The 63,314-nt window shown below is 36.6% G+C and overlaps 3 protein-coding genes and 1 long non-coding RNA gene across 4 annotated transcripts in view; 3 read left to right on the forward strand and 1 right to left on the reverse strand.

Moving 5' to 3' along the window:
* Nucleotides 1-722: 722 nt before the first annotated feature.
* Nucleotides 723-16,069, reverse strand: LOC114360525 (MICOS complex subunit Mic60-like). The gene is made up of 15 exons (XM_028315251.1): nucleotides 16,001-16,069; nucleotides 15,823-15,853; nucleotides 14,952-15,121; nucleotides 13,276-13,402; nucleotides 11,986-12,149; nucleotides 10,916-11,041; nucleotides 8,968-9,040; nucleotides 8,759-8,847; nucleotides 8,543-8,653; nucleotides 7,892-8,009; nucleotides 6,829-6,963; nucleotides 4,997-5,100; nucleotides 4,449-4,550; nucleotides 3,266-3,351; nucleotides 723-2,628 (listed from the first exon to the last, which is right to left on the reverse strand). Exons 1-15 carry the CDS (start codon nucleotides 16,067-16,069, stop codon nucleotides 2,451-2,453), a joined length of 1,683 nt encoding a protein of 560 aa, XP_028171052.1. The 3' UTR covers nucleotides 723-2,450.
* Nucleotides 16,070-17,675: 1,606 nt separating this feature from the next.
* On the forward strand, nucleotides 17,676-34,129 carry NGR-A14 (neuropeptide receptor A14). Its single transcript, XM_028315243.1, has 7 exons — nucleotides 17,676-17,683; nucleotides 18,357-18,576; nucleotides 22,422-22,588; nucleotides 25,051-25,244; nucleotides 29,656-29,776; nucleotides 33,230-33,412; nucleotides 33,911-34,129. Exons 1-7 carry the CDS (start codon nucleotides 17,676-17,678, stop codon nucleotides 34,074-34,076), a joined length of 1,059 nt encoding a protein of 352 aa, XP_028171044.1. The 3' UTR covers nucleotides 34,077-34,129.
* A 16,476-nt stretch (nucleotides 34,130-50,605) lies between these two features.
* LOC114360519 (uncharacterized) lies at nucleotides 50,606-51,479 on the forward strand. Its single transcript, XM_028315246.1, has 2 exons — nucleotides 50,606-50,711; nucleotides 51,137-51,479. Exon 2 carries the CDS (start codon nucleotides 51,140-51,142, stop codon nucleotides 51,452-51,454), a length of 315 nt encoding a protein of 104 aa, XP_028171047.1. The 5' UTR covers nucleotides 50,606-50,711; nucleotides 51,137-51,139; the 3' UTR covers nucleotides 51,455-51,479.
* Nucleotides 51,480-63,221: 11,742 nt separating this feature from the next.
* Nucleotides 63,222-63,314, forward strand: part of LOC114360520 (uncharacterized) — a 1,008-nt gene continuing 915 nt past the window's right edge. The window contains exon 1 of the long non-coding RNA XR_003656518.1: nucleotides 63,222-63,314. This exon is cut by the window's right edge and continues 121 nt beyond it. This is a non-coding gene — a long non-coding RNA (uncharacterized LOC114360520).

Consider the following 63,314-nt stretch of genomic DNA (forward strand, 5'->3'; position numbering starts at 1 on the left):
TGTACCTAAGTTTGTGTCTGCTGTCATAAAAAGTCCAATTTCACTTACCAACATAGACCTACTACTTAAAATATGTGATGTTACTCTGTACATCTTGCTTGTAAATAATTACTGTGTAATATTTGTGTGCATTCTTGTTGTTTCTTTGCGCGATTTTTTATTCACATCAATTTTCTGACACCTGCTAAAAAGAAAAATAATGATGTGTCAAAAACAAAATCGTGCCAGAGTTTAAAATAGAAAAGGAGCTTTTATGTTAAGCCATAGACACTCTCCCAAAAATATCGATGGAAAAAGCACTATCTAATCTGTGGGAGAGGATAGAGGATCGGGCGGCAAAATGTAATACATTACTTTGTAAAAACTATTTCTAGCACTGATAAAATATACTTTGTTGAAAATAACAATTAACCTATAAAGAAATTAGCTGTTTACCTTTAGTTCCTATTCCTATACATATTGGATGATGCACTTTTAATAGACCTTCGAATAGTATCCATTTTGAAAATGAAATAAAAGAACAAAATCGAAATAAAAATCATCTTTTAATTTAAATTACATTACAATATATTTACATAAGTTACTAAATTATACCTTCGCATTTAGTACAGCTGGCACCGTTATTTATACTATTCTGACTGGAGGAATAAATGCGGTCACTTTTGTGCAAAGGAACAAAACAGGGATATTAACAATTTAACAGTTCGACTACAGTTTCTGTGGATTTTTCTAGATTTTTTTCATTATCTAAGCCTATTTTTTACATTCCAGACACCCTTTTACCTTATCAAGATCTCACTATGCTACTATGCGACTTGTCACGTGACTTAGTCGGTTTTTGTAGGTAATTATTTTGTTTTGCCATTCAAGCTTTATAACTCAATCTATCTGAAAAACCAACTAAATTATGTGATATGTCTTTACAACTCGAACCGCACTAAATAGACTTCTAAACAACATTGCATAAGGCTTAATTTAGAATGGACAACTTGAGTTGTACTAGTAGCATAGCGCACTCCTTTCTCTGAAGCCTTTTTGGGTAAAAATAACATCGATACAAAAATAAACACAAAATCAATGATCCCAAAAAAGGGATCACGATAAACGTCATTAACGAAAATAAATATAAGTACATAACAATTGTATTGAATTACGCTAACAGTGTTTCAAGGGTTCAGAGAGAGGAGATTTCATTTCAAAATTATTCTCTCAACGAAGAATTGATGGTAACAAAACAACATATTAATTCTTTCGTCATTTAGGCATAGGCCACACACACTTAGATTGCGATTAGTGGAAATTAGGCTTTACAAAGCTTAAAAACAAAGTAACATCGTTTAAGCGAGACGATTTCTACAATCGTTATCACTTTAGACAGGAATCAATTAATTATCAAATAGATGTCGCGACTCATAGAAGAGCTCTTTCAGAATAGCGTTTTTTGATTGATTTAGCGCTTCACATTCCCTTCGAAGCGTTATTACAACTTTATTAGAGCGTTTACGCTTGGACTGCGGCTAGCACAAGACACAAGCTTAAAAGTGCCAGAAAATGCCAATTTAAAAGAGCCCTTACTAAAATTAAATTGGATGGTCATATGCTACTTTGCTTGAACATAAGAAATGGTGCCCAATATGGAAGCCTATAGGTGTTAAAATACTTTCGACTTAAAAGGCCTTGCTTCACAGCAGATTTTCGCGTGAATTCGCTAATTTTCAGTGAAACAGGCCTCGTATAGTCAACTAATAAATTAGCTATAACATTTTCCAAGTTTTAAGTGAAGGAATTTCTTTAGCGCCACTGGTTTTCATTCTGGCAGTATTCATTTGATTTTAGTATGTCTTTTAGATTGATAGTCTTATGCTATATTTATATGATGTTTGTATCACTCTTAATGCCATAATCACAAAGTTGATATTAACAAGTAAATATTTACTATCAAAATAACAGGCCTACAATAATTTTACACACAAATCATCATCATTATATTCACAAACTCATTATGTTGATTATATCGCTAACCTAGACGCCATAGAGTAACGTCACTAATACAGCTAGCAAGGCGTTTACAAAATATTGCTAAAATTTTTTGATCCTATAGATTTCTTGATAGTTAACTTTATTTTATAATTTATAAAAGACAACAGTTATTTGGAGTCGTAAAACAAAATTGGGGTTTTATAGATTTGGAGTGTTTTTACAATACAATACATTTCATTCACAATTTTAAATTAATTTATTGCAAAAAACCCTTATGTTACGGGCACGGTTGACTATTTGCTTGTGCTAATGGCGCCTCTAACTTTCAAAATCAAAACAGCACATCAGACTGCACAATTTTGTTGCAAAATCGCTTTTATTACAACCAAATACAATCCACTTGATGTGCAATCTGTACCAAAAAGCCTGTCAGACACCAACGGCTAAAGAAATCCACTCACGTCGTTCCCTTACAGGTATAACAGGCCGCAAGCTGACGCGTGGGCCATTACAGCCTCTGCGGCCTGACGGATCTCGAGGTGCGTCCGGGCAGCGTCCACCCAAGGCCTGGCTGCGGCCCGTGGGGCTCCCTGGAGGAGGTTCACGTAGCGTAGCGCCGCGCCTAGGTTGCCGTGGTTCATGTGGAACCTGTGGTGTTGGAAATAAGGATCGATTTATGAACAACTTAGTGAAGAAATGTCTCAGTTAAGCGTAGCATTCGATTCTGTTGAAGACCAATCTATAGGAGTTTTCAATGCCCGGGAAGGGTGGCATTGAAAAATTGTGACTTGACAAAGCATACAATGAGGGTTTTCGCGATTGAAAAATCCGCCAGATGGCAATACGTAGACACGAGGTCCAAATGCTGCACGATTGGTGGATTTTGACATATCTGTCAATGTCATGTCAAAAATAACCAATCTTGCAGCATTTAGACCTCGCGTCTACGTATTGCCATCTGGCGGATTTTTCAATCGCGAAAACCCTCATTCTGAAAGAGATGTGAACTCTAGCTGACGTTTGTCGTTACAAAAACAGTGTTTTTAAAACACCCTCACTTGCCGCTGCCATACCTTAGGCACTGAGTTAAGCGCTAGAAACTTATAAATTCAAACAATTTCAACCTTGAAAAGAAGTCAAATTGAAGTACATATCACTGTACGAAGCTCAAAAAGAAATGCTTTTGAAGAAAGGCTTTTGACTTAATTACATTTTAACAGAGCAAAGGGTTTATTTCGCTTTAGAAGCTGTCTTGTTAAATTGATGTCATTTCAATTTAAATTACCTTGCCCTCTGGATGATGTCAAACGTGTCCAATTTCGTGAAGTCTGTGGGCTTGTTGTCCAACTCATCTTCGGGAATTTCCGTTATCTGTAATCAATAGAAATAGGCCCTTATTTACTTAGTTGCATGGAGAAATGTACAAATAATAAAATAATGTATTTACTAAAGCTACGGAAATATCAAACGCGGTTATATCCCCTGTATCGTTTGTTTCAACAAAAGGACGATAACAACTGGAGAAAAGCGTCCCCTAAGGAATTCCTGGTGCTTCCCGCGATCTTTACTAGATCGTTAGTCCATCGAATGGAAGACCTGCCTACGTCTTTTGGCCTGTGGTTGCTACCCGAGAACATTTCTGCCCCAGCAGCCATCAGTTTTACCAGAACTACTTATTTACCTCTCAGTGTCTTGAGGCAACTTAAAAAAGTACACCATTTTCTTTATTTTCTTCCATCATACACAAGAATACGCGTGCGTGAGTCAATGTTCGCTCGTATGTGAGGCCTTGTCGAATAGTATCCTGTAGGTGGGCCATCGTGCGTGTTTTGTTTTCGATGTAAACTAGGGTTCCCAACCCTCCCGGATTGCCCGGGAGACTCCGGAAATAATGGTTATTCTCCCGACCTCCCGGAGAGCAATATTTTCTCCGGTATTTCTAAAAATTAAATGCTCGTACTTGTGTATACATTTTATCTTTAAAAGAACCAATCACATTGACCAGCATTACTAAACTTCAGGAATTATTAAATATTGACATAGGTAGTGACAAATTGTACGATGAGGTTGGACTTTTGCGTGAGGTGCAACCACATCTTATTGAAGAAAATCGAGTGGATTTACGCTGGGTTGACTTCTTTACGAAATCGAAAGACAGAAATCCTTGTCCTGAATAAAAAAAAATGGCCACGTTTGTTCTTTCCATTCCTGTCTCTATTAATGCTTCATTCGTGCCTTTGCCTGCATTCGTATTCAGCGTGATGGAGCAACTATGGAGCAAGCCCCCCCCCCCCACAATTCTCCCGGGTTGGTCCTTTCAAGAGTTGGCAACCCTCATTGTAAACTCGCGGAGATGAACAGGCCTGGTATGGGGCACATACCGCCCACTGGTTACTTCGCTTCTCCTAAATTTTTGGACATCATAATCTTTTTTTTTATCTGATTTTTTTATACAAAACGTCTCTCACCTTTTGGAATAGCAGTTTAGACTGCAGCCACGACAGGAAGTAAACCGGTAGGGTAGCACCTTCACGCCCTACTAAGGCCACTTTCACCGCTGTCTTCTCCATCTGAAAAAACATAATTTCAATTAAAATTATATTTATAGGATTTCAATAATGTAATTTGGTAATCTTACAAAACAACTTGACATCGAACTGTCTACATTCGGGGTAATTTGAGTTAGTCTGCCTTTGAATCGAAATTCACTGGGATAACTAGTCTTTCATCTTATCGATTTTCATATTTTAAGCACAAAATGGGAACAATGCGAAATTATTCAGTGCATCGTCGCATAATATTTTTTTTGCTTGCACAGTTTGCGCTACTGGTGCCGCGAACGAAACGGAAACAGACCGTAAAAATAACCATAAAATAATCGAAGAACAACCCAGGCATCATGGCATCTACGAAAAGCTTTACGTGTTGGACCACATTGCTAAAGTTTATTTTTTTAGATTTTAGAAGCAAATTGCTTCATAATATAGTAACAATGTGGTGTTTAATATGTCGTTACCGTATCAAACCTCTCTCGCAAGGATTTCTCAGTCGCGATGCCCTTTTCGCGCACTTCAGTCGGTATGCCCTTTAGCACTGTCTGCACCAGTCTGTCGTCCTTGCCTGGAAACAAAGATATACGTCACAAGGGAACGGGAAAATAATTCCTCTCTCATCTTTATTTCTTAGAGAATTGTTGATTTAAATTTCATTATATTTATTAATAACTTATTCTCATTATTAATTAACATTAAATAATTATTTTTCTATTTATAATTTATGTATTATGTATATTGTTAACTCGATTTGTATGTTGTGTGCACTTGTTATTGGAGCTGCAACAAGTTATACTGTATAAACTACTGCAAAACGCTTTGTATGTTATGGTTGTATCCCTGTTTTGTGCACCAAATAAAATAAATAAAATGAATATAGTACAGCACATCAGAGTTTAATGAATGATTGCAAAATTAAATGATAGTGCTTATGTACTGGTACAACATTATTATCAAAACAAATATTATGTCGCTTTCTCTCACTGACTAGGCCAGTTCACGTGACATTGGCGAAATCGTGGTTCTCAAAACAGTCTTTGCCAAAAATAAAATAAGAAGACTAAGCCCGTAGTGCGACCGAAACACGTGGACAGTCCCTTCGCTAGTGCACTACATACTCTAATCCTAATGATGATGATGTACAGACAGACAGACACTAACCTCTATACACACTGGATTGGCTGCTGTCATAATATTTTAGTGCCTGTTTGTCGTCATTTTGGCGCTGTAGGCCATACTGTAGGCGAGTATCCATGGAACTAAAATAAGTGTTTTTCTTTCTTGCTTACTCCTATGGTTACTCCATATAATGTACGTCAAAATTAGTTCTCGGGACACTCGTAGTGGCGCTTCAAATTGGCACACAGAATTAGCTGACATTTGTATGAGACAGCCTGTACAGTGATTATAGAGCTCAATGTGTACAGAGCATACGTACCAGCCTTCTCTAGGGCCTTCAACTCGTCGATGCTAGTTTCAGGGACACCGCGGTGCGTGGCCGCTAAAGCGACTGTGCGACGGGCGCCCGTAGTGAGTGTGCGAGCGCGACAGCAACATAATTACGCGCGAGCGATAAGGATGGGTAGCTTGGCGTCATTGGACAAAATTCTACGTGCTCACGGACCAGGCTTTAGTAAGGCTTCACCGGCCGCCCACAGAGACTGCGAGCGACAAGCCTCCGCCTCGGCTTTGGCTCGCTCTGAGATTGTCACTTTGTTGGGTCACTTTATACGTACCAGCCTTTTCAAGCAAGACCGAACTGTTTTGTTATCCTTACGCATTACGTCGCTCACTGACTAGCCTCGTTTGCTCTCGTGACATTGGCGAAATCGTGGTTCTCAAAACAGTCTTTGCCAAAAATATAATAAGAAGAGTAAGCCCATGGAGCGGCCAAAACGCGCGGACAAGAAAGTTTTAAAACTACGCGCGCTGTCTCGCTCAGTCCCGTCACTAGGCTACTGCCTTCTAGACTCAATATACTGAACTGTCCCACCCGTGACTTTGACAGGGGGCGCCACCGTCAATACCGGATCGCTAGTTTCGATTTTTGTCATGTTGTATAGTTGAACGATGGTGGCGCCCCCCTGTCAATGAGTTTGGTGGGACAGTTCAGTGTAGGTCATCTATACACGTTATCCTAGAAAATATCGTTGTCGTTACATATAATAGTGTCATGACATGTGTCATAACGTTACGTGAAGTCATTACGTCGCATCGCTTCATGTCGCGTTTCGTCTTAGTCACTACACTACGGACAAATACACGATATTATGATGTATAAATAAAGCATACGTACCAGCCTTCTCTAGGGCCTTCAATTCGTTATCGATGCTAGTTTCAGGGACGCCGCGGCGCGTGGCCGCTAGTAAGGCTTCACCGGCCGCCCACAGAGACTGCGAGCGACGAGCCTCGGCCTCGGCTTTGGCTCGCTCTGAAATATGACAAAAATAATCAAAAATTATCGTATAAATGTTACCGCACCCACTTAAAAAAGAAATACCTAGCTCAAGAACCTGTAAAACAAGTACGGTCATCTTGGGTAAGTTTTAATTTTTAAGGGTAACTTTGAAGAAGAAAAAAGTATTAGGGCATCATTTTTTACTGTATAAAAGTTACCTTAATATCCAGGTAACAGTTTTTTTTGTAAAATCAGAAAAATGCACTGCAGCCTTATGTAGTACATTAATCTAGACAACGTGTCAAGCCAAGTTCGAGCAAAGGAACTGGCTAGCTAGCGCCGATTTCTATTTATGCAATAAATTATTGAGTGTTGAGAGCAATGAGGGTTTTCGCGAATTAAAGATCCACTAGATGGCGGGACGTGGATGTGGGGTCTGACTGCTGCGTGATTGGTGGATTTTGACATATCTGTCAATGTCATGTCAAAAATAACCAATCATGCAGCATTTGGACCTCGCGTCTACGTATTGCCATCTGGCGGATTTTTCATTCGCGAAAACCCTCGTTGTTTAGAACTAGCCGAGCATTATGTCACAAGTCGCATTCAAGAACAAACTTTGCATTTAAAATAAAAGTTTATACAGGATGTTAGGTAAATGGGTATATGAGCCGACACTAGCCCATGTTAACATAGGCATATAAATGGTATGGTGAAGTCAGAAATTTGATATCATGATTTAATTTTTTTTAATTTTCATACAAAATAAATTTTAAAAAATCCGATTTGTATGAAAATTAAAATAATTAAAATGAAGATATCAATTTTCTGACTTCACCATACCATTTATATGACTATGTTAACATGGGCTAGTGTCGGCTCATATACCCATTTACCTAACATCCTGTATAACTTGGCCGTGTATTGAAACTAGGCAAGGATCAAATATATTATCACTTACGTTTCAATGTCTGCTCAATGGCCTTCAGCTTGCCGGCCATGGCAGCCAATTCCCGCTTGAATACGACGCGCTCTTTCTCCACTTGCTCCGACACTGAGCGGCTGAATTTGCCCATTATCTACAACAAAAGTAATTGAATAAGTATTCTTTGTTATACGCAACGAGATCTATACTTGAAGCACTTTCAAGTAAAGCTAGGAACCAAAGATAAAATAAACCTAATACTTTTTTGTAAATAAATTATGCATCGCCTCTGAATCGTCAATATTTATACACCGCCTAATTTTCTGTTTGGCCCAAACGTTGACTGGTGGCATTAAGTCCGCCTTTTGAACAATCAATTTAGTTTGTGTACAATAAAGTTTATTTTAATAAAATAATATAAAATACTTATTACAACAAAAACAAATTTTAACGCAACACTATCTGGTGTCTCATAAAAATGTCAAACATACAACACAATGCTCTACGTAGTGAAATACCTTCACGTTTCTACTTCAATCAGTATAGAGATAATATTTGTCATTCAATTTGAACCTCACATCATCACAATAAAGTTCAAAATAGGCAGATAATAATCTACCAGCAGACAAAGAATTAAGAATATCGAGTAGCTGAAAGTGCAAACAAAAAGCAACTCTAATAACCAACCTCTTTCTCTTTCCTGTTGAGTCTGTCCTGCAGAACCTCTTGTTGGATCTCAAATTGCTTCTTCAATTGTTCTTTTAGTTTCCTATTCGCCTCTGCTTGGACTTCCAAACTCTGTAAATAACATATTCATTAGAATTTCAAAGGAAAATACGTTGTAAGTTTATTAATTTAGAATACATATTTCAACGAACAAATTATTTTAAAGAAATTCAAAACCTTTTTCTGGAATTCCTTTTCTTTTTCCATTTTTTCCTTCTTTATCATATCTTCTACTTTTGCTTCAATTATCGCTTTTTCATCGTGGCCTGAAAAAAATGCATACTTTTCTTCATACTTCTAACTAATAACAGTATATGAACACAAATCAAACACTAGTAAAATAAGTTTTACTGTCATATACATAAGATACAAGATAGAATACTCACATTCGATAGCTCTGTTGATTTTCAAATCTCTGATGGTTTGTAGTTCAGCCAATTCATTTTGCAGATATTGGATCTGGAAAAAAGATTGATTTGCGTCAAATTCAATTTTTCACAGAAACATCTACTTTGTAATTTATCAAATTCAGAATAATAATTCTGATGTATAAACCATCCAATTGTGAAGTTTCATCAAAATCCATTCAGTAGTTTTTGCGTGAGAGTACAGGAACTCAAAAACTTAGTAGGATAAGAAAGGATATATGGGAAAGATAGGATTTATAATAATAAAATTAGAATGAATATTTGTCGGTCCACCACATAGTCTACCACGATCTGAAGGTCGTGGAAAGAGCCTGGATGCGGGCATCGCAGAACCGGTCGTTATGGAAATCCCTATAAATAAATAATAAAAAATAAATAATAATAAATAAATTTTAATATCCTTGGAAATTTTACACTATGCTTCTAGTTCCAAACTAAGCAGAGCTTGTACTATGGGTACTAGACAACGGATATAAACATACTTAAATACTTTTTTTTTAAATACATACATACAGGGTGACTTTTGTATCAGTATCCAAATTTTTTTCAGACNAAGCAGCATAACACAAGCATTAAGTTGCTTACTTTGGGGCTAGCTGGCGCTGTGTGAAATTTTCCAAAGATTTATTTTATTATTTATTATCCATCTATCCGTCCTCAAAAACTTAGTAGGATATATGGGAAAGATAGGATTTATAATAATAAAATTAGAATGAATATTTGTCGGTCCACCACGATCTACCACGATCTGAAGGTCGCAGAAAGTCTGGATGCGGGCATTGCGATGCCCGCATCCAGACTTTCTGCGAACCGGTCGTTATGGAAATCCCTATAAATAAATAATAATATAAATAAATTTTAATATCCTTGGAATTTTTACACTATGCTTCTAGTTCCAAACTAAGCAGAGCTTGTACTATGGGTACTAGACAACGGATATAAACATACTTAAATACTTTTTTTTAAAATACATACATATTATACATAGTAACACCCAGACCCATCACAGAAATTAAAATACATAATTTCAATTTCTGCCCGGCCGGGAATCGAACCCGGGACCTCTCGGCATAGTAGTCCATTCCGAACCACTACACCAAACGGCTGTTGTCCAGCAGTGGACGTCATTTGGCTGAACGAACGAATATTTGTCAAAACTGTGCGTTTTCGTTCATACCTGTTTCAGCGTATACAGCAGTAGCAAGTCGGTGTCTCCCTTGACGTCTAATTTGCGCGCGCTCAAATCGATGCCCGGGAACAACGCTTGCAGTTCGTTCTTGTATGCACTGCGCGCCATCTCCACCTGACGATAGAATATGAACTTTATTGCATAGCAAATAAGACACAAAATAGCACGGATTGTGACGGAACAACATCACAAAAACGTGTGTACCTTGTTCCAGTAGCGTTCTCTTAGCCTGCATTGATCAAGTTCACGTTTGTAGCTCATCTAGGGACTATTTAATGATGGAACAAAATCACAAACGCGTCCTGACTTGTTCCAGGCCCGGAATAACGGCCCAAACATGTCCATCCCTTATTCAGTTAACTGTTTCATAACACATGCTCAAATACACGTTCGTAGGTCATCTAGGGATAATTTAATGTCGGAACAACATCACAAACCTTGTTCCAGTATTTGTCGCTCAGCACACACTGGTCCAAGTTAACATTTTAGCTTATCTAGGGACTACTTAATGTCGGNTATTATACATAGTAACACCCAGACCCATCACAGAAATTAAAATACATAATTTCAATTTCTGCCCGGCCGGGAATCGAACCCGGGACCTCTCGGCATAGTAGTCCATTCCGAACCACTACACCAAACGGCTGTTGTCCAGCAGTGGACGTCATTTGGCTGAACGAACGAATATTTGTCAAAACTGTGCGTTTTCGTTCATACCTGTTTCAGCGTATACAGCAGTAGCAAGTCAGTGTCTCCCTTGACGTCTAATTTGCGCGCGCTCAAATCGATGCCCGGGAACAACGCTTGCAGTTCGTTCTTGTATGCACTGCGCGCCATCTCCACCTGACGATAGAATATGAACTTTAATGCATAGTAAATAAGACACAAAATAGTGCATAAAGCTTTTGGCGGAACAACATCACAAATGCGTCAGTACCTTCTTCCAGTTTTGTCGCACAGCATACATTGATTGAATTAAAGTATGTAGCTCGGCTAGGGACTATTTAATGGCGGAACAAAATCACAAATACGTTCTTATTTTGTTCCAGAAGCTGTCTTCGAAAGTTCGAACACACACTATCGAGCTTGTAGCTCGTCTAGGCACAATTGAATGTCGGAACAACATCCAATTGTTCCAATAACAGTCGCTTAAGAGTCGAACTTGTATCTACAGTACGTTTAAGGACTAATAAATGACGGAACAACATCACAAACACGTCCTAACTTGTTCCAGGAACGGTTACTGAGCACACACTGCCGGAAATTACATCTGTAGCTCATGTAGAGACTAAAATGTCGGAACAACATCACAAACATGTCCATACCCTATTCAGGTGGCTGTCTCTCAACACGCATTGCTCAAGTACACGTTAGCAGCTCGTCTAGGTACTATTTAATGTCGGAACAACATCACAAAGTTTGTTCCAGTAGCGGTCTCTCGTCCCACTTTGATCATACTTACTCTATAGCTCATTATAATGACTATTTAATGTCGGAACAACATCACAAACCTTGCTCCAGTATTTGTCACTCAGCACACACTGCCCAAGTTAACATTTTAGCTTATCTAGGGACTATTTAATATCGGAACAACATCACAAACCTTGTTCCAGTATTTGTCACTCAGCACACATTGATCAAGTTAACATTTTAAATCATCTATGTGCTATTTAATGTTGGAACAAAATCACAAATCTTGTTCCAGTATCAGCCGCTAAGCACACATTGACCAAGTTAAAATTTTAGCTTATCTAGGGACTATTTAATGTCGGAACAACATCACAAACCTTGTTCCAGTATTTGTCGCTCAACACACACTGGTCCAATTCCTTCTTGTAGGTGGACTCGGCCGCGGTGAGGTCACCACGGAATTGTTTGATGTAACGCAGCGTGGCTGCAACGCTTTCTGGTGGCGCTTGGACGCCTGCTTTGATCATGCGGTCTAGGGTGTCTGGAAGATAAAATAAGAGTTATGCAGATAAACTCTACAGCACACTATCATGTTTTATTTCTTTTACACATTAAAATACCTGGCAGTTAGATATAGAGTAAAAGGTGTGGGTCGTTAATACCAACTCAAGAAGATTTAAGGCAGTGGCTGGATGAAAATAGCAGGAAATACATCGTATTTGTTAGTGCTCTTCGGGGCTTACGTCCATCAGTGGGCATAAGCTGAAATGATGATCAGATGCGGGCATTTATAATAAACTAAGCTAAATAATATATGCTTCATTAGCTTATCTTATCTATCTTCTTATCTTATAAGATTCATTAGCTTATTTCAGACGTGATTAATTCACCACATCATTTCTAGAGTGTGGGCTATATTTAGCAGTGGACGTCTAGTGGCCTAATAATCACGTATTTTGACACAGTCAAAATCTCGCTGACGATCAGAAGTCGTCCCATTGAAAAACAGTTCTAAATCCGTATTCACAAAGGTAATTTCGAAAGAACAATTACTCGATAGGATCGCAACTCAGCGATTTGTTGTCGTTGAAGTTTTGTAACGTGAATAAGGCTACTGTGGATTGAATGATGATGATAATTAACGATAATTAACGATAAAAATTAATGATAATTAACGAATGATGATGATAACTTAAGTCGAAAGTATTTGACCAATGCGTGTTGCCAGTGATGGTATACGGATCTGAGACGGTCGCTTACTATGGGCCTCATAAGAAGGCTCAAGGTCACCCAAAGGGCGATGGAGCGGGCTATGCTCGGAGTTTCCCTGCGTGATCGAATCAGAAATGAGGAGATCCGCAGGAGAACCAAAGTAACCGACATAGCTCGCAGAATTGCTGAAACCAAGTGGCAGTGGGCGGGGCACATAGCTCGTAGAGACGATGGCCGTTGGGGCAGGAAAGTTCTCGAGTGGCGACCACGGGCTGGAAGACGTAGCGTGGGCAGGCCTCCTACTAGGTGGACCGACGATCTGGTAAAGGTCGCGGGAAGAGCCTGGATGCGGGCAGCGCAGGACCGTTCATTGTGGAAAACCTTGGGGGAGGCCTTTGTCCAGCAGTGGACGTCATTTGGCTGAAAAGAAAGAAAAAGAAGAAGAAGATAATTACCGATAGCGCACTTGGCCTTAGCGGCGGCCTCCTTGGCTTTGGAGGCGGCCTTGTCGCGCGCCTCCTTCGAGCCGTGGACAGACATGTAGTGTTTCTTGTCGAGGTCGTCCAGCGAAGACTCTACGATCTGTAACGATTTAGTTTTAGGTTAGTCTTTCACTGTACCTTTTAAAGCTACCCTAAAATGCTTGTCTGGCAAGGGGTTGGAACGGTCAGCATTAAATGTATGACGGATTGTACAGCGCCCCTAGCGGGAAACGTTCAAAAGCTAAAATTCCCGTTGGATGTAAACTCACACTCAGCCCACAAACTTTCAGCTTTTATAAAATAACGAAGGTCTGGAATTCACTGGTTCTTATTCGAATCCGTGAAGAAAATACGATACGGAACTGTCGTAGTTTACGCACTAGATTCAATTTCTATAGAGCTTTTCTTTCGTATGTTGACGGATTCGGACCGGATGCACGACGGATCGCACATAACAGTATCGTAATAACATCGAAAATTTACTAACCTTAAAGACCACTTTGTCGTCTTAAAGATAGCTTGATTAATTTTTTCTTCTTAATCAAAAAAAGGTCTAAAATCTACCAACCTTATACAGCTCCTACAGAAATTAGTACCGGCCTTAAAGTCGTCAATTGTGTTCTCCTCCTCTTCTCCTGCATATTCAAATATCACCCTAAAGATTTGTAATTAAAGTTTAAAATCCACCAACCTTAAACAGCGCCTTGTTATACTCCGTACAGAAGTTGGTAGCTGCCTTGAAGCTATCGACAGCTATCTCGGTGTTCTCATGCATATCATGTTCCAACTCCACCATTCAAAAACCACTTTTAAAACTATTAAAATAGGGTCTAAAATCCACCAACCTTAAACAGCGCCTTATTGTACTCCGTACAGAAGTTGGTAGCTGCCTTGAAGCTATCGACAGCTATCTTGGTGTTTTCATGCATATCGTGTTCCAACTCCACCATTCAATAACCCTCCTTAGCAGTGACATAATAAGGTCTAAAATCTACCAACCTTAAACAGCTCCTACAGAAATTAGTACCGGCCTTAAAGTCGTCAATTGTGTTCTCCTGCATATTCAAATATCACCCTAAAGATTTGTAATTAAAGTCTAAAATCCACCAACCTTAAACAGCGCCTTGTTGTACTCCGTACAGAAGTTGGTAGCTGCCTTGAAGCTATCGACAGCTATCTTGGTGTTTTCATGCATAATATCATGTTCCAACTTCACCATTCAATAACCTTTCTTAACAGTGACAAAATAAGGCCTAAATTCCACCAACCTTATACAGCTCCTACAGAAATTAGTACCGGCCTTAAAGTCGTCAATTGTGTTCTCCTGCATATTCAAATATCACCCTAAAGATTTGTAATCAAAGTTTAAGATCCACCGACCTTAAACAGCGCCTTGTTATACTTCGTACAGAAGTTGGTAGCTGCCTTGAAGCTATCGACAGCTATCTTGGTGTTTTCATGCATAATATCATGTTCCAACTTCACCATTCAATAACCTTTCTTAACAGTGACAAAATAAGGCCTAAATTCCACCAACCTTATACAGCTCCTACAGAAGTTAGTAGTTGCCTTGAAGTCGTCAATTGTGTTCTCCTGCATATTCAAATATCACCCTAAGGATTTGTAATTAAAGTCTAAAATCAACCAACCTTAAACAGCGCCTTATTGTACTCCGTACAGAAGTTGGTGGCTGCCTTGAAGCTATCGACAGCTATCTTGGTGTTTTCATGCATATCATGTTCCAATTCCACCATGTCTTTTGTGATCTTCACTGGGGGAGGCGTTTGGGGGTCACACTTTTCAGTTTGGATGAGGGTAGCTGGAAAATACAGTAAAATTATTATGATTTTGAATGCCGATTATGTATAATGTTGAAAAGTAGAATGTAATCAAAACCTTGTAAAAATTATTACATAATAAGGTAGATCTTCACATAAGAAATAATTGATTTAGTGTTGATAATAATTANGCGCAGCCGTAGGGTTGTCAAAATCTCCGTGCTCGGTGCTAGGGCTGTCGATGCGTCGCGGGGCGCGTCACAGGTTTAAGAGTTAAAAACGAGTTGTAAGTTATACTCATTTATTAAAAAAACACCAAAATCTTATTCAGAGGTATGGTATATGGTAAGACATAAATATAGCCTAGGATGCTTTAGTACGTTGCGCATTTTTTACACCAAATTGATTTTTTATTTGCAAATTTTACATGTCAGTTGCGTGTAGTACTCGTAAGTAAAGTAGTACATAGGGAGGGATGTACGCTCCGTGGACCCTAGTTGTGGTGCAATTCTTCATAAATATTGTTTCGGAGTACGACTGCTTTGCAATGTATATTTTAGACATTTTGGCACATAACTTTCACAGTAGGTACTTGCGCTATATTGCAATTGTGATTGCGGTAGGTACTTTTATGGCAAAAGAACTAACTGCATTAGAGGCATCATTGGATTCGTTTCGTCTTACTTTTAAAAAATCTGAGAGCGGGATGTTAACATCTTTATCTGAAGAAGACTTGTCGTACAGTACTTCTGCCTAGGCTCTAAGTTGCGAACCTGGAAGTTCACGAAAAATAGTAATAGAAAACTTACACGCTCTACTTAAGTAGTAATGCAGAAGCAACGGATGAATGTTCTGGTGAAGAACCATGTTACCTTACAAAATCTTCCAGGTTATAGTTAGATAAACGGAACCAGGCTAACCTGGAAGATTTTGTAAGGCAACGTGGTCTTCTTCACCAGAATATTCATCCGTTGCTTCTGCATTAGCATTTTCTGGTGGTAAAATTGCTATGTGATTCGGTATCTGAGCATCGTCGTCAATGTTTTCTAATACGTCCACAATTTTGTGAAGTGTCAGTGGTCTTTTATATCGTGGCCTAAACTTTTAATGAATGTACAGGTTAGACGTCGATTATGCGACCAGGTGTTAAAACACCGATCGTAATTTTGTCATTAAAAAGTCTCAAAAATGTAAAGATTTTCAAGAACATATGTTTATAGTTTTGTAGCTAACAGTAGTACTTATAATAATAACTAGTATAATCTGAGGTATTACTAGCAAGTTTATGAAATATCTTACCATTTATTAGACGTTTTTGCACAAAAATAAATAACAAAATTCAAAATAATAAAAAACTAACAAAATAAAGCAAATATGCGATATCGAACATACTCAATTACAGCTTGATTCGTAATGAAGAGAAAATACAAGGAACAGTAAACAAATTCTCAATATTTTAATAATTTATCTGAGGATATTCCGAACTACTTTTTAGCGGTGTTATAACGCCTGGTAGGAGTAAGTGGGTTAATACCGCCGATACCAAACCGCCGGTTTTGGTGTGTAGAGTCCTTAAAACAAATATAATGTTTGGAGCTATTGTGCTGCCAGGTATCTCTATCCGAATTTGTGAAACGAAAAGTTTATCATTAAGTTTATGATAGGCTATCTGGGACTTAATCTTGAACCGATTAAACTAACTCTACCGTTCATATTATTTTTAATTATGTCTTATTATTTATCGCAAGTATACGAGTAAATTGGTATTCTATTCTAAACAACAAGTTATTTTCTTCTTTTAATTATAATTTTTATACGACGAATTATTGTTAGAGAAAAGCACTTTTATATTTTTCACATTGATTTCGAAAAAAAATAATTATAATAGCTGTAAAATTGAAGTTATAAATTGACTACCTAATGTTCATACCAGACGCGTAAAAAGCAATTCATTTCCTCACCATTGTTACTGATCTTAAAGAATGTGACGTCGGTAAAATATGCTGAATTGCAAAAATGGTGTACGATTGAAAAATTCGTGGAAAATTTTCAAAGGAATCCGTATTATTAAAATTAATCACCTCATTTTTTAAAGTCACGTTAATTTGATATTATACAGACAACGGTATACCTCATAAACTAAACAACGTGGTATCTTAAAACTAACTGCTAATTTACAAGAACTAAAATATAAATCCGAATCTGATGTGCCAGCAACAGTAATTTAAACCATCACAGAAATAAAATCATCCAGTTTCTGAAAACCAGATAAGTTTTCGAGCAACAAAATTAGAGATTAAAATTAGTTTAGCCTAAGGGAATTGCTCTAAAATACTAACTTACAGATTAATATAAAAGAACTTACAGTGTAATAAGCCAGACCGTTCATAAATTTAAATTACAATACATTCTCTCTATCTCGGTCGAGCTCAGATTGCAATCCAACAATGCATTTCAAACCTCAATGGGATTCTTCGCTCTTAAAATTTTCATTTACAGTGTACCCTCGAAAATGTACCTAGCGTTTGACAATGTTTTGTTCAGGGTACAGATTTCCCCTGATGATCGTCCGTCAACAAAAGAGCTTTTACTGAAATGAGCATGTACGTTCGGACGGTATACGTTGATGAACTGCCATTGCAAAATCTGTCACAGCGGAAATAAAAAGTGCAAAGATTTTGTAAATATGTATAACTCAATTTATCCTAGGTACTTTGTAAAAGATAGAAAAAGGAATGGACCTCAAATATTGTAAGAACTATTTGATTCATTCTGATACCTATGATGATAGAAAACCGATAACTGGAACATAATAATATCTGTAAGTTAGGTAAAATTTAAAAAATGTTTTACGTAACTCGTTTTAAAATAACTTTTTTCGAAGAAATGCTATCTCACGTTTTACCACTAATGTATTAACTCTAATCGCCCTTTAAAACTTGTGAATTCGAGGAAATTCTAGCGTTCAGTTCTTAGGCTTGTCAATAATAAAATAATTTATCATCTTATCTTTCTATAATCACCATTATCATTAATCTTTGGGACTGTCATTAAGACGATAAAAAGTTCTGCAACTTTTGGCGGAACACTCTAATTTTGATATAAGATTTTATGGAAATTGACAATATTGACTGAATTTCTTGCGCTGCTTCCACTTCACACTGGCCCATTTATAGCCCCGAAGCAGAGGTTTGGTTAATATTGGGACCTGTAAAAGTGCTTTATAAAAGCCAACTTGCAAAAATAAAATGAGTTTTTTACTTTTTTCTTCAACAGGTACATCTTCTCTTTAGCTCTCGCTGATCTCCTGGTCATCCTGATCTGTGTGCCCTTCGTGTCCATCATCTACACACTGGAATCATGGCCGTGGGGCGAGCTGATCTGCAAAATATCTGAAGCAGCCAAGGATGTGAGCATCGGCGTGTCTGTGTTCACATTGACAGCGTTGTCGGCGGAGAGATACTGCGCAATTGTCAACCCTTTTAGGAAGTTACAGGTGAGTTTGAAAGCGTTAGTTAACATAGTAAAAAGTTACGTCTACCAGATCCTTTGCCACAACAATCCAGTTTTGCGGGATCCTGCAAAAACAATACATCCAAAAAGCAGAATGTCTCCGTGGGTTTGAGCCCTAACATATCTTTTGTCACTAAATAATAATGATATGTACCTACTTACTTTTTTTGCATTCGCTTTAAATTCAAATTTTAAACACTAGATTTAATATCAATATCATTTTATTTGTATCCTTGTTGTCCAATCTACTCGACGACCGCGACCTCATAAAGGTAGCACGCAGGAAGGCGCTGGATGCAGGCCGCTATCAATCGGTCATTATGGAAATCATTTGGGGAGGCCTATGTTCAGCAGTGGACGTCTTATGGCTGAAATGATGATGATGATTGTCCAATCTACTGTTGTCACTAGTAATTTGTAACGAGTAAAAAGGGTTGTTTTGCAAAAGGCAATCTTTGGCATCCAAAAGTCAAAATCAGTGCAGTGGCGCTTCTGTTATAATCTAGTACGCCATTGCAATGGCAATTGGCCAATAAAGCTTGGCTGAAACCCTGACTTTATTTATTGTTTGCGAACTCGCAGAACGGAAGTGTGGTAATCAGCACTAATATTTAGAAGAGAGTTAATAATGTGACATTATTTCATTTTAAGTTCAAAAACAACAACGGTTTTATTGTGACGAAGTTTGAATATTCTTCCTGAACATCATCTTCAGAAAAGCATCTGTTTCTGCTTTCTAATTCCACAAAGATAATTATTTCTTTATCAAAATTAATATCTGATAAAAAATACTTTGCAATTCATATACACTGTCTCCTTTAAGTATATTAAGAATGTAAATGTAAATTTATCATGCCTTAAAAGTTTAACGTAATTAATTAATAATGAATAATTTTCAATTTCTACCATTACGCTTGCAGAGTGTAGAGTAGTCATAACCCTTCTCTTACCTTTACTTGATTTTGAGTTCCGTTGTAATTTTGCAAGTAAGCAAAGGGAACATTAAAACGTTCTAAAATTAGATTAATGATCTTGTTAGAACACAATCTCATCCATTGAATTGTTTTCTTGAACCGTCTAATTAACTTATTAGGTTAACTAAAAACAAAATGCTCCCCAAATTAATTTTAAATCAAAAGCTCATTAACGTAAGTACATCAAATTATGTGTTAGTTTGTATTAATTGAAATTAAGGCCTGAATTACATGATGAAACGTTATCTAAGCAAAATGCATTACTATTCATCATCATCATCATCATTTCAGCCACAGGACGTCCACTACTGAACATAGGCATCCCCATTGGATGGTAGCCGCCTGCATCCAGCGCCTTCCTGCCATCTTTATGAGATCGTCTGTCCACCTTGTGGCGTTATCTGTGTGTAATTCAGCTAATGCTATATTTTACTGAAAATTAAAAATTAAATAAATAATACCATGTAAACTTTCATAACGTTAATGGGACACATGAGTTTGAGAGCGTTAGTTAATATAGCAGGAAGCACAAAAAGAAAGTTTATAAAGTAGGTAAATGGGTATATGAGCTGACACTAGCCCATGTTAACATATGCATATAAATGGTATGGTGAAGTCAGAAACTTGATATCATCATTTTAATTTATTAAATGTTCATACAAAATAAAATTTATAATTCAGATTTGTACCTGTTTACTGAAAATTAAAAATTTAATATCATGTAAACTTTCATAACGTTAATCATGGGACACATGAGTTGCAGCGGTGGGAGCAAGAGGTGGGAATATTCCCGTTATAATGGGAAAGTTTTTTGCCTTGAAAATCATATTTCATTCTTTAAAAGCATCTTTGTCTGGATTAATGTACATCATTCTAGACCATTTCATTCCATTAGAACTTTTTATAAAGCCGTTTATTCAAACTAAGAATAATAATATATTTATTTATTATGTGTTAATGTTAGCTTGTCTGGTGCTCTTTAAAAGGTTTTTAAATTAAAATATCGTTTTTACAAAAGGAACGAAAAGTGTACGTTAAAATATTAGAATTCTTTGTGTCTAGTTAAAAGTAGTGAAAGATTGTTGAAAGATATTTTTAAAATGTTAATTAAATTAGTACCCCTTTACAAAGAACGAAACACAGATTTTTTTAAACTTTTAAATATCCAAAGAGATTCTCGTGTCTTTTGCTATTAAAAAACAAAACTAACCCAATTTAGGATTACCGAAGTAATTAATTCGACTTTGTTTGGTGATATGGTGGAAATTAGCAATTCTCTGGCCATTTACTTCTCTTTTGTAAAGTAAATGAGTCGTTTACTTTATTTTAAACACTATCTTCTACGCGCGGCTTAGTTCTTTTTCATGAGAAAAGACTAGTTCGTTATACACAATTTGATCCTCTTTTTCACTACTTTTAAAGTAGGAAAATATTTTTTGAGTACTTAGCCTAATACCTATTTCTCCTATTTATCAATATTAATAACATTAAACAAGGTGGAATTTTGTAATGCCACCTGGAGGGAAAGTACCCATAATACTGTAGATACAAAATTGTAGTCAAAGAAAACATTCCTTTATTTTTGAAAAGAAATAGAACTGCATGCAAAGATTTCCAAAAGCTTGCCACACCCGGGAATCAAACCGACTAAAATCTGTTAAAAATTATACCCTGTATTTTATTGCATCAATCGTTAGGGTTAAGTATAAGGATGAAATATTTCTAACAAACTTGATAAATCAAATGAAAGGAAAACCATGAAATCTTAAATTATTGTAATTATTTACGGAAAATTATTGTGTGCCGCTATACGGTGAATTTTCGAAAAACCTTTGGAAATCTTTGAATGTAGTTCTCTTTCTTTACAAAAACAAAGAAAATATTTTTCCTTTGAGTAAAATTTTCTATCTACAGTATTAAGAGTACCACTTTCCCTCCAGGTGGCATTACAAAATTCCACCCTGTATAATATCAATATTTCAGCAGTTCGTCACGTGACAATGACATCCACTGCTAGACCTCTCCCAAAGATTTCCACAACGACCGGTCCTGCACTGCCCGTATCCAGTTGCTTTCCGCAACCTTCACTAGATCGATGGCTTATCTAATGAGACGCCTGCCCACACTATCGAGAATCGTCGGGCGCCTGCCCACACTATCGAGAAGTGTCGGGCGGACAAATATTTGTATAGAATGGGGATGTTGCCTGGGTCAAAAAGCAAGAGTTTTAATTAGTCCGTCAGTTAACTTATCAAAAAATACTCTACACGTATTTTTCACTTTTTCAAACTAATGAAAATTTAAAGAGATAAAGCGCCCCAAAGTTCATAAGAAGAGGCCCGTGACGTCAACGCTTGCTTAAAAATGCCGCACGTTGTGACGTCGTGCGCAACTTCAACGCACCATAACTATGTAATTATTTGTTAGATTGACAAATAAAAATATACGTGTCCAATATTTTTTGATATTAAACATTACGGACTAAAAAAATTTTTTTAGGCAACTAGCCTATTTGACAGCGGCGGTGGCGCTACGTAGAGCGAAGCCGTGCGGAGCGGAGAAGAGATATGGAAATAATTAAATCTGATTGATTATTCAAAACACTTCTCTACTTGCTCTTCACTTCACCTTGATAGAAACCGGGCCTAATGCCCGTTTTCACCATCAATCCCTAATTTTTATGTGACTCTTATGAATGCAAAATGCCTGTATTGTGACACCATAGGGGTCACTTAAAAATTAGGAATTGATGGTGAAAACAGGCATGTCTCTCGAGAACTTTTTCCCCAACTGTCATCAGTTCTACGAGCTTTATTATTTTTTGTATGATACACTAATTCAATTTTTGTTTCAGCTACGCAAGTTGCCTCTAGTCTGCGCAACCTTTATATGGGGAGCGGCGCTCATCTTCGCAGCACCGGCGGCCATATTCTCTAAAACGGTCACCGCCATCATAGACGATACCAACATCACGATTGTCTACTGCACACCGTACCCTATCGGCTGGGAGAATTATCCGAAGTAGGTACATTTTACATAACAATTACTGTATTGAATAGACCGACGGATTAACAAGCTGAAGTGGCAATGGGCAGGGCACATAGTACGCAGAACTGACGGCCGATGGGGCAGCAAGGTTCTGGAGTGGAGGCCGCGTACCGGAAAACGCAGCGTGTGACGTCCACCCACAAGGTGGACCAACGACATCATAAAGGTAGCAGGAAGGCGCTGGACGCAGGCCGCTACCAATCGATCAACATGGAAATCATTGGGGGAGGCCTATGTTCAGCAGTGTACGTCATATGGCTGAAATTATGATGATGATTGTACATAAATTTTCAAGATTTTATAACTTTTGGCTATGAACATGTTAACGTACCAAGTAAAAAAGCTTATAAGTTACTCACAATACTACAACTAACCTCTGATTGTGATTAGACTCATGATTTAAGGTACGAGTATCTATACTTAATTTAATGTATCTTATAACATGCACGAATCATGCATTTGGCTGAAACGAAATTACAAATTACGTGCAAGCTGAATACTGAAAATAGCTAGGACATAGGTAGATACGTTTGTAAACAAAGTGCTTAATCGATTCAATGACAATAAAGGTTCAATGTCCTGATTCAATTGTTGAGGCAAATACACGTAGCCGAGCAAAAACAATATTTGCTGACTTTTTAAAGTAGAGGATAATAAAATACCTAACTAATCGCTCGCACGAGTCTACTTAAATAGATTTTTAATCTTTAAAAAACAACAATTTTCCCCTCGAGAATCGAAAATTAGATATCTCGCCATAAACACGGCAAAATCATTATTAATTTTGGCAAAATTCATTAGCAAAATTATAAAGATCAATTTACTTCATTATAATGTCGATTATTATGTAAAGATCAAACCATTATCGGTGTAGCTATGAAATTAACAACATTGATCGTAAAGGTATGGTTTTCAATAAATAACTGGGAGATATTTTGACGCAGGTATATTTGTACATTCATGAAATAATCAGACGTGTGAAAATAAGGACTTTCTTTTCCATAAAATGAAAGATGTTTGTTTAATTCAACAATGTATCGATTATACACACGTCATGTTATTAGCACAAAGACAAGAGAGGACAGAATGTTGTTTTGATGTTGCCAACATTTAAAAACGATCTCAATTAAAGATCACAAAGCTTTTTTTTAAAGCCAAATCTTGGTCAAAAACCTAAAAACATTTTTCATCCATTTCATTCTTAAGATTGGCATCTTAAATTACTCTGCATTAGATAAATCATAACCTAAAGTGACCATAATATGACCCCAACCCGTTGGTATCCCGTGCGAGCTCCCATCCGAATGTTTGCCACAGCTGACCTCGATGGTGATTGATGATATAGGCCCATTTGCTCGTTTTGATTGACACATTCCTCTACATGTGAGAGTCGAGATTGCTTTGTGAAATTGTCGTTTTACTTGAAGGCATTGGGAGACCATTAACATGAAGAAAAATGAAAGGATTTAAAATGATGGATGAATGTGCGCACATAGTAAACAGAGTAATCTTCAGTATTCAACTTCATTTACATTGTTCATAAGTATAACAATACAAAATACTAAAAAACATAGTATCTCTATATCTCTTTGTTAGTAAGGAAAATGACTTGCGAACTGCAATTACGAGTAAATACTTCTACTTTGTACAGCCCAAAGCAAATAGAACAAAGTTTTTTCCTCTAAAAGCTTACCTATCTATAAACTTTAAACCTTACAAAAAGAAATACTGTTTTACGATTCGATTCTGTTAAGTCCACCAATCTTAATCGAAACAGTTCGCAGACGCGATATATTATGCATGCCGGAATGTTTACCGAGATTCAGGGAGGAAAAGTTGCGATCAAACCAAAGCCGCGGTCTTTGATGGATGGCTGACGGTAGAGTGAACTACGATATTAGTTTATTGCGAACGTACGAGTACGTTTCGGTGAACTATCATTTTGTAACGCTTGACGGACTTCCAGACATTTTACAAGTACTCTGTCAATATTGAACGAATGCTAAGACAGAGTTTACCTTATTTTAACCGTGGCTATAACCATAACCGGTGTTTTTTGTAACCAGAGTTTTAATGTAATAATATATTAAAGCTAGATGGTGCAACCCAGCTTTAGATTGTACTTTATATTTTAAAAGTGTTAAACTGCTGCTATCTAATACCTTACAGTTTCGAACTACAAACTGGCTGGTTGCCACACAACATTTCGCCCCGCACATTGATTTAGAGTGCATGTAGAAAGATACATTGTCAAGCCAAAAGAGTCCGATTTACCACTTAAAAGTTTTGCCAGTTGTCTTATGTTTCCAGTAAACTGAGACAATAACACACCCAAAATACAGACTTGACGATTTTTTTCAATTTTCAGTGTCTCCAGCTTATCTTAATAAGAGAGTAGGTAGTGTTTTTTTTCCTAAACTTACTTTTTCTTTCAGATGGATGACCCTAGCAAAGGCGATAATCTACTACGGCCTGCCTCTACTGGTCATCGCATTCTTTTACTCACTGATGGCCCAGAGGCTGCTGGCTAGCACCAAGGAAATGCCAGGGGCATTACACGGGGGCCAGGGAGAGGCCCAGGCTAAGGCCAGGAAGTCTGTTGCTTGTATGGTGCTTATTTTCGTCATAGGTAAGCTAATTTTACTTGTTTTGTAACTTTTTTTTCCTCAAATACAAGTGCAGTCACTAATGGCCCTGCAGAGACTGTTGGCTAGGAAAAAGGAAATGCCAGGGGCCTTACACAGTGACCAGGAAGAGGAGGTAGCCTGGCTAACGCCAGGAAGTCTTTTGCTTGCATGGTGCTTATTTTCGTCATAGGTAAGCTAATGTCACTTATTTAGTAACTTATATTTCCAAAATACAAAAATACGTGTCTTTTAATCTGTATTTGTAATTATCATGTAAGTCATTATATCAAAATGTCTAACGCCTTACATTGAAACGACAAATTTTTGTACAAACCCCAGTTTCCCGGTATTAATTTGGGCCGTTTACAAGATCTTAGGTGACACCGACCTTTGATCCTAACTGCCATATTTCAACTTCATAGGTCGTATGTGTGACCTTTCACTTTAATAAGCTCCCCGACTTAGGCCGGGTCCTTTTTGGACTTAGTTCACTTTATAGGTAAATCAACCGCCTCTGTGGTCTTGTGGAAGAACACCGGTTTCAGACCAGAGGTGGAATTGTGTAAAGCAATCGTAATCATTTGACAATTCATAACGTACGATAAAGTCAGTTACACAAAGCGTTTGACAGAATAATTGTACGTTATGAACTGTCAAATGATTAGGTACGATTGCTTTACACAATTCCACCTTTGAAGGCCCGGGCTCGAACCCAAGTGGTGGTATAATTTTCTGTTCGGTTTGGTAAGTGGTGGGCTTTTTCAGTTTCCGCCTGGCTAGCTGCCACCATCTTACCTATTTCTATCGCCATAAAAATAGTGTTGAGAGCATTGTTGTGCTTCGGCATTTGGAGGTAAGACAACCAGTTCCTCTGTGGTTGAGGATTCCGGGTGAACCTTCCACCTTCTTGGGGGAGGCCTTTGTCCAGCAGTGGACGTCATTTGGCTTAAAACGAACGAACGAACGAAATAGTTTTTTTAAATACGTTTAAGTACTCAGGCTGGGTTGCACCATCTTACTTTGACTTTAACAAATGTCAAAAATCTGTCAAACTACACCGGTTATCGTTATAGTTACGGTTCAAGTTAAGTGGTCTTATTACGTTTAGGCTGGGTTGCACCATTTTACTTTAACTTTGACGTCAAATATCTGTCAAATTCCATACAAAAAACACAGGTTATCGTTATAGTTACGGTCAAAGTTAGTTGGTACAACTCAGCCTTAGTGTCCCATAGACACACAAAAATAACAGAGCGACTTAAAAAACACAATCCGTTTTCCCTCTGTGTCTTGGTAATACCTATTAACCTGCCAGATGAATGTGCATAAATGAGCCAACAAAATACCTACGACAAGATAAGAAGCGAAGACAAATGTGGAATGTTACTGAATTGGAAACGAACTTTCGTAACGACGGGGACTTAGGTCGACCTTACGAGAACTTTGGCCGCTTTCAAAGTGACAAAGTATATTACTGAGCGTTTGAAAAGAATGTTGCAAACTCATTATGACACCTCCGATTCTATTTACATACCCTTTCTTGGAGAGTTTTGAGCTATTACAATCTTTTGTTATTCGTAATAAGTAAGCCTGGATGCAGGCAGCTACCAGCCAGCCTTTGTGGAAATCATTGGGGGAGGCCTATGTTCAGTAGGGGACGTCCTGTGGCTGAAATAATGATGATGAATCTTCTCTAGGTATTCAATATACTACTATACTTATCTAAGTGTACAATAAAGTTCTACCTTTATACAACTACTTATTTCATACTATAATGTCCTTTATTATTTCCTATGTATTGAGCTTTTGCGAGAGATAGCTCCGCGAAAGCTTTTCTTTTCTTTCAAATATTATGACCGAACAGGATTATCTTTTTCTCGGTATCCTTTCTATTAATCTTAATTAAATCTATTAATTTCGTATAAGTATGGTAGAATGGGCAGGCCTCCTACTAGGTGGACCGACGATCTGGTAAAGGTCGCGGGAAGAGCCTGGATGCGGGCAGCGCAGGACCGTTCATTGTGGAAAACCTTGGGGGAGGCCTTTGTCCAGCCGTGGACGTCATTTGGCTGTAATGAACGAACGAACGATGGTAGAATGATAATTACGAGTAGGTAAGGTTTTAATCTATAAATTAATTTCGTCTAAAAATCAACTTCCTTTATAGTTTTTAATGTGTTTCTTAGGCCCGGTTTCTGAATAAGATTTTCAAATTACAATGTGTGATGATCATCTTCTACTCAAGAATAAATAATACATAATATGAAAAGTTCATACTTCCTTGCCTTGGCTAAATAGCTGAAAACAAACAGTTGTTACCAAACTGCATGAAAAGCATGTGCCATTTGAAACGGACAATAAAATTTAATTTGCTAAAAAGGCCACTTCATTTGCATAGTAAGCGCTTCCAACACTCAGGAGCAAGTTTAAAGTGGTTCCAAGATGAATTGTCGGGTATCAGGGAAAGGTTTACCAAGTAAGACTTGAGATTAAAGTGAAAACTTTGGAAACGAGTTTGAACTTATTTGGTAATATTTTACGAAGTTGAGCTTTTGTTTTGTTTTTTATTGTTATGTAAATGAATCCAGTAGTAGTAGCAGTAGATTTAACCTTTTTTCGTAATTATGAAACCTAAATAATCCTTCCCTCTGTCTGTTACCTTTTCAATCTTAAACTACAGAACCGATTAAGATGAAATTTGGTATCCCGGTTATTAGAAAGAAGAAACGAGTCAAAACGAAGATCACGCGTGAAAAAGCTAGTTGTAAAATAAAAGAATGTTAAATCTCGTCTACAGTCGATTTTACCATCTTATCTACAAAATTACTAAAGTGATCGAAATTATCTTGGAAAAAAACTTAACTACAACTAAAATGTTGCGATTCAGATATTTCCAGCAACATAACTTTAGATAAATATAAATATGAAAGACAGACCATTATATCGAGTGAATTCGTGAATGGCTCCGTCTGAACGTTTCATTTATTATGATTAAGGAACGCTGGCATTAGCTTAGGCCAGGGATGGCGAACCTTTTAAGTTTGAACGTGCCACTATTTTAAAAAAAATTTGAAGTAGTCATAGACAAGTGCCATTAAATTAACACCTAATGCTATCAAGTGGTACCACTGGTGAGTGACACGACCTTACTCTACAGTGGCACTAACTGATGACGGCAAATACGATAGCTCATAATCAAAACACATTATTTACTATTGAATTACTGAATTTGTGATTGGTGGCGTGCCCAAAATATTATGTCGCGTGCCATCATTGGCACGCGTGCCATTGGTTCGCCAACCCTGGCTTAGGCGATTTGATAGATTGTGACGTATGAGGTGTCGTTATTCGTCTCACTGAGTATCTTAATCTTTGCTAGAGAACCGCTAAATAGTAAGGCATTTTGAACTTTAACGACTTGTCTTAACAAAAGGACAAAATATTTTTGAAACATTGAATGAACTATAGTCCACGAAACTTAAGAATTTTCTTTTCATGGCAGACACTATTTTAATTAATAATTTATAGGAACGGCTTATCATAACTCTAAAATCCAAATTATCTTACAATTAACTGTTATGTTGATTAAAAACCAAGAACTAAGATTAGTTAGTTTAGCTTAGCTCGCCGTATTACTAATTTCGCTTCCTATGCCCTATAAAGGGTTAACGGACCCAGTTTTCCATAGTTGTGTGCAAACTGCAAACAGCTACAACTTACACACTGTTATCCGTATTAAAATCAATTTTTAGCTGCACTTAAATTGGCATTAGTCACAAGTGACGTGTCAATAAATTCCTATCGCTATAAAAACATGGAAAACATACTTTGATAGCTCAAAAAAAGTCCCTTTTTCCGAGTTCGTGGTATGATTTGTGAGACTTTTATTCAATGCGGATTTCAAATGGTTCTTAAATACGTCTCGAGGGTAGAAAGTGACCGCTATTTTTAGCACAGGCCTTCTACGCAGCTCCAATATAGTATTTTATTCCCTTTCACTGAGTAATCCCGTTGGAAATGCGCGATAGCGTTCCGATAAAAGCATTGTGGGCTAAAAAATTAGACGGAGAATCTCAGTTGATATATTTCGTGTAAAAATCTGAATTTATTGGCTTTAGGTCTTGTAGTTTATGTAGTTACAAACCTTCTTCATCAATAGGGTAATGAACTCTTCCTTCTGCTTGGTCCAAAGTTTACTTCACCGACTAAGGTTTTCAAGAATTCCTGGTGATAAGGAATTTGCTGGCTTATCTACTATACCGGTATTAAAACTTATTGCATCTTTCATTTAGCTAAGGATTAATATGAACATAATTTGCTTCAGTTCGTTTAGTACAAGACACAAAACTGACCCTTACAAAAACAGTGATAATTCGAAGATCCTTTAGCCTCTAACTTATCTTTTGTTCACAGTGTTCTTCATTTGTTTCCTGCCGTACCACGCGTTCGAATTGTGGTACCATCTCGACCCAACCGCTCAAGACGAGTACAACGATTGGACCCACGCTCTGAGGATCATGGGATTTTGCTTGAGGTTTGTATAATTTTATCAATAACCAGCTGACCTTACCGCCCTATATTTTTTCTTTTGTAATCGTTTGAACTTCTCTAGACACATTTTAAAACCAAAATCATCTTTCAGACCACCGACTTTTTGTCGGCCGATAGTTTAGTCGGGCAGTTAATCAGTATGGGCATGTATGTGAGCATATTACACGATTACACTAATTTGGTATCGGCCGATTCTTAGAATCGGGCCCAACTATCGGCCAACTAAAAGTTGGTGGTCTGCGCCTAGGACAAACACTGAGCTGTCTATTCATCTATTGATATAGTAAGCGAGCTACTTCAAGGATTTGAAAGAAGAGGTAACATGATGAGAATAATACTGCGAAGGCTCAATCACTCTATAAGTTCAAAAAATATTTTTAAAATCCTTTTAGGTACCTACGTATTTGGGCCGTGGATCAAATAAACACAAATACATCATTTCCTTAATGGCCAATACAAAAAATGCTAGAAATACGTAGGTTGTTTATCTTTAGACTTTAGTTGTTTTGTTTCTCCTTGCTTAGAAATGATTTGCATAAATTATTGGCCGTTTTATTTATGTTCACCACGATTATTATAAAAGATTAAATTGAATGCAGGTTTGCGGTTGGTTTATCCCAAGTTTGATTGTATTACTTGCATGCATTTTGCACGATTTTGATATTTAGGTGTATAAAACAAAGCTTAAGTCCTTCTTTAGGCATCGGTGATTCGTTAGTCTTTTTTGAAAGATCGATGCAACGACTAAACATTCTTCACCGCAAATATTAAAACCCTTAATAGGTACAACAAACGCGTAGGTACCATTCCAAACAACAATATTATCCTACCAAAAAGGCTGTTAATACTTATAATATCTTCGTTTTTGTCATCAAAATTGCATGAAGTATCCTCCTCTTATTACAACCGAAATTTTCTCTATATTTTTTTGCATTAAAATGATAAAAAATTAAACAAAACCAACAATTTTTATTAGAATCATCCGTTCCAATTTTGAATCGGGCATTTCAATTTTTTCCATTTTCATCAACGCGTGAATCCATTTCGTTCCGTTGTAAGAAATAAAAGGAAAAGGAAAAAGAATTAATCATATCGCCTGCTCTTACAGCCAAGTCGTGAAATGTCGAATTATTCGTAGCATCTTGTATTCTAGGCTGTCCAGTTCCAATTATCCTGAAAATGACATTGTGTTACTTTTTTCACAACCGAGGAGTAACAATAATATTTTTCTGCCTATTGCTTTTATATTATGAGTATTTATGAGTTAGATAACAATGGTAATGCTCAGCGTAATGAGCAGCGATGTTTTTCTTTGGTTAGCAATACAGCTTTTAGTACAGTCGCCAGAACATCAGGCTATTTAATTTTGATACAAAATAGACACTATTACACACACACATAAGAGTTCAGATATCCAGCTGTCTGTAAATACGAATACTTTTTCAGATGCGATGTGTTGTTCCAGATAAAAGTTGTGCCAAAAACTAAAACCACAAAATACCATTTTTTTCATGTTGTGTATGTTGTGGTATTTAATAATCTTGTAGGCAATGTAATTAGTTGTAAGAGTTATTCCGTTTCATTGTTTACTTTTGCGTTACAAACTTACAACAAAATTGCGTTACAACAAAATGTACTATCACGTCTTTTAGAGTAATTAGTACCATTTAAAACCCCTTTACATGTAACTGACTTCTAGTTCCCTGAAACTTGAAAGCGTTCCAATTTTTTATCAAGAAATGAAAGTCATATTCAATAGAGCAACGCGGAAATTAAAAGTGCCAATTCTGGATAGACTGAAAGAAAAATGTTGAAAATTTTCCCAGACTTTCTATTAAATGGCAAAGCATTCATTTTATTCTAGAAACCTTACACTTAATATTAGAATGACTTCAAAAATATGCATTTTATGTTACGTTTCTAAGCTTTTTTCGTAAAATATGGGAGATACATTTTTAATCATTACATTTTGTACGTGACTTAAAGTACAAAACACATTATATGAACGTGGTGATTTATTGTAATCGTAAAATTTCAATTACTTGAATTGCCTTTTTATGGTGCCTATCGCTGTAAGTTACGTCCTACGTGACACAAGACGGTAAAAAAACCGCGCGCTAAAGAAAATCTCGACCGCAGCGTAGTCCCCTTTTCATAGTCGGATCTGACCCAATGGAAGATGTAAGAATGTACGTAAGAAATGTCACTACAGAACTGATATCTATTGTAGTCAAAATCTACGATGATTATGAATATTTAAATGTGTCTGTTGCGCTTTCACCAAGAACGCTATACCCAGTTTTGCAAAATATTGAAACACAATCAATCGTAGGGCAGCATACCTCGTGCTTCAGTTTGAATAGTCTTGAGACTCATTTTAAAATACAGACATAAATCTCCATTTTCAATTATTGTATTCAGAATCCGGTCACCTAGATCTGTTAATAAATATAAACTTCCTCGTTACTCCCTCCAACCAATTAGATGAAAATCCAAAGAATTGAAACATCTTGACCAAGCACTAACCGGAGTGAGAATGAAAATTACGGAACGAGCAACGGAATTAGCTCATTGAACTGAAAATATTAAATAATCTTAAACGAGTTGGAGTACTTCTTGTTCCTCGCAATTCTTCGTCATTGAATTTATTAGAATTTTCTTTCTTGTTAAATATTCAACGCTCAAATGGTTCTGTTCTCTAGTCCAATTAGGATCTTTATACTCAAGAGAGCTAGTTAAAGACAGTTTGGCAGACACTTCAAACAGTGAGTTTAGAACATGAAAGTAATGAAATCTATGGATATTTTTAAGTATAAATATTTACCACGTGCCAACAATATTAATGATGTCGAGTTCAGGACATTAATCTAAGTTATTCTGTTCCTTACATCTTGTATAAAACAAAAGGCAGTAAGTGATTGCCTAAACATTAGGTACTAAGTTATAGTCTCTTGCAAATAATTTTGAAATTTTAAAGAATCATTTTTATCAGAACATGCGGACACTAGAAAAATAAACATAATTGTTACTGATACAGTGATACTCTCATATTAGACCCACTGTTTTGGAAACCACAACAAAACTCATTACGAGTACTTTAATAAAATTTGATTTTTAAATACTAACTAGTACCTACCTAATTTTAACATAGCGTTCATCACACACATTTTTACTAACGAAACTATGCTCACTCCTCGTTCCCATCACTACAACTTATATGTAGCCAGGATCTACATCTTGACGCCAAATGAAACTTAACTACAGAAGTATAAGTTTTTGCAACTCACGAAGGCGATTGAGTTTTACTTGTGAGTGTACGTGTACATGCACATAACGACAGTGAGCCACCACAAATGTAAAGCTCACTCGCCTTCGTGAATTGCAACAACTATAACTTTTCACTTCTTATTATTTGTAACTCCGTTTTCTCCAACAGTTTCCTGAACTCCTGCGTCAACCCAGTCGCCTTGTATTGCGTCAGTGGAGTCTTCAGGCAGCACTTCAACCGGTACCTCTGCTGCCGCCGAGGGTCCCTCCATCCCACCTGCAGCTCCAGGCTCTCCAGGACGGCTGTGTGCGAGACCTCCTTCAGGAGCACCCATCGGCACCGGTGTAATAGGTTTGAACACTTGTCTAATATTGGCAGAAAGTAAATTGCTTCATTTATCATCAGTTCATCTCAAACCACTGCTGAAAACCCCTAACACACAATACTTAGCATAATCTTTAGACCTTTATCATCTTCTTAACTTTGAGTGCCTATATCAACAACAGAAAACGTAGTTGCTCGAGTAGCAATAATGATACAAACGGACAAGTAGTCTCAAACTGGCCACCGGAAAGAATTACCTTTTACCAAGAAGAATTAAATTTTAAATTACCAATAATTTAAAATTTAATTATTCCTATAGAGTTCGAGGAATCTCATTTCGGTATACATTTCAGGGAAAAGGGTCTTGTCTTGAATCTACTGGTTCCATGGTATTCTTAACAAAATCCCTTCCATTCTTTCTCCCACAATTTTTTCGTGAAAACATACCTTTTCATCTGCAAAATTTCTATCTACCATACCATGTTGTTTAAACTACAGCAGTAACTGTTCTATAAACGCTTTCAGGAACCCCACAGAAAGTGTAGTGATCTCAAACTACGACTACGGAAGCACTAAAAAAAAAAGCAACATCATATCCAGGAACAGTGGGGATGGAGTCACCATCATGAGCATCAGGGATACCAACGACTTCCTCACTGGAGACTCCGATGACAAGTGTATAAACAGATAGAGTGGAAACACACACTATTTTTATACAAAAACTCGATATTTATAAAAGACATAGTATAAGTAGATATATGTGGTAAGTATATGGATTTATAGTAATTATGTGCATATCTGTATTTCTTGTAAATTTTTAATAGGATTTTTTTAATTAATGCGATATTAGTTTTTTTTAATAAGTAGATTCAATCAAACTTTGTAATTTTCAGCGATTCTATGGGTCGATTATTTTGCAGATATTTTATTTAACATTGTCCTTAATAAAAATCATTCAATATAATAATTTAACGAATTTATTACAAATCGATAGAAATTTCATACTTACCGCGCTAAGATTTATGTTTGCAAAATTTTGTAGTCACAGTAAAAATATGTAATGTATCAATGTTAAGAATAAAATCAAGATTGATGTTTAAATGTTCTCAGACATACATGGATGACATTATATTAGTTACTGAATATGAAACGCCGTATAGAAAAAAAAATAGTAACATTTTTACTTCTAGCCCCTTGAAGTACAATTATTTGGTTCAAAGTTTAAACGCAACAGGAAATCTCCTGCCATATCGGATTTTTTCGACGGGTTTCCCCTAATGTAAATAATAAATGTACTAACTGCCGTACTTAATACGTCATTGTACGAACCTTAATGAGATTACTTTCGTGAATGTGAAACGAGAAAGAATACACGTAGATGGCATTCAATGTGTTAAATAAATTACAAAAACGGCTCCACGTTTCAGGAAATTTTACGAAATTATAAAACATCTTAGTACATCTTAGTACTATAAGGTACATTTTATTTTACTGTACCTAATAGCACTGTAAAATCTGATAATTATGCTGAAATGATAAATCTTATTTCTAAGAAACGTACGTTGTTACTTTATTACATTTTAAGTCTTAATAAGATACAAAATGAGTCTTGTAAATATCTCAGACCAAAGAAAGTAAATTAAGTTATATTGATGTTAATGATGTCACAAGTTTATTGTATATAAATGTACTGTATATAAATCGTTAGTTATATAAATTAGAGCTGGCTTCAATGATGGAGATTAATTTAATTTAATCAAAAGTAAGCGTATATGAAATGTAATTAGTGTCACAAGTTTTGTTAAATAATTACTATTCAAATATTTGCTTCAACATTTATTTCAGAAGTAAAAAGAAACATAATTATATGCAAATTGAAACGTTTGTGCCCACATTTTTTATACAAACCTCACACGATCAGAAGAGGGTTACTTTTTTGGTGTAAAACAAATATAAGTTTCCTTTTTATTATGTAGGTACCAAGTAACGAAGCAGCTAGATACCTTTGAAATTGTGTACATACGAAAGTTGAATTTTTTGTTGAGATAAATGTTGAACTATCACAGAAAAAAAATATAGTATTTGTTTTAAAATTATGAATTGATATCGCTGATAGTACTTACTTTAAAATAATATTTCAAATATTTGTACCAAAAGCCGTGCCCAAAACTGTACTATAATGTAATAATTTCTTGGAAATAAAAATTAATAGCAGTGAACATTAGTAGTTTGTTTTATTTCAAGCTTTTCTCACCAATGATCATACGAAAATTCCCTACAGTTAAATCAGTAATATGGCTTAGTTTTCTATGTAAAATGTTATCAAGACAGGATATTTTTAAAAATTTCTCAGATCTTAATAAAACCCAATTGAAATAAATTTACGAAACTTCATAATAAAATTACTGCACGGAAGCTTTTGAACTAGTCTTCCGCATCAAATATTATCAGGCGAAATTCGGCACTTTAAAGATTTCCACTGAAAATTTTCAGAAGGGCGATGCCATTGTCGGCACTTACTGAAATCTGCGTTTCGAGCCAATTTCAGCGAGCTCCCCGAAATATTGTGTTACATCGCAGCCTTATAAAATCAAAGCATCAAATGGAATTAAGGGGTGTAAGAGATATTTTATGAATTCGGGTAAGTATATTTATGAGTTTTATTGTTTTTCATCAGACCTAGAGTAGGTACTTCTCGAATTTAAGCTACAAGAGGTTTCTAACTTTAGTTAAAATCATATACATAAAATCTTTTAGGATCCTTATGCCCGTTTTCACCATCAATCCCAAATTTTTAAGTGACCCCGGCAACAGATATTTTGTTTTCATAGGAGTCGCTTAAAAATTAGGGTATGATAGTGAAATGGGCATTAGCCTAGGCGCAGACCATCGATTTTTCGTCGGCTGATAGTTTAGTCGGGCAGTTAATCAGTATGGGCAATGGAAGTGCGCACATTACACCGATTTGATTTGACCGATTCTTCATAAAAATTAAAATCGGACCCAACTAGTTATCGGCCTACTAAAAATCGGTGGTCTGCGCCTAGTCTTAGTTTCCCAATTCTATAGTATGGTAACTTACTATTTAATAATATATTCAATTAAAATTAAAGGCTTAAGTCATCTGTTAATGGCTTAACTCGTTTTTCGTGCATAAATAAAGCTTAAATTAAGTCTCGCCTAAACAGAAAATACAAGAACATTTGCCATTGTTAAAACAACTGTTGATTCTATTATTTCAAAGATAGGATATTGTTACAAAGGAATTAGACTCAAGCTCGACTTCTAATTGATTGTAAATACTTAAAATGTCGGGTAAGTAATGAATGTGATTTATTTGACGTTCCCGAGACAGCCGTGACTGGGAACTGTTTTGAAATCAGTACTATTAATGAAGGAGTAGGTAATTTATTATTTTTTTAATTTATAAGAAGTGCTGCAACAAGCTCAGTCATGTAATACATGTAGCTTTATATTAGAAACGCTTTAGTGGCAATTCACTAAAATTGTGCAACGTTCGTAAGTAAGTACATAGCCAAAGCCATCCTTGTTCTTACTATATTACCTACTATTTGGTAGCATTTATCTCAAGAATCTCTGTGCTTTTCAAAGCACATAACGGTCTCGGTTAACATTAAGCATTTGGCCTCAGCTTGGTTTGATAATATGGTAGAGGCCTCCAGCTTTGTTAATAAGAGGCAGAAGCTTGGCAACTTGCCTTATAGAAATAACAAAAGTAATCAAAACAAAACAATTTTCTGGAATGGTGATACAAAGACCGAATTGGAAATAACTTAGATGTATTTAATGTAAATATAATTTACTCATGAAGGGAATATCTGGTGAAGGTCGCGGGAGGTGCCTGGATGCGGGCAGTGCAGGACCGGTCTTTATGGAAAACCTTGAGGTCTTTGTCCAGCAGTGGACGTCTTTCAGCTGAAACGAACGAGGGGAATATAGTCTCTCACCCCAACTTATAGTACCTAGTTCAGATAGGTAAGAAGGACGTGTATTCTGTATTTTTTATTTATTTATGGTAGTTTGAAGACAATGGGGCATATATTCAGCAGTGGAATCCTGAACTCAGAGCCAAGCCACTAAACTTCCGAGTTTCACGGAGGATTTATAGGAGCCCTTCGATCATGCCCTTAGGGCTCTTTCAAATTACACCTTTTGAGGACGTCAGTCGTGCGTTTGCAAGACCACACACTAACTATTGGTAATTGTCATCCAACTGTCATACATTTTCCATGACTGTGTGGTCCTGCAAACGGACGACTAACGACCTGCAGAAAACGTCTCATTTCAATCATCGACTACAAAGAAGCCTTAGGAGCATTGTTTAACTATTTTTCATTTGCTCTGCTCATATTGTAAATTTCTCAAATCGGACCAGTAGTTCAAACAAACAAACTGTTCAGCTTTATAATATTAGTATAAATAGTATAGATATGTGATTATTATAGCCAATTTCCTACCCAATCTCAACTCACGATTTTAATTTGATATTTTAAGGCTTAATATTTTGATAATTAAATTAAGAAAAACACTCGAGTTTTAAGCCTATTTTCATTAATACCGGCATAAGACTATTATTATTATTACTAGCTTTCAGCCCGCGGCTTCGCCCGCGTGGAATTTTGTCTGTCACAGAAAAACTTTATCGCGCGCGTCCCTGTTTCAACAACCGAGATAAAAACTATCCTATGTTCTTTCCCGGGACTCAAACTATCTCTATGCCAAATTTCATCAAAATCGGTTGCGAGGTTTAAGCGGGAAAGCGTAACAGACAGACAGACAGACAGACAGACAGACAGACAGACAGACAGACAGACAGACAGAGTCACTTTCGCATTTATAATATGGGATTGGTTTTTGGGCCTTTATTTGCGCCAACTCGACCAGGTTTGATCTATTGTGGCAGCCCTTGTCTTTAAAGTTCACTGCTTAGTCCCGTTGAGTCTATAAATTTCCAGATTCTTTGGAGCGTGATATCTGCTATCTCATCCGGGTGCATGATGTGTCGTCCGAGATGGATACTTCTTTTGGCATAAGACTAAGTGATTTTTGTACGCCTATACGTTGTGAAATAAACACCAATTAATAAATAATTCTAATTTACCTGAACAGGAGTTAATTGTCATGGCAACTCACGAGCAACAGATAATCCCCTCAAATTAACGTGGCAACAGATAACGCGGTGTCCTAAGTCAGCGACGAGCGCGACACGACGCGCGACACGACACGCGCGACAAGACGCGCGACGCGACGCTACGCTAAAGGTAGCCTTTCGAACTAAGCGTCACAGACGCAGCGTCTTTAGCTTTGGTCTTAAAGATAGCCTTTCGAAGCGAGTTAGGCCTCAGCCTCGAACTTAGCGGGCAGCGGGGCGGCGGCGGCGGCGGCGGCGGCGCGGGAGCGGCAGGATCTTATGCGTAAAATCAAATAGACCGGTTCTCGAAAACAGCGGCGCGGCAGCGGCGCCAGAGCGGGCAACGAGCGGGCAGCGGCGAGGGAGCGGGCAACGAGCGGGCAGCGCACTCCTTCTTTTGCCCACAATAAATCGAGCGTTAGGAATAAATTTGAATCGAAATAAAATTGTCGCCGTTGTTCAGACATTTCGTTTGCGAATAAAAACAAATATCTCGACAACACAACCCTGATCACAACACTTCGCCGCTAAAGCGCCGCGCGAGCTGCCCGCTTATTTCGAGAACGGGTCTGCGTTGCCGCTCCCGCCCCGCTGCCCGCTAAGTTCGAGGCTGAGGCCTAAGTGACGCGGCGTTGGTGACACAAGACCAAAGCTAAAGACGCTGCGTCTGTGACGCTTAGTTCGAAAGGCTACCTTAAAAGCGATCGAACCAATGGAATGGAACCCCGCGCCCCACTGGACTATTATGGTGAACCCACGCATAACAATTTAGCTTACCAAGAGGGGTTAACGGGACTAATTTATGCAATCAAATTACTTACTAATTTTATTTTGGAAAGGAAAATGATTAAATGACATCCCAAGCCTACTCCACCTTCACTGGTTGGATATAATATGGTTGGTAATTTGTTATTGCACAAACTACTAATACTCCCGTTAGCCCCTCGTACTAAGCTAAATATGCTTGTATCACGAGTGAGCTCAACACAGTAGTCGAGCGGCGGCAGGGACCGAACCCGCGTTCCCCGGATCACGAGTCGGCCAGTCCGACCCCTTCGGCTCTCGTGGCTTCTAAGTCGATTCTGACTCTAAGGAAGTTGCAGTGGTGGGAATGAGATTGTTGAGATTTGATCGGGATGGGATTTATTTATTTAAACTTTAATGCCATGTACGTACACATAATTATTAGTACATAAGAAACTCAATACCATTGGGCATTGGAGATTAGTTCCGTTTATCCCTTGCTTGCGGCCTAAGAGCCAGTATGCGACGTATCATCGTGTACCTCAGATCATAGAAGGGATTTGTTTTTACACATTTCAATGTGTGCGTGGGAGCTGTGGTGGGGAAAATGTGGCGACACTGGTACTCGTTGTAGTTACGCAAGAGTTCATATATATTCCCTTCTATCATCTGAGTCGTGTACCGTCGCGTAACACAGCATCGCGTCGCGCTCGTCACTGACTTAGGACACCGCGTTAGGTTCGAACTAAAGTATCGGGAATCCGGGTAGAGCTTCAATCCGACTCTTGTCCGATTTTCGACTATCCGGACGCTTTCAAGGAGCAGTCATTGTGAAGATTTAACGAGCGTAATTTCGACGAAGAGAGCTGCCTAATCGCTTGTTATTTAGAACGTTAAATTATCTATGTATTTGCCATATTATACGTTTAAGAATGATCTCAATATTAATTTGAGCAAGTGATTTTTTAATTTGCACTAGGCAGCATAATCACAATTTTTGTTGCAAAAAAGTCTTATCTCCTATATTTATTTATCCACAATGATTATTTTAATCAAACGAACTAATCATAACCAGATTAAAAAAACTCATTAATACTGAAGTGTCAGTTAAGTAAAATGAAATGCTTAAAGCTTAAATAATGAAGATTTTTTTCCATACAAATGCCATAAAATTTTCAGTCACAAAGGTTTGAAATAACAAAAGACGATTCATGGGTTTTAGGGCGTTTTAATGCACAATTTTCTGCTCATCATTCTTGTCAAAAGAGAAACGGAACAATGAAAGAAAAGTACCAGTAAGGGTGTATTTTACAGAGTGTCCCAGAATGGGTGAATCAAACTCCTAGGGGAGGTAGCTCTACTAATGTACTATCCCTAAAAATATGAAACAAAATTGTTGAGTTCGGATGTTTTTTTTTAATAAAGTGCTCTAAACTTTGTTTTCAAAAGTTTGTTTACGGATAAACGAAGCGATCATGTACAATCAATATTAGTAAGAAAAAAGTACAAATAAACTCCAAACGCAGCAATTATAGCCAGATACTTTGGCAAAGCTGATTTATTTTCACTTTTCCAAAAAAACATTTTTTTTTGTGTCCTTATGCGCTTTATTTTTTTCATAATATGTTTTAGGGATAGTACATAAGTAGTGCTACCTCCCCTAGCAGTTTGATTCACCCATTCTGGGACACCCTGTCTAGAACCCTATAGAACCGGTCTCTTTAAGGCTGCATGTCGGGTATCATTTCTAATCAGCGGATAAATCTATTAAAATTATCATAAACAAGGTTATCTTTGCTTTAATGTATTCTGGGTCATCTGCTAAACCGAAAAATACATACTTAATGATAATAGCACAGAACCTAAATGTATTTATTCTATGTGACTTAGATATATTTTTTCTGAGAGAATTGAACTTAGTATTTTAGCAAAAAAGACTGACAGCTGTAGCACGAATTACTAATAACTCACAGATGACTTTTTTATGTGACTAGTGGCAATCGAGCAGACGGATCACCTAATGGTAAGTGATTACCGTAACATAATTCTTACATGAAATATAAAAAAATACACAAAGGAATTTACAGTCTTTGAAGTTACACTTTGTAGTGACCACATACACATTTCGTTTAATTTAATAAGTTTTTATTTAATAACAACTATAATATTATATCGAGCTTAACTTACCAATAATAATTAACTAATTATGTATAATTTAACCTAACTCTATAAACGTGTTAAATTCATTTATTATTGTATAATTCAGAAACTTTAACTTCATAATTTTGTGATGTTCTTGAATGCATTTTTGTATTAATTTCAAAATGAACGCTCCTAGAGACATATCAGTTTTTTGACAGCTCATGTCACGAATGACTTCCTTTTTTTATCCCGCGCTCTGCGCGCTGCTGTGTATTGTTGGTCTGCAACTGTGCAAGAATAAACTAATTTATCAAAACTTTAGTCCGTGTAATTTATATGGTGACAGATTTCCCATAACTTAACCCTTAGAATGCTCAAATACACACCCAAAGTTATTAAGTCACCTCAACAGTCAAAATAATAGAGCCAGTGATCTCCTGGAGCCGTTCCCAGAACGCCAGAATTGCCAGATCCGGCAAAATCAAAGGCAAGCGCGTGCCAACTACGCCGATGACGCGTGAAATTGATCCGTGGCCGTTTAGCCAACAATATCATAGGGGCAAAGTTAAGATAGAACAGCCAGGCGTTGACGATTTAATTAATGAAGCAGCAGTCAGTGGCACAGTGTTCACAGTGTTAAAAATCTACGATTGAGCTAAAAAAAATTAGAAAAAATAAGCCTTAACCAGATAGCCAGTTCCTATGTGGTTCAGGATTCTGGGAGGAGCTTGCTTCTACCTTGGGCCTGATAATTACTTTCCATCAGGCAAAATGAATCTAAAATTCACAACTGAACAGCCGAGTGAGAGGTGTTTATCAGTGTTCACTGGTAATTAGGTGTTCATCATCAGTGTGTGCTATTAACACTCAGGGTTCATCCTATCTAATAAGACACCAAGCTTTAATTTACATAAGCACGCCAGTTTTACTTGTGCTAGGGACCACCGCTTTTTGTCTTCCGATAGTTGGGTCGGGCTGTTAATCAGTATGGACATGTATGAAAGTGCGCACATTACATCGATTTGGTATCGGCCGATTCTTCATACAAATTAGAATCAGGTCCCACTATCGACCAACTAAAAATCAGTGGTCTGCGCCTAGGCTTACTTCTACGCCTATTTTTAACTAAGACACAGATCGCCCTAAGCAAATGTGGTGTAAAAAAGGGTGGTCTGTTCTCCCTAGGCTTTGTAAGCCCTTCGCTATATTGCGTTGATTGATGATAAAGGGCGATAATTATAATAAATACACACTTGATTGATCTTATTCCAATATGGAATAATATCTTGTATGGAAACTCCAGTTAATCAGAAAGGTTTGAATAACATTCCTATGTGAAACATAGTTGTTATTGGAAATGAACCGTCAGATATTGATGCTCAATTGGACAAAAGGTTCACAGTTCCAATCTAACTTCACCTTAGATAGGTATCTAGTACATAGATAGATAATGGAGCTAATAATACAATAGTAATTGAACATTGGGCTTAGAATGTTCACAATTGTATCTACAGGGTGTTTCTTGTAAGGTGTCAAGCCGAAGGCAGGTGATAGGTGAGGACTAGACCTATCGATTTCACCCCCATGTATGTTCTACGATTTTTCATAGTTTAGAATTTATCGTTAATTTTGTGATTTTTTCAAATTGTATGACCCAGTAGGCTTTAAATTTTTTTATCTTTTTTTTGGGTCGACTTTTCTCAGATTTCTTTTTTTTGACAGATTCCCTATTAATTGCAGATTTTTGAAAAAAATGATCAACTTCCTATCTTTGATGCAAGATACAAATTTTTTGCTAGAAACATAAAAAAATATGCTTTTAGCGGAACATCCTAAAATTTTCAACTTAAAAGTTAAAAAAAAAAAAGAAATTCCATAGGTCCAAAATAATTTTAAAAACTGCGCAGTTTTCTGAACTTTCATAATAACACAAAAAAATTTAAGTTGAAAATTTTAGAATGTTCCGCTAAAAACATATTTTTAATGTTTCTAGCAAAAATTTTGTATCTTGCATCAAAGATAGGAAGTTGATCATTTTTTTCAAAAATCTGCAATTAATAGGGAATCTGTCAAAAAAAAGAAATCTGAGAAAAGTCGACCCAAAAAAATGATAAAAAAATTTAAAGTTTACTGGGTCATACAATTTGAAAAAATCACAAAATTAACGATAACTTCTAAACTATGAAAAATCGTAGAACATACATGGGGGTGAAATCGATAGGTCTAGTCCTCACCTATCACCTGCCTTCGGCTTGACACCTTACAAGAAACACCCTGTATAATATAGATTGCTTCAGACATTCCTCTCTCTTGGGTGGTCTCAAATTAATTTAGTATTATCCAGTTTTTAGACACATACGAGTAGGTTGGTAGCATAAATTACAATAAAATTGAAAGCATCATTCAGACTATTGTTTTCGCAAAAGCCTTTTTAAAAAAAATCTTATAAATAAGATGCTGTCATGTCAACAAAAAAAAAACACATTTAATTCATAAAAAAATATTCAAACTGAATTTCAAGATGCCTTGCTATTAAAAAATTAAGGCTATTTTAGCCTACAAGTAAAAGAACACCCCCTAAGTTTTATACTCATACGCACACTTTAAAATGTCTTAACTTTATAACTTGGTCTATAAAAATCTGCAAAAGTGCAGTTTATATTTTAAATAGCCTGTCGTGAAGATTTAACACTTTGTTAGAGTTAAATTGAAAAGATCCGTCACGGTGAGTTCACGAGTAAGCAGGAGTTGGTGCGTTGGTGGAGGAAAACAAACAAGAAACTCTAAGGCTGATTTGCACCACCACTAACGTTATCCGGTGTTTTTTGTATGGAGTTTGACAGATTTTTTATGTTCGTCAAAGTTAAAGTAAGATGGCGCAACCCAGCCTAAAAGGCAATCAAGGTCTAGCAAAATAAATAAAAAATATGCTCAGACCCTTAGACCTGACCGTGAGTTCTATAAAGTGACGAGAATGTGTGTGTTTTCATACTGAATCACAATGAAATTAAGTAGTTGTCAAGATCTGAGTTGCAAAAGCGTTGGGAGTTGATTTATTTGTATATCTCAAAGCATCTCCTTCCTGATACAACCAAATAGAGTATCCTACTACATCCTGATCCCATCTGAAAACTTACTGAAAGTCAACAATGGCTGCTTGATATAGTAAAACTCACACCTAAGCCTAGCCGTAGATTATAGACTTTTATGTCCGTTTTCACCATCAATTCCTAAATTTTAAGTGACCCCTATGAAAACAAAATTCCTGATATGTTACCATTATTGGGGTCACTTAAAAATTAGGAATTAGATTGATGGTGAAAACGGGCATAAGTCGGCCAATAGTTGGGTCGGGATGTTAATCAGTATGGACATGTATGAAAGTGCGCACATTGGTATCGGCCAATTCTTCATACAAATTAGAATCGGGCCCAACTATCGCCCTAAAAGTCTTTAGTCTGCAGGGGGTCTAATCTATATTATTCTATACTATTAATGTTATAAATGCGAAAGTAACTCTGTCTGTATGTCTGTCTTGCTTTCACGCCTAAACCACTGAAGCGATTTTGATGAAATTTGGCATAGAGAGAGTTTGAGTCCCAGGAAAGGACATAGGATAGTTTTATCCCGGTTTTTGAAACGGGACCGTGCGCGATAAAGTATTTCTGTGACAGACAAAATTCCACGCGGGCGAAGCCGCGGGCGGAAAGCTAGTACTTGTAATAAGTGCATTTACAATGCATACTCCCAGTCGAAGTTCCTTCATACAGTCGATCGCTCATAAACAATCTTTTTGTAAGATCGATCTTATAGCAACTACATAAGACTTTACAGTGTTTAGCTTTAAGGATCGTCTGTACATACAATATTAGGGCTCTCCTACACACAGAGAAGCCAATATTAGCCGGATATTGCAGCGGTTTGCGTTGGCAGCAGCGACCTCGATTGCAAACTTCCAATGTGCATCGCACCCATTGCTGTGTTTTCAACAGTATATTCCACAAGCATTATAATAAACATTCAATGGAAAAGTGATTGATTTAAAAGACGGGAGTATTTTGACTTGGAACGTTACAATTATTCTGTGGTAATACTAAGATTATAGGTTGTTGACTGCAAAGACCAATTTTGAAGTTAATAAGACATGCGGCTTTAGTTTGTGTAGAGTTAAAATTGCTGTGGTCTTCGATCACGTACCTACTAATTGGGTAACTTAATAATAGAATGACTTTAATAAACTTGAAGTTATTTACAATAATCTTAGCCAATCGAAACATAGTTTGTACTTAAATAACTATTAAAACCACAGAACATACGAATAAGTTTGTGTGAGTGAATGTTTACTAACTCTATAAACGCAAAAAACTACTGAACTAATTATCATGAAACTTTATATTAAAGAATTGTTGTTTATAATATCAGAATGATAATACTTAGTAATTAATTAGGTAACTTTACAACTATCTGGAATTAATTGACCAAATTACAGCGACAAGTCAAATAAGCTGGTCTTTCTGAGACAAACTGAATTTCGCGCGGGCAATAGCTAGTAGGTATCTTGATACTTCTGGACAAGTAATTTGACTTAAAACTCACGTAGAGTACTTAGACTCTCGATCTTTATCTAACCATGAGACAGCTTCAGTTTTAATGTAGTTTTAGAAACGTGACGTCTACTTACACGTATGCATCAAAGTACGGTTTACAGCTCATCAGACTCTACATTTGTTGCATTCATCATCATCATCATTTCAGCCGCAGGACGTCCACTGCTGAACATAGGCCTCCCCCAATGACTCACATCGCACGGTTGGTAGCGGCCTGAATCCAACGCCTTCTTGCTACCTTTAACAGGTCGTCGGTCCACCTTGTGGGTGGACGTCTCACACTGCGTTTTCCGGTACGTGGCGTGGCCTCCACTCCAGAACCTTGTTTGTATTATAGGTACAAGCACTATTAAGATAAGATGCCTTGTTCGTCGTCTGTATATAAAAATAAACTTTTTATCACCAAGATATACCAAAACCTGACTCATTCAATTCCCCGACTGGCAATAAAGTTTATGGCTTCACGAATGCAGTTCTAGTAAACATTCATAGATCTACGCAAATGCATCGCCAGTATGCAAAGCGCTTGTATGACGTCATAGTTTAGATTTATCGATTTGAAGTTCGAGTAAGGGGAATTATTTAAATATACGCACGTTTCCTATGAAGTCTGGAACGGGATGTATCGTTATCGCAAATTATAGGGAAACGGGACTATTCCCATCTCTCGTTCCCACCGCTGCAACTCCTGTGTAGCCCAGGCCAGGATCGCTTAAAAAAATTATAGGGAAGCATTTTCCTTGATGTTCATTTTAAATTTGTTCGTTTCAGATAAAGTTCACTGCTGGACAAAGGCCTTCCCCAAGGATTTCCACAACGGTCTTGCGAGCTTGCATCCAGGTTCTTCCCACCCAAAGGTTCTTATGGGGACATCCCGTTTTTTTGCACCTACTGTATGTTTTGCAGGATCCCGGTTATTAGTTTACGTACTTAGGTATTTAAATCCCGTTTGCAGTGTTCCTCAAAAACCGATACGTTCGAATTATTATTTGTTATTCGGTTTTGTCATTAAACTGGGCCCGTTAAAAACAAGATCCAGTTTAATTACTAGTATGTTTAATAGAAAGTGTTCCCACTAACAGCTTCCTGTAATACATTCTTTGCAAACAACTGTATTTATCAAAAACGGGATACTACCGTGTCAATACACAAATCCAGTTTTGCTAGATCTAATAATGCAGAATGTCATAAAACTGGATCGGGTAAATTCCTTGTGGTATTAATTTATTAAACCAACATAAAAAAGGGTAAAGCTAATAACAGAGGCGTGAAGCGTGATCATTTTCCAATATGCAATTATCTGGAACCAGTTAAACAAGAATTCAATGTCAAGTCCATCTCGAATAGCACTGACTATAATAATAATTGGTCACAGAAATAAAATAAACTATAACCCAGTCGATTAACTGCGCACCTGGACGCCGTGACGTCACATCGACGCTCTGGAATAGACGGGGAGACATGTGCGCAGTCAACTAGTTCGAGTTGTAAAATAAAAGTGTTTACTTAAATTATGTGTTCATACATGAAATGATTAACGAATTTAAAATGAATTTTGGCATTCATATTGAAATTGAAACAGAAGCAAAAACTTTGCAATAAAAATTGAATTGTTAAAATAGATGATATAATTCTGAAAAGAGAACATTATGAATATTCATAATCATGAAGAAACGGTGTTTCTAAATACATTACTTCACATTGGACACACTGTGATAAAACTTCTATGACAGAACAAAATTGCCACGACTTATGGTGAGTCAAGGACCCAATTGGCACAGTACACATTGGTTGTATTTGTGAAATTGTGTACTAAATAAAGACGCTATAATATTATCAGATTTTGATGATGACACAGAAGATTCAGATGACTTTAAAAAATAATATTGTTAATAACTTACAATGTCCTCAATGTAAACAATTCGCAATTAATAGATTGGAAAAACCCACATTAGTTAGTTATAGTAAACATTAATTTAACTATGAAAATAAATCATGAAAACGGAAAACGTGCGCCTTTATGAAATTCGAAGAGTCATCATTTAAATGTAAATATAAGAACTTTATATAAATTACACCTCATAAACCTAATGTCGTTCATTTTCCTTATTTATTGGTCTGTAATCAAAATGTTGGGGTAAAAATAGAACCGTTTGATGAATAGGATTCTTAGAAATAAATATTCTCCTTATCAATATGACTTGTGGGTTCGGATTATAAAAATAATATCATTCTCTTTATTATTTGGTATCTGTTGCCGTAACTTTTGACGAGCGGAAATCATTTTCCAGTCAACCAGGGCCGCATCTACCATATGGCTTTTTAGGCTTCAGCCCAGGGCACCGTGAATTCAAGGGGCCCAGCTAAGTCAAGTCAAAGTCAAAAATAGGTGATAATGTGAAAGTGTATAGTAGGTGGACCCCTAAGCAGTAATAGCCCAGGATCCCCTAAACTCACGATCCGGCCCTGCAATCAACTATGCCCTCTAATCAATATTGGCTACATGCAATCACATTTTTTTCACTAGAGAGATGGAGATGTTCTGGTGAAGATCGCGGGAAGCACAGGATCAGTCGTTGCCAAAATCCTTAGAGAACAAAGATAGATAGTTAGATAAACACTTTATTATACACCACACAAAACAAGTAAGTTTGTCTAGCCATGGACGTTTTCAATTCAGAAGGATAAATCAGTAGGGGCCAGCGAAATCTCACAGAATCTAGCAGAATCGGGCAAAAAACATCATTTGAATAGGGCCGAACTATCGGCCGACTAAAAGTCTTTAGTCTGCAGGGAGTCTAATCTATACTATTCTAATACTATTATATTTATTAATATTATAAATGCGAAACTAACTTTGTCTGTCTGTCTTGCTTTCACGCCTAAACCACTGAAGTGATTTTGATTAAATTTGGCATAGAGATAAACAATCAGTAGTGAAGGCCAGCGAAATCTCGCAGAATCTAACAGAATCTGGCAAAAATCTCGAAGAACTCTTAGTTGCTGAATCATGTCCGTCATCCGTAGACACACCTTCTAGCGTTTGACAGATCATTTTTACTTTTTAAAGAATCTTACCATTAAATCCCAAAAACCATGACGACATACATTTTGTATACAACACAAAACCCAACGTCACTCATGATTGCACGAATCAATGACCAGCAATCAAGACCTCTCAGCGTATACTAAAGAGGTACTTGTGTCGATAACGGAAGAGGTCAAGTAACACTGGGCAGACACTACGTCATGATAATGATCCTCGTATTGGCTAAGACTGGACATACTAAAATTTTATAGTAATGCTATGACAATGCCACGCTGAATTTTGGAAATCACACAACACAGTGTCTCAGTTCCATTATAATATTTTCTCAAACATTTCACTAAAAATGTTACCTATAATAAGGCTGAGTTGCACCACCTAACTTTGAAAGTAACTATAGCGGTAACCAGTGTATTTTGTATGGAGTTTGACAGATATTTGACGTTTGTCAAAGTTAAAGTGAGATGGTGCAACCCAGCCTAGTGTTTTTGCAATTTCTAATGTTATGTTCTAAAATGTATTAATATTTTTTTTAAGTAAAAAAAAAATGTAAAAGTCAACTTAGTCCGAATATAAACAAATCTTATCAGTTGAAATCATCAGACTACATAGTACCTACATAAATTTTTGTATTAAAAAGCTTATTCCACTACCTTAAGATCCCATTGGGATTCGAACTCGCAAGCAGGTCGTTATTAGTATGAAGATGTTATACTACTCACACTTTACTGTGGCCTGATCGAGCAGAGGTCGAGCCGTGACGTCACCATCGTGAATGGGAGGAACCTCATGACGTTTCGAATGGATGGGTTTTTACGCGTAGAGTTAAAAAGATTATAGAAGATACAACAATATTACTCGTAAGTAGTTTATCGGTTGCAGTTAATTATAACTGCGGTTAGAAATAAATATTATTCATGTTCTATGACAGGTCTATGAACTATGATTAATTTTAAAGCGTGGGAGAATATGGCGAGCATTGTAAACAAAGTAGAGTTCAATTTATTTGTAATCCCTAATTATTTTAAGAAGGTAGATAAGTTGAGTAGGTTGCTTTACATAAAATATTTTGAGGTACACTAAGTATTTCTAATGTTTATTATTTTTACTAAGTTTGTTTTTGTTGTAAGTAGAAAAATTATAATTATATTTTCCAATTAGACACACAATCTAGTTGAAATTTCTGATTAATCCTAAACTAATAAAATAGAACACACTACAATCCGTAATTATTTTATTTTTTCACTTTATTTATAATTTAGTTGTAGATTAATTAGGCGGTTTTGAACTAAACCATATTATTATAAATCCATAATTGGAAGTAGGTACTAGAAGTTCTTAGTACCTTGGATTGGAAGTACCTATCTATTTAAATAATGCCTAGCTCTGATTATTAAGTGCTGCGAGTTAAGTATAATTTAAAATAAATTCACAGAGCAAGTTATCAATAAAATAATACTGAACTCTACGTTGCAAATTTCCCGGTGCCCGCTCTATCACTATCAGGTCTGCGGGCGCGCATCGTTTTTGCATAAATACTGACGGCGCGTTGTACTGGCATGCATTCAACACGCAACGTCCAAAGTGAACCAACGATTCAGTTACTTTACGCGGCAATATCCCAGTTTTAATCAGGTAAATATATTTTCTATTTAATCGTAGTACCTACCTATTACCTAACATTTATTGTACGAACTTAAAGAAAATATTTTAAAATTGTTTTTTCTCTCTTTCAAATTTTCTTTTAGTATCTCAACGTATAATTTTCCCAAAGCATATAAGCATTAAATTGAACTGTATTAAATTTTTGTTAATATTAACGAAGAAAACGTAGTCAACTTTAGTATTTTTAATTTTCCAAATTTTTTGCTTCATTGTATAAATAAATAAATGTCACAATAGTGACAGAAATTGAGTAAATTTAACACCCTCAGAAGCCTTTTTGTACAATGCTTAAGAATAGATAACAGTTAGTGAAAAACGTTTCACTATAACTGTCAGACATCGCTCGTTTAGTGCGACTTTAAAACTGCATGTTACAATGTTCTTTTGTTTCGCAGACAATGGCAACGTACACAATCGCCGTGGTTCTTGCCCTAATGGCCACTTTAGTGCAAGCTCAGCGACCGTCCTTCGCCGGCACAAGATCCATTGGATTTCCACAAATAGAAGCCGATACTCAACTACTATCAAACAGATTTGGAGAAGATGAACCGGTACCTATAGAAGCTAAAGGGGACAGGGTATTGATAAATACTATAGAAAAAATGCCGGTGGAGAGCCGACCTTTTTGGTACATCAACGCTGTGCAGTACGACTCGCTCAGAAACAAACCTCAGACCTGGCCACTGAAGAGGAACAGCTTCGTTGACAAATAAAAAACAAATTTCGAAAATCGAACGTGAACCAAATTAAAAAATTTGTTTATTTATTTTAATTGAGTTATGTTACATTGTATAGTTTCGATATTGTGAACTGTGATATTTTTGAATTTGAGTGTGTAATTTTAGTTATAAGAAGGGAAATTGCCTATTAGTTAGTCCCTTCTAGTCCTGTTGGCATTTATTAAAAATAAATTATTTTGTTAAGAATGTACTTGTTTTGATTGTTTATATTTTACACTTTCCGCCTTAGGAGTTGTGATTTCCCTGGTGAAAGTCACACTTGAATGACTAGACATTTTCTGGGCAATCTCGCTCTACCATAGATCACAGGATTTTAATAATACCTAGGTACCTAAAACAAGCAATTTATTATTAAAAACAAATCAATGACAGAAGTTGCAACATTGCTTTTTTGAGCTAAATTCGTAGCACCGAGGTTTGTGACCAACAGATTTTCATCATCTGAAGTCAGTACCTGTAATGTTAGGGAAATGTCGAACCTACGAGTAAAGGTGATTTCTGTGTATGTACTTAAATGAACATTTCTTAACTTTAGCCACCTATTAAATCATCAGCATACTCTGAATTTTCAATAATTAATAGCTTTACCTACAAAGTAATAAATAGGTAGGAACTTGCATACTGATACAAATAATGCGATTTTGTTTAAGATTTGATGACATATTAAGGAAGGACAAGTAAAACCTGCTGGACTTTATATTGTGAGTGCCGACCACATCAAAGTGAGGCGACCCGAAAACTCGTGTTGCACTTTCCACTTCAGAACTTTCAGGGCCCAGAACGTCTCTATATTGTTGTCAACAGCATATTATCAAGCTAAATACTGTAATACCGTTCTTATGTAATGGTGATAGGTGCTATCTTTAAACAAGCATGTAAATAAAGTACCTACTGAACCTTCTCAATGGATGGTTATCTTACATCGCTAGGAGCTCCCAAAGGAAGAATCCTGAAATACTTTTACCATAGGGATATACAATTATTTTTCTATGAGTAGGTACTAATATTCCACATAGGAATCAAACATACAACAAGTCATTAAGCTACTCTAAGGGTGGGTTGCACCATCTTACTTTAACTTTAACAAACTTCATAAATCTGACAAAATCCATACAAAAAGCACCGGTTATCGTCCAAAGTTACGGTCAAAGTTAGGTGGTGTAACTCAGCATTAGATAGTAGATTTAAGCCCGGTTTCTGAAATATGCCAATATTTGCCAGCTTGAGCTTGTTCATCTTCTACTCAAAGATGAATTTACTATAAAAAGTTCATATCTCAAGCCAAAAATCTTAATTCAGAAAACGGTCAGAGTCTAAACATATACTCTGGACTACTAAAATAACAATACAATCAAAGGTTAAACCATAGTTAGACCGATAAGAATCAATTTATGCGGCTGAGTCATAGCTACGTAGGCAATAAAGCACTGTTGCAAAATGGGATCTATTACAACTACCTAACAAGCGATAGCTTGAAGTAGGGATGTTATGGATATGTAGTTTCGGTTATGGATACGGTTACGAATATAGGAATAATAGGTTTGGAATAATTTATACCGGTTTCGGTGACGGTTACGGATATTTTTTTATTTCGGATATCCGAAAGTTTCGGTTACGGTTGCGGATATCTGTGCTTTAGAATGCAATTTGCAATAGCTGTCCAACACGGTTCATTCATGGCCGCACACTTTACATTGAATAAAAAGTAATAAAAAAATAAAAATTGATATTCGATGGCATTATAAAGCTAAACCAGGCTGTTAGATCCGAAACAATCCGAAACTTTTGAATCGGTTACGGTTACGGTTTCGGATATTACACATTTCGGACATTTTTATTAAAAAAAAATTAAAAAACTTAGGCTGGGTTGCACCAACTTACTTTGACTTTAACAAATGTCAAAAATTTGTCAAACTCCATACAAAATACACCGGTTATCTTTATAGTCACGGTTAAAGTTAGGTGGTGCAACTCAGTCTTAGTTTTTTTGTCCATTTTAAAGGTCCCATAATAATAGAAAAAGTTACGAAAAATCACATTATGGATTAAGACGAAAATTTATTCCAGAAAGAAGAACCTAATTTAATCCAACCTCCTGCAACAAATGATATTTTTAATCAGAATGAAGACCAAAAAAGAAGACCTTGACATTAATGACATAAACAAAATACACGCGATAAATCACTACTACCAATGATGACGACACAAACTTACGTCACCGTTCTGTGGGCTTGGCACGACCGACCAGATTTTACTGATACTGCATTAGAACCGGTCAGTTCATGAGCAAAGGTCAATATTATCTTGACCAGATCAATAAGACACTTTGATTAGTAATAAAATACTCCTCTAGAAAGATCAAGTTACAAAAGCCAATGTAACACGTCATCGAATGCGTTCGAAGTATCGACTCGAAGATGGGTTTTTACGCAGACTTTGAAAGATAACAGACACGGGCGTTACTCACTACTTATTTGTATGAAAAACTTATTACGGAAATAACGGGAAAGATTACATGAAGCGAATACAAATTAACTGTAATTTTGACACAAATAGTTACCGGAAAAGTATGAATTAACATTTTTGGCGATGAGTTCGTATGTGACGGTTTGACAAAATAGCTACCTCTGATTAATGTTAATGACTACAATACCTACTAGGTGAAAGTATTATGCTTTTTGTCCGTATCCAATTCAAACAATTATGTAGGTATAGGTACCTAGGCGTACCTAGGTACAACCCAATTTTGTTTTAATTTAATTATCGCGAATGAAAATTATAAATACTTCTTTGGTTATTTAAGTAGGATGTAGGTCCTTTTACTTTCTGATACTTAGGTTCCACTCCACACACTGTCATATTTATTGTTCGTTCAACATTTACACATAATTGTCATGTTTTCTCGATTCTGATTAGAATCCAAACTTACAGGTATACTGTTCTACGAATTTCACAAAATTTTATTAAAAACATGAGTTTCCGTCAGCTGTATTCTCTAGCAAGTGCGTCAAAAAAAAAGTATGAAGATTTACAATTTCGGGGCGCTGTACAATTTGTCATACATTAAATGTCATTTTTTATGCAGTGACTAGCGAGTACACCTAACGTAAACTCATGGTAAGCCTAAGCACACAGGTCAGTTTCGTTACGTTACTTATTTCTCAAACTCTACATACGTTCCACACACTATCAAGCTCACTGCTCGTTCAACTTAATACATAAAGATGCCTTCTTGATTCTAATCCAAACTTTAGGATCACTGCTCTACAAATGTAAAAAAAAACTTTCATTCCTAACTTTTACTAAACAAAATAGTATTTTCGTTAGTCACATAAGTACTTTACTTATTTTTCCCTTACTCTACGTAAGTTCCACAACTATCGTGCCCACAGCCCGTATCCGACCAAACATATAATATCTCTATAGCTATCACTTCGCATAAATAGTGATACACGCCGAGCTCGGTACTCAGTTCACTTCAGCGCACAGTGGATCATACTTGGGAACGTGATCTCTAAAATTTAAAAAGGTAAATTAATATTTTATTTTTATACCTTTACCTGATTTTTACTAACTGAATTGAGTGTTAAATTGAAACAGAGCATCCTAATAAATATTATTCCACTTATGCCTGGTTTCTGAAATGAGAATTTTGGTTTATCTTCTAGTTAGGTACCTACATAGTATGAACTTTTTATAATATATGTATTAGAATTAATCTTATTTTATTATACTTGAATAGAAGATGAACATGCTCAAGCTGGAAATCTCAATTTAGAAAGCTGGCCCTAATTAAGGTTTAATTTCAATTATTTATTATGATTCTAAGCCGCCATAAAATTATCTTGAACTATGTGCCCTCCGAACAGCACATACTCGTAGGTACCTAATCATTTTTCTTTTTGGTCAATAAGTTTTAAAGAAGTCTAAATTCTAAAATCTCAATATTTTATCAATTTTGAAACGTATAAGTGTTTCGGCTAGGAATCGAACCCCGAACCTTTGACCTCGAGAGAGTCGCTTTTGCTTTTGGACATGAGACTTTTTTTTATTGAAGTTATTTGTATCAGTATAAAAGATTGTTTCAGTTTTTTACCATTTGCATATCTGAACTAAAAATAACGTTAAACCTGTTTTAAATTAACACACATAGATATAAAAACCTGTTGTTAACTGAATACAAAAGGTCGGTAATAAGGTCTAATTTACTTTTTGTTCACAGATACAATGGCTACATTCACAAACGTGTTGGTGCTCGCAGTTATGATCAGTTTCGTTCAATGTCAGCGGCCGTTTTTCGCTGGGACAAGATCTATTGGATATCCAGATCCAGAACCAGCAACCGCTCAAGGACTATCCAATAGATTTGGAGATGATGACGTCATACCCATTCAAGCTAAAGGAGACAGGCAACTAATAAACACAATCGAACAAATGCCTGTCGATAAGCAACCTTTTTGGTACATCAACGCTGCCCAATACGACGCTCTAAGAAGACAGCCTCAGACCTGGCCGCAAAAAAGTAATAACTTCATCGACAAATAAAAAGAAAACAAATAAAGGAGGAAATCACTTTTAAAATTTTAAATTTCGAGCAACACGGAACGATTTGATGCTCATCGCGGAAGTTTTTATTGTGATTGGTGAAAAAACGTGCTGAATTTGAATTCAAAACATACCGTTCGTTGCCAGAACAAAAAGTGTCAGTGTTGATAAGAATATACTGTACAGTTTTGTTTATCTTTTAGGCATTTCTTGGACTGCAGAATATCGAATGTTTGTGACAACTGTATCAAGTTTTTTTTTATAATAAGTGCAATATTATTTCTGTATTATAAAAACTTTTTTAATTTGTTATTAAGTATTTTAATGTTTATGTTATGCATTTCTATAAAAACCTATTCTTAATTTTTAACCGACTTCATGTAGTCAGTATTATTATTATTTTAGGAAGCATTTATCGCTACAATTAAGTTAATTATAATAAATACGTTTACGTAACCTAAAACTATTTTATTTTTCAATATTTCTGTTTTTCATGGTTACTAATTCCATCAATTGCAGATTTTTTTTGATAATTAAAAAAAGGCTAGTTTAGAGATAAAAAATATTGCGATTAATTTCTCATACACTAAAAGAACTAGACATCTTAAAAAGCTCATAGAGACAATCTTGTAAGAAATCTAATGTCCCGAATAAAATTTATGGCCTTCTGAAGGGTAGAAAACTCGCATTTTTTGTGGTAATCCATCAAATTTAATGGCAACTTGACACCAGGCACCACCGAATCCACCGATCATTTGATATACGTAATATGTAGTTTGATATGATCTACCATTCAAAATAATAGTAAGAAAATACAGTATTGAGACGCCATTTTTTAACCGACTTCAAAAAAGGAGGAGGTTATATGTATGTTCGGCTGTATGTATGTTTTTATTCTATGTATGTTCACCGATTACTCCTTCAATTGTGGACCGATTTTCAAAATTCTTTTTTTGTTCGATAGGGTACACTTCTGAGGTGGCTCCAATAATTAAAACATTTTCACAGCTATTCATTGAATCATTTTGACTTAGCAGAAAGGTCGTTGTGGAAATAATGTACCTACTTGGGGAAGGCCTTTGTTTAGCAGTGGACATCTTTTGGCTGAAGCAATTTTAGAAAATATCTCAGATGTTTATTTCAGTAAATTAACTATGTCAGATGGTAGTTAACATCCTTATATGCAAAGATTAATATAATGCAAAGTTCAAAAGTACAGTAATATTCCATTAACCGTTGCATATAAAACTAGATGCACGATAAACTGCAATCGTCATCCGGATGTAAACCAGTCGAAGTCTCAATAATTATAAACATACATGCGTAGTTATAAATAAAATAATTATGCAAAATTAATTAGACCTTTAAGAAAAGGTTCTATTGTTCCAACTTCACACGAATTTTAGTCTGCACTGCGAAAGTCAAGGTTACAAAGTCGGTGCCTTTTATTAAACTAGCTTTTTCCTGCGGCGTCTCCTGCGTGAAATTTTGTCTGTCACAGAAAATCTAAATCGCGCGCGTCCCTATTTCATAAACTGAGATAAAAACTATCCTATGTCCTTTCCCGGGACTCAGACTATCTCTTTGCCTTTCAACAATATCGGTTCAGTGATTTAGGCGTGAAAGTATGACAGACAGAGTTACTTTCGCATTTATAATATTAGTAGGGATACATAATTTCAGAGATACCTATATGGCAAAAGTCACGCTATACCTAGATTCAGCTGTCTTTATTTGATATCAGATAACTATCTGAAACTTTATCAAAGACCTGCATAACTGGCCCTGAGATAAGTATATTGTGACCACCAGTGAGCGTATAATAAAGTTATGTACGAGTATAATACGAGTATGTTATCTACAATATGCAACTTTACAAAGATACGCCGAGACAAGTCCGTTGCAGGTATACAGACGACTGCACTTCAAGTTAAATACAATGGTATATCATAAGCACCTAGTAATAAAGGTGATTTTACAACAAAACTGTATAATCCGTGCCGTCCGTAGATTCTAAAATATCTTTTGAATAGCCACTTTTGTACTACAACATTTTTGAGACAAAATTGGTAACTGAAAGAATCGTGAAGTCGCGTTTCTTCTCAAGTGCTCTGAAAACTAAAGGCTATTCTGATAGAATAAGGTAGAATTTTGCATAATCGTTCTCGTCTCGTCGATCTTATTTTATAAAATTAAAGCTACATCTTTTATGATGAATGAGAGGCGTCTCTGCTGGAATTATGGAATTATTCCACATGAACGCACACTGGAATTAAAGGTACTTGGATAAGATCTTAATCCATGTTTTTGTTAATGAAAAAGATAGCCTATAGATAGTTGCTATTGAGATCACTGTCGACTGCTGCTTGTGGTGAAACCACTAATAACACCACAAGCTTAGCAGAAATGGTAAAAGTGAATAAAATATAGTAGGTATTTTCTTCTTTTCGTGTCGACAATAAACCTACACAGTGTCAGCCCAAAACTCCGCCACAAGAGTGGCGTTGTCAGTAGCACTCATCAAATCCTCCTGAGTGCAGTTGCTTGAGCACTCAGGGCACGACAGGATTTTAATAATTTTCGAGTTACAGAAATGTCAGCAAGTCCACCTAGAGCTAACGTAAGTAAAACGTATTTCCTATTTTGGATAACAGATGGCGCTGTGCTCTTTTAGCACGCGCTAATATTCATTTTTTGGAATTACCTCTTGGAAATGCATGCACACTAGGTTCAACCACGAGTATATTAGCTAGCTTGAATCTCAATAAATGATGCTATTGCCTGTAAAATAGCTTTCATTATCCCGTGGACATCTGACATCTCCCTATCATACCCCGTACAGATATCCCGGTGTTTTGACTCTCTTTCTTGAGTCCCGACACACGCGGGCGTTTATAGAGCACATCGTCATCATTTTCAGCCATAGGACGTCCACTGCTGAACATATGCCTCCTCCAATGATTTCCACAATGGCCGGTTGGTGGCGGCCTGCATCCAGCGCCTTCCCGCTACCTTTATGAGGTCGTCGGTCCACCTTGTGGGTGGACGTCCTACGGTGCGGTTTCCAGTACGAGGCCTCCACTTCAGAACCTTGCTGCCCAGATAGAGCACCATGCCACAAAACTTAAAATTCTAATTTGGCATCGAAACCAGATACAAATTCCAATATCAGTACTATCCGTATTATGATGATCTTATTGACTTACTTGACTTATGGTCCTATGTCCCCTAGATGGGGCAGAGGGCGTCCACAACAGTCCTCCATCTCGTTCGGTCTTGAGCTTCTCGCTTGATCTCGCTCCAGTGTACCTATTCGGCGAAGGCAGCGGTTGATGAAGACCTGCAGCTGGTGCGAGATAACCTTGGTGACCTTCCACGTTTCACACCCATGATCTTATTAATAAAATTATAATTAGGAGTTTCTTCCTTCCTTTCGTTCAATAATGTATCTGTCAGGTATTCTATTAATAAATCACACAAAAACCAACCACTTAGTAAAAACTAAGTGAGGTCGGAATAATCATTCTAATAATAGCAATAATAGTAAAAACCGTCTACATCTAACAGTTTATTTAAACGAATCAATTACACAAACAACTAACCAACTTATCTAATAAAACGTTTGTTTACAATGACTTGCATTTTACACGCCTTGATGACTCAAACGATGCACCAGTCACTACTCTAGTAAAATCGACCAATGTAAGAAGATCTCTAATTTTTAGGCTCCCAGCACTAAATAGAGACCATTTAGAAATGAGTATTACCACATATTACCTATAGAATTCCAAATTAAGACCTCTTTGCGGTTCCTCTAGCACAGTCTACCAATGTAACAAGTCCTTTGATTGTTAAGGTCTCAGTACTAAAAAGACCTTTTAGGGCTATATTTCACCGGGACACCATGGCGGCGCAACCAGTCGCCGCTACCAACAAAATGTTACAGCTTACAGTTCTATAGAGAGTTACTCACCTGTGGGCTGAGTGTGAGTTTACATCACTAGTGAGCGCGTTTAAAAAAAATATGAAAATTTTAGTTTTTGAAAGTTTCCCGCTAGGGGCGCGGTATAATCCGTCATACATTTAATGTCATTTTTTGCTAGTGAGCGCGTTTGAAAAAAACTCACACTAGGCCCTAAAAGCTGCCGAATACTAGCTGCTTCAAGGTTATTAAACCATTGTTTGTCACCTGTCATCCGCTTTGCAATGGAGAGAAGTCGAAACTTAACTTCGAACTCCTCCTATGTTCTTCTGATTAATTTCGTTGCGGGTCCAATGACAGTTTAACTTTCCCCCGGGACAAACTTAACCTTCACTGGTTGAGTTTTTATTGGCGGTCAAGCTGTAGATCCTGGCTACACAGGAGTTGCAGCGGTGGGAACGAGAGGTGGGTAGCTGCTTTAAGCTGTCCATGTATGGCGGGCCTAAGGATCTTCAAAGATGGTCTCGATTACGTCACATTGTACGTCATAATGATGAATGGAAGACATTTGGGTGTGTTGGGTTTTTACGTCCAATTTTTATTGAATCGTGATTGTTATTTTAATATCTAGGTAGAGGATAATTTAATATTCTAAAGTTTAAAGTGTCATTCAAGCTTTCTTGTTTTTTATGATGGTCATAGATTAATAAAGCCTAGATAGATAGTAAGCGCACGAAAAGTGAGGCAACTTTTAGTAGACCATTCAGAGGTGGAATTGTGTAAAGCAATCGTAATCATTTGACAGTTCATAACGTACGATAAAGTCAGTTAAACAAAGCGTTTGACAGAATAATCGTACGTTATGAACTGTCAAATGAGTACGATTGCTTTACACAATTCCACATCTGGTCCACTTGAAAAATGAAACATTTTTGTTTTAATTAAATGTCTTAGTAGATTATTAAATAATAATAGTAGTAGTATTATTAAATAACAAATAATAACATTTTGTTACGATAAATGTTAAAAAAAACCTCTCGATTACGAATTGAGTTAGGAATGTTTTTGGGGTGAATAAGGAACATAAACGCTCCATCGCTCTTTGGGTGACCTTGAGCCTTCTTATGAGGCCCATAGTAAGCGACCACATCTCAGAGCCATACACCATCACTGGCAACACACACTGGTCAAATACTTTTGACTTGAGACACTGCGGTATTTCGGACGTGAGAATTTCGCGAAGCTTCCCGAACGCTGCCCAGCCGAGTTGGATTCGACGATTAACCTCTTTCTCGAAGTTGGACCTACCTAACTGGACTGTTTGTCCCAGGTATACATAATTGTCAACAACTTCGAGTGTAGTGTCTTCAACCTTCTGGTGAAGGTCGCGGGAAGTACCTGGATGCAAGCGGCGCAGGACCGGTCTTTGTGGAAATCCTTGGGGGAGGCCTTTGTCCAGCAGTGGACGTCTTTCGGCTGAAACGAAGGAACATAAAATTAAAAATTTGTTGTGGGTAGAGTAAGGAACAAAATTGGGTTGAGTAAGGAAAAAATAATGAGTGGGTTGAGTTGTCGTGGGTCGAATACGGAATAACCCAAAAAAGGGTTAAAAAAACGCCTTAATTTAAAAAAATATATAACATTTTGACAATAATGACATAAGATTTTTTTTTCTTTGATTTTGATTTAGATAACGAGTCAAATGAGTTTGACTGTGTGAAACGTGAGATTTTCTATGACTAGCCCAAAATTTAGGTACGCGTAGGAAGACGTACTCGTATATCATTATACATAAGCTAACAGGTACATGATAGTGGCGTATTCAATTAAAATTCAATTAATTATAAGTTTATATGTATATTTCGCCACTCGAGAACTTTCCTGCCCCAACGGCCATCGTCTCTACGAGCTATGTGCCCCGCCCACTGCCACTTGATTTTAGCAATTCTGCGAGCTATGTCGGTTACTTTGGTTCTCCTACGGATCTCCTCCTCGGGCTGGAAAACGTAGCGTGGGCAGGCCTCCTACTAGGTGGACCGACGATCTGGTAAGGGTCGCGGGAAGAGCCTGGATGCGGGCAGCGCAGGACCGTTCATTGTGGAAAACCTTGGGGGAGGCCTTTGTCCAGCAGTGGACGTCATTTGGCTGAAACGAACGATGTATATTTACCTACTACTCAATCCCAATATTTACATTATACGCACCTACTACAACAAATTAATCAAACCAGGTTAATACCTAAACCAAAAGCCAAAATAGTTAGACCTCCAGCTATTTGTCATTAAGTTCATACTACAGGTCAGATTGTGTGGCCATTTTGCCGTATGAGTAAAATGTATTAATTGATACAACTTGTGGGTTTTTACGCAAACTTAAGAATTGATAGAGTCGACTTATTTAACATTAATTCTGAACTTAAAAGTTCATAATAATTTATTGTCGTCAGTTCGTACCAGTGCACATAAAGCCCGCAACACACTATAACAATCAGTTAAATAATATTTAAATATTTTTTCATAATTATACTAATGCCGCTCTACATTTACCTACTTTAATAGTCTCAATCGTTTAAATGACAATACATTTTGTAAATTTTCCATTAATCCCAGAGAAAATACATACTGGACACTGGCAGACTGCCATTATGGTGTCTGCCACAGCGTTTAATCATTGGAAATGTTATTTTTGTATATCTCCAAAATATTGCACATCACTCATTAAACTGGGGAAATTAATTACATTGTAAAACTAATTACCCATTTTAATTAAAACTCCCGCAAAATGCTGGACGTCATCGAACGTGATAGATTGCTGGCGAATGAGTTTCATTACTTAAAACAATTTATCCGCTGTGTAATAAAATTTGCTTTTACAGTCGACCGCACATCATACTGGACATTTTTGATGTAAAATAGCCCCTATCACTAGCACATAAGATACCAAAGTATTTAGTGCTGGTGTTTGTACACAGTGAAATGACGTCACAGGATACCAAATTAGTAAATTGCTCTTATTATAACACCAACTCCATTGCTCATGTAACTCGTTAGTGTTCTGAAAGCAATTTTAATAATAGATAATAAAGTAATTACATTAGATTTAGTCCTTATCAAGTGATTGAATAAAGGCAAATCCCTTAACTACTGATGACTCTTTCGTGAATAATATAAATCATTAGGCAATTCCTTACTTAATTACTTATGACCCTCTCATTAAGTCCATTCTAGCACACTCATAAGTCTACTTAGTGATAGATGGGTCCACGCGTGTATTTATATACCGGTCGCACCAGTCGACGTCATTCAGTACGAGTTCTTTGCATCCCGAGTGCAGTTGGGGTTGACATTATAATCAAGCAACCTCGTA

Source organism: Ostrinia furnacalis, unplaced genomic scaffold (assembly GCF_004193835.3).
Source record: "Ostrinia furnacalis isolate ACB-3 unplaced genomic scaffold, ASM419383v2 OfSCF5073, whole genome shotgun sequence".
Classification (NCBI taxonomy): Eukaryota; Metazoa; Arthropoda; class Insecta; order Lepidoptera; family Crambidae; genus Ostrinia; species Ostrinia furnacalis.

Bases quoted from the DNA above. Each gene is read 5' to 3' on its own strand.
- LOC114360525 (XM_028315251.1), bottom strand. From the start codon at position 16,069: ATGCTAATGCAGAAGCAACGGATGAATATTCTGGTGAAGAAGACCACG. The intron at 9,041-10,915 runs GTATGAACGAAA...TCTTTTTTCCAG, and splicing joins TGCTGTATACGCTGAAACAG to ATCCAATATCTGCAAAATGA. The intron at 5,101-6,828 runs GTACGTATGCTT...CTTTGTTTCCAG, and splicing joins GAAGGCCCTAGAGAAGGCTG to GCAAGGACGACAGACTGGTG.
- NGR-A14 (XM_028315243.1), top strand. The intron at 25,245-29,655 runs GTAAGCTAATTT...TTTTGTTCACAG, and splicing joins GGTGCTTATTTTCGTCATAG to TGTTCTTCATTTGTTTCCTG. The intron at 29,777-33,229 runs GTTTGTATAATT...TTTCTCCAACAG, and splicing joins ATCATGGGATTTTGCTTGAG to TTTCCTGAACTCCTGCGTCA.
- LOC114360519 (XM_028315246.1), top strand. From the start codon at position 51,140: ATGGCAACGTACACAATCGCCGTGGTTCTTGCCCTAATGGCCACTTTA.